Source organism: Neophocaena asiaeorientalis, unplaced genomic scaffold (genome assembly GCF_003031525.2).
Source record: "Neophocaena asiaeorientalis asiaeorientalis breed wild unplaced genomic scaffold, Neophocaena_asiaeorientalis_V1.1 scaffold147, whole genome shotgun sequence".
Lineage (NCBI taxonomy): Eukaryota > Metazoa > Chordata > Mammalia > Artiodactyla > Phocoenidae > Neophocaena > Neophocaena asiaeorientalis.
The window spans coordinates 6,460,509-6,532,597 of NW_020173758.1; the positions used below are offsets into that span (position 1 = coordinate 6,460,509).

At 36.6% G+C, this 72,089-nt stretch overlaps 1 protein-coding gene across 1 annotated transcript; it reads left to right on the forward strand.

Annotated features, from left to right (window-relative positions):
* Positions 1-21,571: 21,571 nt before the first annotated feature.
* Positions 21,572-39,277, forward strand: VCAM1 (vascular cell adhesion molecule 1). Its single transcript, XM_024751304.1, has 9 exons — positions 21,572-21,763; positions 22,304-22,579; positions 24,835-25,155; positions 26,396-26,662; positions 28,642-28,917; positions 31,125-31,445; positions 32,320-32,586; positions 34,329-34,595; positions 38,364-39,277. Exons 1-9 carry the CDS (start codon positions 21,700-21,702, stop codon positions 38,522-38,524), a joined length of 2,220 nt encoding a protein of 739 aa, XP_024607072.1. The 5' UTR covers positions 21,572-21,699; the 3' UTR covers positions 38,525-39,277.
* Positions 39,278-72,089: the final 32,812 nt, after the last annotated feature.

Below are 72,089 nucleotides of genomic sequence, written 5' to 3' on the forward strand. Positions count from 1 at the left end.
AAATCTCTTGAGGGCAGGCCAGATATTATGCTCTTTCATTGCCTTAGAAGATCTGGGAGACTGAGTAATCAAAATGAGGAAAGAACAAGAAGAGTCTTCAACACTTTAAATATCACAAAGAAGTTACCAGGTAGAAGGGGACAAGTGCAGTGAGTGCTTCTCCTGAAAAAATGACAGTATCTTGACAATGGCTATGAAAACTTGATGACCCTTAACATCTCATGGAAAAAGGAGTCAGTAAAACAACGTGAAGATGTAAAAGCGGGAATATAAGAAACACAGAAGAAAGATGACAAGGTGACAAGTTAAACATAATCCACAGAATAAGAAACCTCCTCCACATTACACCTACAAACGCCTGCCCTTTTGTTAATACATAAAAGAGAGCCTCTCACTGTAACTCCTCCACTTCCTCGGTGGGGGTAAACAAGATGACTAGGCAGTGTGAGGGTGACTGATGAGAGAGATTTTGCTGGGCAACAAACTGGATGTGCATCCATTAAGCTGCGTTTTACCTTAATCAGTCTTTTATTTGTTACCCCCAAGTCCTAGTTATTCAAGCCTTTCAACTGTACCTCACTTTTCCTGTATCACTCCACACACAAAATCGCAAAGGCATTAGTAGATTAAAGTAGACATATTCACTGAATAAGCCATGTGTGTGTTGGGGAAGAATGGTAGGGGGACCACCTTGACCTGAAAACTTCTAATTTAAGCCAACTTTCAAAGAGAGAAGAGAATAATCAGCTATTTGTGATATTTTTTCATTATATATGAGATCTTATTCAAATTTTCAATCTACAGTCACAGGTCTCTGATGACATTTAATGTCTGTGACCTGGCACCAGTGGAGGACCCACCATGCTCTCAAAGAGTCTACCCATTTACCTTGGTGTTAAATTCCACCATAAAAGGGAGGGCCTTTTATTTTAATCTTTTCTTTCTATCCAGTAATAAAAAAAAATAGTATTAGAGTGAATAAGACAATGGGATACAAAAAACAATATATAAATAAGTTATTCATATCAATTTTTCTAATGGAAGAATTGCTATGGTTAATGAATGAGGATCAAAGGAAGGAAAATTCTTCAATGAAGAGTTGAAAGAAAGAGATGAAGAGTTTGGCGGGGAGGCAACAATTATCTTTTTGACAAATACCATTTATATAATATTTTTTTCACTGTCTGGACATCAGAGGATTGAGCTAATGATTCCCTCAGTTGATGGCACATTATCATCACTGGTCAAAGCAAGACTCCTCTGTTATTTTTTATTTTCTTCCATTTTATCCCTATTGCTCATTCCCATTCCACCTCCCCACAGGTAACCATTATAATGTATTCATTCTGTACCTTTTGGTTTGTACGTGTTCTTTCAAAATGCATGTTTTTGTCTACATTTAATTTATGTTTTATAATTCTATTTACTTTAAAATTTTCCTCAGGACCGTATATTTAAGATTCATCCACGTACTCTGTGTACATTTAGTCCCTTGCTTCTAACTACCATACAATGTGTACATTTTCCCTATGATACATTTACCTAATGACAAATAACTTCCTCTACGCATTCTCTCAGTGATGTGCACCCAGATTACCTCTAGTTACCTCACTCCAAAGGATGCTGAAGTCAATGTCCATGTATGTGACCCTTAATGATCTGTGTAAGAATCTCTTTGGACCCTATAATTCTACTCCAAAGGTAGAATTGCTGATGATAAGGCTAGAATATATTTAAAACACTCTAGTTTGGGTGTTGGTGGCCACTTTTTCTTATATGTAAAGCTGATACTGTCATTACCATCTCCATTTAACAGGTGATGGAAAGATCAGACTTTGAGCTGCCTACCGTTACTCAGTGAGTAAAGAGTGAAACTTTCTCTTCTGACTGCAAGGTTCTTCTCCATTTTTAGCATCATGTCACATTGTCTCCACAGGCTTGTCCTATCCTGAAACTGGAAAGTGTAGATTTGTTGTATTATACTTACTGTGGGCGATCTAACCATTCCCTCCTTTGTGATTTGATTATAGTGTAATCAAATGCAAGGTTAGTGAAGGGGGATATACAAGTTCCCTTGGCTGCAGGCAATTCTAGCTGATTTCATTTAACTGTTTCCTGGTGTACTAGAAGTAGTACCTCTGTATTAAAATCAGGCAAAATCAAGTGCATACAACTTGCTAACGAAGGTCTTAATGTGAATTTCTAGGAAGATGATTGATTCCTGAAGATCTGTCAAAAAAAGGGTAACAACGCTTTTAATTGGTACCCCTTGTATGTGAAACGTATGGAAAGCCTGATGCCATGGGCTTGTGAGGAGGGAGACCAGGTTTAAATCTGCTGGGAAAAGAAAATAGAGTAAAACCGACTTATGATAGAGTCCTTGAAAATATTTTATAAATACTTAATGATAACAATCTGAGTATTAGAACAATTATATTTTGTAACTGACTTAGTCATTTTGTAGGCATTGTTTTAATGTTATTCCACACAAAGCTACTACATTCTTCTGATACTGTCACATGGCAGCCCCAGTGACCACACTGCAATACCTCTCTTATCAATGCAAGGTTCTCAGTCCCCAAGAAAGCCTGATACAGCCATTCCAGACATTCTTACATGGACATTTCTCTCTTTTACAGGGGCTTTGAACTTCATGCTAAATCAAAGAATCCTCTTGGGAGGAAGAATGCATCCTGGAATTCACCATGGAGACTTACTTCAGGAGCAATGATTGAATCTCAACTTGGGGAGAGAGAGCAGGAGGAGTCTCTTAGAGATTCCTGGGACGCAGGGGTGTGTGTGTTTGGGGAGTGGAGGATGTTTTAAAAACTGTAATTCTTTACCTAAGAGATTTTGATCCCCTACTCAATGGTTTTTATCCATCCATCCACCATCTAACCCTATGATTTTTAGGAAAATTTCCTCTGTGACTTTTTGGACAATAGCAATGTCACCCGTCACTTGAGCAGATGTCTTTTACAGAATCTGTAAAAGCATTAGGAAACTGGGTTTAGGGATAGGTCAGATTAGAATTTCAGAAAAAATGTCTCTTAAGTTCCCTCAATTTCTATGGCATTTTTATCTTTCAAAAAGTAGCACAGTGTATTAGTTCACTGGAAAAGCAGTGAGCTAATTTTAGGCCAAAGGCCTGGGTTGTCTTTATGCTTTCTGCTGTAAACAACCTCATGTACTTGGGCACATGATGGCTCTTCTGGGCTTTAGTTGGACTAGACAAATGCCAAGATCTTGTCCAGTTCAAAAGTTGTTAAGCTATTAAACCTAGAGGAAAAAGCAAACTACAATAGGAAATTAGAATATTATGTCTCTGATTGCCCTCATTTTTTAATTTTTTGGATTAAGTACATAAAATAATGTTAATTTCATCTTGACACTTCTGTCCGTGACTTAATGTTCTCCAGAACAAAACTATTGATACATATGGAGGCTCTGCGCTAAGAAGTAGGTTAGGCCATAGGAATGTGTTTCTGGTCGCTTTTGTTCAATAGCCTAGGAAGAAAAGGGTATTTCCTTGGGGAGGACTCTTTGGAGAACAGTGGTTTTTATACTTTAGCAGCACCACAATCACACAGATTGCTGGGCCCCACCCCCAGAGTTGCTGATTCAGTAGATCTGGGGTAAGGTCTGAAAATTTTATTTCTAGTAAGTTTTCAGGTGATGCTGTTGCTGCTGGCCTGGGGACCACACTTGGGACCACACTATTAGAGAACATCGTTTGCCCAGTGTTGAGGCAGTGTTCTGAATCTCTCCATTTCAATCTCATCCCCAGGTTACACTATGTGATGGGCAGACTTCAAGATGATACTGTGACCTTCTGTTTCAGATTCCAGAAGATTGTTTTCCAGTAATGATCACCACACACACACACACACACACACACACACACACACACACATACACCCCAGCAACACAGAAAATGGAGAATAGGGCAAATTCACATACGGTCACTCAATTTCCCCATTCTTCCTCTGTTCATGATCCAAAACTGTAGACAGTCTGGTTTACATAATTGGCCAAAAATTATTTTAAAAGATTGGTGTATTTTGGATGCTGTCTCATCAGTTTACCAAAGAATCCAATAGAAGCAGATCACAAATCACAGTTCACATATGCTCTCCCTTTCTCTCTGGAGTAGCTGATATTTATTGAGTATTTTCTGTTTACTATGAAATGTGTTGTTAACTCTATTTTCATGATCTTATGTAACCCTTGAGACAATCCTGTTAGATGGGTGTTATTTTTAATCCTATTTTATAGATGGGGAAACCTTTGCCTAGAGAGGCAAAGTAACTTCCTTTGGGTTGCTCAGAAAGAAAAAGGGGTGGAACCAGGATTTGCAGTACCATCCTGCCTCCAAATATATAATCCTGGAAAACCACGAAACACTCTCTTTACTGTTTACATTCTGTAAAGTGGGCCTTCCTCCCAAGGATAATGTCAAAATGAATAAGATAACAGACTTGTTAAGGGCCACAGAGGAAGAATATATTATGCCTACAAGATATTATTTTTGAAATATTTTAGATGTTACTCTTTTTTCTGCAATAAATCAAACGCTACATTCTGTAAATTTATTATCATCTCTTTTACTTTCTTGGTATGTCTGATCTTTAAAGAATTATTTTTATGTCCTTTTCCTCAAAATAGTCATGTATTCCTTTTCCTTGCTGATATTCAATGGAACTATTCAAAATTATTTTATTTGTAATGTATAACCAACCCTAAAGGCAGATGTTCTGGTGTCACCAGAGATTAGTGGAAAGAACTCACTAAGGATTTGGTTCCAGACCCAGCCAAGCTTCTGCTCCCTGTGATTCCGGTGGTCGCTGTTTGCTGCATTTACATTGGATGGGGTTGGGCTTCATCAGAGGGACTCAAATTTTTCTCCACCACTGTATAGAATGGATGATTTTCTTTTTCACAAACCCAGATTTAGGTGAAACCCATGAATATTTTGCAAGGATGCAAGACAAATAAGATTGTAGCGTTGGGAATTCCCTGGTGGTGCAATGGTTAAGAATCCGCCTGTCAATGCAGGGGACACGGGTTCGATCCCTGGTCCGGGAAGATCCCACATGCCGTGGAGCAACTAGGCCCATGTGCACAACTACTGAGCCCACGTGCTGCAACTACTGAAGCCCGAGTGCCTAGAGCCTGTGCTCTGCAACAAGAGAAACCACCTCAATGAGAAGCCCACACACCGCAACAAAGAGTAGCCCCGGCTCGCTGCAACTAGAGAAAGCCCACATACAACAACTGAGACGGAGACCCAACTCAGCCAAAATAAATAAATAACTTAAAAAAAAAAAGATTGCAATCTTTTTTTCCTAACTGCAACAACTATAATAATTAACAGAATGTCTGTTATCTTACTAACCATGTAGCAGATAAGATAGACTGTGGGTTATGAGCAATTCACAGGAAACTTGCTGTTTAACTCCACCTCTTTACTCCGAATCAGGAAAGCATTTCAGAATGCAAGTGAGTAAGCCTGATGACCGTCATAGGAATTATCTGCAATCTAATCTATTTTTTAAAAATAAATAATTTCCAAAGAGCAGCTCTTACACCTGATCACTGTTCTGTGGTTGAGAACCACAGGACTAGATGATTTTCAGATCTCTTCCAACACAAACATCTCATTTATGGTCTTGAAACTTTTGTCCAGTAGACCTTCACAGTGGTCCTTCTGGATTGACTGCTTTGAAGATAAGTTACACAGCACAATTATTTCTAAGTTTTGTTCAGTTTGCTAATCTAAAAAGAAAGGGTGTTATAGCAATTCTCTGAAAAAATTTAAGAACATCCCTGAGAAGAGAATAAAATTGCCAAATCCATTGCTGCTCCTGCAGAATCCTGAGAGGCATGGAAAATGTCAGGTTGCCCGGTGCCATCTGGCTTAAGAAGATTATTGTCATCTGAGGCAAACATGGTCTCCGTCCTGATTTAGAGGAAGTAACAGAGCCCATAGATTCTTAGGTGCCTGAATCCTTCAAGTGGGAAATCTTTTAGGTCAAAGCTGTCTATTTTCATTTTTGCATTCAGCATTTCTCCCTATATATTTATTTCCCTCTGGGCTTCTTAAAAGCTTACCTAGAACATTTATAGAAAATGTTTTTAATCTCCATAAGAACATTGAAATTTTTGCTATAATTTCATTTTTAAAGATTTTAATCGCTTAGTATTTACCCTATTTATCCTGGCACAAAGTCTTCAAAAGCAGGATATGCTCCTTAAGTCCTATTTTAAAGTGGCAAATCACAGGCAAGCTTTTCTAATTTTTTATATGGCAGTCTTGGAATTTCCACAGCTTATGTTCTGAGCCAACAAAAACATACAGAGGGAATTTTTGAATTCAGTTGATTTACTTCACAACATTACTTCTTACAAATATATTTGCTTATCAGGGCAGTGAATTTTAAGTGTGATCTGGAAATGGAAAGTTTGTTCTATGACATCAGAAGCAAAATGGATAAAAATAGTTTGCTTCTGACAACACCACATCCCAGGAAAAGGTGATGCCTAAGTTATCCGTAAGGTTTTCCTGGACAGCCACTGGTACAGGAAGATCAAAAAAGATCTGCAGTTGAACTGAATTGAGGTTGTTTCAAAAGTAGGCACTGTGCTAGAGCAGAAAGGGCACTAGACATGGAATCAGAAAACTTCACTTCTAGTCCTAGTTTTCCTACTACTTAGTTGTGTGTTTTTGAGGAGGTCAGTTAACCTCTCTGACCCTCAGTTTCTTCCTCATTTAATGGAGATAAAAAATACTCAACCTGAGTACTTAGAATTGTTAAGTGGCTCACTTGAGATAAAACATATTAAAGAATTAACAAAATTATAAAGCACTTTACGAATGTGAGATATCTTTATAAAATCTTTCTATGATTCAATTAACCTTTGAACATATGATGTTTAAATTGGATGAGACGACAAGATTAATTGGGGTACTTCAACTCATCAGGATATGGTGTTTCTTTCATTAGTACTTGTTTATACCCTCAGAAGTCTATTATTTATTTGAAGCAGGGTTAGCAAATGTTAATGATTCTGCTATAGGATTTTGTTTGTTTCTATTTATTTATTTATTAATTTTTATTGTGGTATACTTGATTTACAATATTAAGTTAGTTTTAGGTGTACAACATAGTGATTCAAAATTTTTATAGATTATACTGCTTTTACAGTTACTATAAAATATTGGCTATATTCCCTGAGCTGTACAATATATCCTTGTAGCTTATATATTTTATTTATTACATTTTTATTTTATATTGAAGTATAGTTGACTAACAATATTGTGTTAGTTTTAGGTGTACAGCAAAGTGCTTTGGTTATACATATACATGTACCTATTTTTTTTCCAAATTCTTTTCCCATTTTAGTTATTACAGAGTACTGAGCACATTTCCCTGTGCTATACAGTAGGTCCTTGCTGGTTACCTATTTTAAATATAGCAGTGTGTTCATGTCACTCCCAAACTCCTAATCTATCCCTTTCCCCCACCCTCCCCACTGGTAACCATAAGTTCATTCTTTAAGTCTGTGAGCCTGTTTCCGTTTTGTAAATAAGTTCATTTGTATCATTTCTTTTTAGATTCTGCATATAAGTGATATCATATGATATTTGTCTTTCTCTGTCTGACTTAATTCATGGAGTATGATAATCTCCAGGTTCATCCATGTTGCTATAAATGGCATTATTTCATTCTTTTCAATGGCTGAGTAGCATTCCATTGTATATATGTATATTACTCATTCATCTGTTGATGGACATGTAGGTTGCTTCCATGTCCTGGCTATTGTAAACATTGCTGCAATGAACATTGGGGTGCATGTATACTTTCAAACCATGTTTTTCTCCAGAAATATGCTCAAGAGTGGGATTGCTGGATTATATGGTAGTTCTATTTTTAGTTTTTTAAGGAACCTCCATACTGCTTTCCATAGTGGCTGTACCAATGTTTTGATTCTGCTATAGGATTTAAAGGAAGACGATTGAGTTATTCCTGTAAAGACCTCCCTCTTCCATTCTGCTCTTCTTCCAAAGTTCGGTGAGCTCTTAGAAAGACTAACCCTCCCCTGCTTATCTTAGTCTTACCAGTACAAATTGCCTATGAAGCCAAATCCAGAAGATGGTGATAATTAGGTCTGATCTCTGACCTTCCTCTAAGAGATCATCAGGATGAATCCCATCTCTCTTTAGGTCCTTCTTCACAAGTCTAAGCTTCTGAATTCATTATCAATAACTTTCTGTACATTCCTTATTCTGTGCCAATTCTAGGTCTTCCAAGACTTTCATTGTGCTCTCCAGAATTTAAGATTAGTTATCTGCAAAATCTCTGACAATCTCTACCTTCATTAAGCCTTTCCTTCATCTTTTTATTCCAAGAGAAGACTGGCTTGGTTTGATAACACTCTTTCCACTGAAGTCCTAGCAGATGGTGACCTCCACACGCCATTGAGCCTGAGTTTAGATTAAGGATTTTTCTTCTTCTCATTGCCAATTCCCAAACATTACTCTTCTCCACTACTTCCCAAAGCCCATCTTCTTTAACTTCCTGATAACTTCTGGTGACCCTTCTTCATTCATTAATTATTTGGACACATGGTTCAATCTCTTCCTCTCCACCACTCCTATCTTTATTTTTAAAAAGTTGAATACCCTCCTAGAACTGGCCTCTGACTTTTGACTTCTTTGCTTATAATAATCATTGTTTCTACAGAACCTAGTCATTCCATCTCATAGTCATTCTCTAAAACTTGTCATCACCCAAAATATTCCTAATCATAATTTTGATATCAAGATTCCCATTTTCTGACCACTACCTCCTCATTTTTTTTTCAATTCACTTACTGTTCTACAGTCCAAATTTAACAGTTCTTTGATTCTTATTGTTACCATATACCATGTCTCAGATTCACCTTCACCTCTTATGCCCCTATTTTCCTCTACTGTCCTTACCTGGCAAACTCCCAACTTTGGTTAATCCAATATTACACCATACGGAATCTGCACTGCTGAAGCTGAACATGGCTGCATGGAAAAATCAGTGATTCTTTTAGGTATGTGATTTCTTAAGATATTCATTTCACACCATATTCTATATCGAAGGCCACTAACAACTTTTTTTTAATAGACAAAAGGGGAAATGGGAGGAGAGATTTCTGAAAGAAACTGACCATTCTCTTATTCAAACACATTGTACTTCCATCTGGGGTTTGCTTTGTTTCCCTGTCTTTTCTAACTTACCTTCCCTCTGCTAGTTTATTTCTCTTCATATTTCTTTGCTTAGTTCTACTAGAATGTAAACTCCGTAAAAGCAAGCAGGGATATTATTTGCTTTGTCACCACTGTAGTCCTGAGCACCTAGAACAGTGCTTAGCACATAAGAGGCACTCATAAATATTCATTTTGTCACCAGCCTTAGCTGTGGAGGGGAAATAGACATGTTCATGTCCAGGGGCCCAAATAGAAACATTGGGACATACAAAGTAGATACAAGAGCCCAGAGCTTCACCCAACAGCAGGGAGTCTGTTTAAGGCATAAAAAAGCAATAGCATGTTTTTTAAAAAAAGACATGCAATTGGATTTCCATGAGGTTTCTGCAAAGAAATATCTGCCTTGCAAGAGGACTTGTGCTGGTTTGCTCAGAGCCATAACACCTGGACAAGCAGATATTTGGTCAATTTTTCTATAGTTCTTTTGCTACTCATTTTTAACCCAGAAATCATAATGATGAAAGGGAAGAACTTTGCAATCCATCTATCCTGCCGCCTTCTGTTTTGCAGACGAAAAAACTTGGACCCTGGAAGTAAAGACTCAAGCCCTAGATTACACTTCTATTTATAGAGCAAAACCCAGGTGTCCTTACTCCTGACTACGTCTTCCTAAACTCTTCAGTGCAATGCTGAGCTACAATTCTTAAAATGGGTCTGGGTTACAAAAAAAACTTATGTGCTGTTTATGAATACTGGAACTTTAATTTAACACATAAATTTAAACAATTATCATGTTTAAAGGTAGATTTCCAAAGGTATTGTGCTTTGGGGGGAAAATGTCTATGATCTAGTCAAATGGCAGAAAAAATATTTTTTATTGTTTTCTATACAAAACTCTGGTCATTGTAAATCATAAGATCATTCCCAAATTAAATAAGCAATTTATTAATAGAGCTAACACATTTTGGTTTAGTGATTTTCTCCCATGGCATTTGCTTTTTTTTCTTTCTCATGTATTTATTTGTCCTTATCTACCACAAGCTCATGAAATGTCCTCTCTAAGTAGCCCCTCACAATGTAAACAGATGTTTCATAATCATTTTGGAACAGAAGAGGACCTGAATATTTTCATCTCCTCAGTTCCTTAGTGTTGCTCATGTTGCAAATGAAAAATAGAGTGGGAATCATTTGGGGTTAGGAAGTTTGTGGGACTGTCTTATGGGGCTGGTTTCCAAGGAAATCCCATTTAAGGCTGACTGGAGGCAACTGGAAGAATGGATAGGAAGTGTGTTTTGATGCTCAGGGGCTCTGCTAATTTTTCTTCTAAGCTCCAACAAGAGGCAAAGAGAATTCCTCTTTTGACATTAGAATCTTAGGTCCCTAAGAGTGAATCTGAGGGGGTAAAGTGTGGGTGAAATGGGTGAAGGGGAATCAAAAGGTACAAACTTCCAATTATGAGTCAAGGGTGAAAACTCTAATTTTAAACGCTAATTTAAAAAGATACATGCACCCCAACATTCACAGAAGCACTACTTACAATAGCTAAGACATGGAAGCAAACTAAACGTCCATTGACAAATGAATGGATAAAGAAGATGTGGTACATATATACAATGGAATTCTACTCAGCCATAAAAAACCCCCAAAATAATGCCATTTGCAGAAACATGGATAGACCTAGAGATTATCATACTAAGTGAAGTAAGTCAGACAAAAAAGGACAAATATCATATATCACTTAACATGCGGAATCTAAAAAAATGATACAAATGAACTTATTTACAAAACAGAAATAAACTCACAGACATAGAAAACAAACTCATGGTTACCAAGCAGGAAGCTGGGGGAGGGATAAATTAGGAATTAACTTATACACACTACTACACATAAAATAGATAAACAACAAGGACCTAATATATAGCACAGGGAGCTATATTCAGTATCTTGTAATAACCTACAATGAAAAAGAATCCAAAGATAATTGTATATCTATATCTATATCTATATATATTAGGAAACTGTGACTGCCATTGCTAATTGCCTAATTATCATCCATTCTCTTTTCTTATACAAAGAATCCTGGTTCATTTGGGGCAACAATGTATTCAGTTAAAATATTCAATCTCCCTTGGGAGTGACACATATACACTATTGATATTATGTATTAAATAGATAACTAATGAGAACCTACTGAATAGCACAGGGAACTCTACTTAATGCACTGTGGTGACCTAAATGAGAAGGAAATCCAAAAAAGAGGGCATATATGTATATGTATAGCCGATTCATTTGCTGTACATTAGAAACTAACACAACATTGTAAAGCAACTGTACTCTAATAAAAAATAATTAAAAAAAATAAAGAGTTTCGTTTTACACTTGCAAATAAGCTAATTTACTTACTTTTGGGGTTAAGTTTTATATTTTTGAATCATTATTTCTTGTTTCTGGCTTTGAATTTTTTTCATTTATTTAAGATATATGTATTAAATCTCAAAGAAGCAGCAAAAAGAAAAAGAAGTAAAAAAGAAAAAGATGAAAAAAATATTCACTCTTCCACCTTTTCAATGAAATATAAGTGGAAGTCATTCCTTGGGACTTCTTGGAAAACTCTTTAAAACAGGATAATCTCCAATGGCTTTGCTTGTTTGCCCTTTGTTTTCTCTGGTTTTCTTGCCTGAAATACAGATGTAATGTTTGGAGAAGAAGCAGCAGTTCTATGATCATGAGGGTTAGTGACACACTATAGATGAAAAACTCAGAAACTAGACTCGATCTTGTTTCTCAATGTTTTTATCAAGTAGCTGAAACAGCCTTGAACTGCATACCCTTAGATCTCACATTTGTTAAGTCACTGTGAAAGATTTCTATTACACAGGGCCTAATGCAGTTACAGACAAGATGTTTTTAACCTAACCAGAGTAATTCTCAAAGTGGGGAGGAATTGACATTGTAGAATCTACCAAAGGGGTCTTTCACATTCCCTTCTCCATTCTGATATGCCCTCCAAAAAATGAATTGCTCCTCCTCTTACCTTGGTGAGAATGGCTGCCATTAAAAGCCACTGTTACTACTAGGAATGTCACTTGCCTCAGATGTGTTAGAAAAAGATAGGAACTTTACCTCCAGGGAAGCCCATAACAGATTGATTACTTGGAAGTCCTAAAGAGTTGGAGTTACTACAAATGTGGTTGGTATTAAACCAGCTGAAAGAAGTATGCCTGAAACTTCTGAGAGTCCATCCAGAGGAGCATCAGAAGATGCTTAGAATTTTGAAATGGACAATGAAGGGACTGGTGAAGTTAGGCTAGAAAGGATGGATAACACTGTCGACAATAAAAGAATCTTAACTTTGAAGGGCACCTTAATGGTCATCCAGTTGGATATCTCATATAAAACAAAACTTGACGTCTACCACATTTTTAGGAGGTGTCACCCAACCTTGCTTGACAACCTGCAGTGAGTAGGAGTTGGTGAATTCCTAAGGCAACCCATTCCATTGTTTAAAACATTTAATAACTAGAATGTCCTTCTTCACAGTGAACTTAATAGTGTTGTATCTTAATATTAATACATGCCATTTACACAGCACTTTGCTATTTTTTATTTTAATAATACATTTTTTAATCCATATCCTGAATATGATCATTTCAACATGTAATCAATATTTTAAAAACTATTTATAAGGTAAATAATATTTGCATTTCTCTTTTTTTCTTTTTTTGTTGTTAGTGTCTGGTGTACAGAAAGATGATTCAGTTATGTATATATATATATATATATATATATATATATATATATACATATATATACACACATTGAATCATTTTTCTATTTCTTTTTCAGATTGTTTTCTATTATATTTTATTATATGATATTGAATATAGTATTAAGGAACCTCCATACAATTCTCCATAGTGGCTGTATCAATTTACATTCCCACCAACAGTGCAAGAGTGTTCCCTTTTCTCCACACCATCTCCAGCATTTGTTGTTTATAGATTTTCTGATGATGCCCATTCTAACTAGTGTGAGGTGATACCTCATTGTAGTTTTGATTTGCATTTCTCTAACAATTAGTGATGCTAAGCAGCTTTTCATGTGCCTCTTGGACATCTGTATGTATGTCTTCTTTGGAGAGATGTCTATTTAGGTCTTCTGCCCATTTTTTGATTGGGTGGTTTGTTTTTTTAATATTGAGCTGCATGACCTGTTTATATATTCTGGAGATTAATCCTTTGTCTGCTGATTCATTTGCAAATATTTTATCCCATTCTAAGGGTTGTCTTTTCATTTTGTTTATAGTTTCCTTTGCTGTACAAAAGCTTTTAAGTTTCATTAGGTCCCATTTGTTTATCTTTGTTTTTATTTCCATTACTCTAGGAGGTGGGTCAAAAAAGATCTTGCTGTGGTTTATGTCAAGGAGTGTTCTTCCTATGTTTTCCTTGAAGAGTTTTTTATTGTCAGATATTACATTTAGGTCTTTAATGTATTTTGAATTTATTTTTGTGTATGATGTTAGGGAGTGTTCCAATTTCATTCTTTTACGTGTAGCTGTCCAGTTTTCCCAGCACCACTTATTGAAGAGGCTGTCTTTTCTCCATTGTATATCCTTGCCTCCTTTGTCATGATTAGTTGACCATAGGTGCGTGGGTTTATCTCTGGGGTTTCTATCCTGTTCCATTGATCTATATGTCTGTTTTTGTGCCAGTACCATATTGTCTTGATGACTGTAGCTTTGTAGTAAAATCTGAAGTCAGGGACTCTGATTCCTCCAGCTCCATTTTTTCCCTCAAGACTGCTTCGGCTATTTGAGATCTTTTGTGTCTCCATACAAATTTTAGGATTTTTTTTTGTTCTAGTTCTGTAAAAAATGCCATTGGTAATTTGATAGGGATTGCATTGGATCTGTAGATTGCTTTGGGTAGTATAGTCATTTTCACAATATTGTTTCTTCCAAGCCAAGAATATGGTATATCTCTCCATCTGTTTGTGTCATCTTTGGTTTCTTTCATCAGTGTCTTACAGTTTTCTGAGTACAGGTCTTTTACCTCCTTAGGTAGGTTTATTCCTAGGTATTTTATTCTTTTTGTTTCAATGATGAATGGGATTGTTTCTTTAATTTCTCTTTCCGATCTTTTGTCATTAGTGTATGGGAATGCAAGAGATTTCTGTGCATTAATTTTGTATCCTGCAACTTTACCAAATTCACTGGTTAGCTCTGGTCGTTTTTCGGTGGCATCTTTAGGATTTCCTATGTATAAGTATCATGTCATCTGCAAACAGTGCCAGTTTTACCTCTTCTTTTCCAATTTGTATTCCTGTTATTTTCTTTTCTTCTCTGATTGCCATGGCTAGTACTTCCAAAACTATACTGAATAATAGTGGCGAGAATGGACATCCTTGTCTTGTTCCTGATCTTAGAGGAAATGCTTTCTGGTTTTCACCATTGAGAATGATGTTTGCTGTGGGTTTGTCATATATGGCCTTAATTTTGTTAAGGTAGTTTCCCTCTATGCCCACTTTCTGAGAGTTTTTATCCTAAATCGGTGTTGAATTTTGTCAAAACATTTTACTGCGTCTATGAGATGATCATATGGTTTTTATTCCTTAATTTGTTATATGGTGTATCACATTGATTGATGTGCATATATTGAGGAATCCTTGCATCCCTGGGATAAATCCCACTTGATCATGGTGTATGATCCTTTTAATGCGTTGTTGGATTCTGTTTGCTAGTATTTTGTTGAGGATTTTTGCACCTATATTCATCAGTGATATTGGTCTGTAATTTTCTTTTTTTGTAGTATCTCTGTCTGGTTTTGGTATCAGGGTGATGGTGGCCTCATAGAATGAGTTTGGGAGTGTTCCTTCCTCTGCAATTTTTGGAGGAGTTTGAGAAGGATAGGTGTTAGCTCTTCTCTAAATTCATCTGTGAAGCCATCTGGTCCTGGATTTTTGTTTGTTGGAAGATTTTAATCACAGTTTCACTTTCATTACTTGTGATTGGTCTGTTCGTATTTTCTATTTCTTCATTGTTCAGTCTTGGAAGGTTACACCTTTCTAAGAATTTGTCCAAATCTTCCAGATTGTTCATTTTATTGGCATAGAGTTCCTTGTAGTAGTCTCTTAGGATGCTTTGTATTTCTGTGGTGCCTGTTGTAATTTCTCCTTTTTCATTTCTAATGTCATTGATTTGAGTCCTCTCCCTCTTTTTCTTAATGAGTCTGGCTAAAGCTGTATGAATTTTGTTTATCTTCTCATAGAACCAGCTTTTAGTTTTATTGATATTTGCTATTGTTTTCTTTGTTTCTATTTCATTTATTTCTGCTCTGATCTTTATACTTTCTTTCCTTCTACTAACTTTGGGTTTTGTTTGTTCTTCTTTCTCTAGTTCCTTTAAGTGTCAAGTAGATTATCTACTTGATAGTTTTCTTGTTTCTTGAGGTAGGATTGTATTGCTATAAACTTCCCTCTCAGAATGGCTTTTGCTGCATCTATGGTTTTGGATCGTCGTGTTTTTGTTGTAATTTTCCTGTAGTTATTTTTTGGTTTCCTCTTTGATTTCTTCAGTGATCTTTTGGTTATTTAGTAACATATTGTTTAGCCTCCATGTGTTTGGTTTTTTTACATTTTTTCTCCCTGTAATTGATTTCTAATCTCATAGCATTTTGGTCAGAAAAGATGCTTGATATGATTTCAACTTTCTTAAATTTAGCGAGGCTTGATTTGTGACCCAAGATGTGATCTATCCTGGAGAATATTCCATGTTCACTTGAGAAGAAAGTGTAATCTGCTGTTTTTGCATAGAATGTCCTATAAATATCAATTAAATCTATCTGGTCTATTGTGTCATTTAAAGCTTGTGTTTCCTTATTAATTTTCTGTCTGGATGACGTGTCTATTGGTGTAAGTGAGGTGTTAAAGTCCCCCACTATTATTGTGTTACTGTTGATCTCCTCTTTTATAGCTGTTAACAATTGCCTTATGTATTGAGGTGCTCCTATGTTGGGTGCATATATATTTATAATTGTTAGATTTTCTTGGATTGATTCCTTGACCATTATGTAGTGTCCTTCCTTGTCTCTTATAATATTCTTTATTTTAATGTCTATTTTATCTGATATGAGTATTGCTACTCCAGCTTTCTTTTGATTTCATTTGCATGGAATATCTTTTTGCATCCCCTCCCTTTCGGTCTGTGTGTGTCCCTGGGTCTGAAGTGGGTCTCTTGTACACAACATATATATGAGTCTTGTTTTTGTATCCATTAAGCGAGCCTGTGTCTTTTAGTTGGAGCATTTAATCCATTCACATTTAAGATAATTATCGATTTGTATGTTCCTATTACCATTTTCTTAAATCATTTTGGGTTTGTTTTTGTAGGTCCTTTTCTTCTCTTGTGTTTCCCACTTAGAGAAGTTCCTTTAGCATTTGTTCCAGAGCTGGTTTGGTGGTACTGAATTCTTTTAGCTTTTGCTTGTCTGTAAAGCTTTTGATTTCTCTGTCGAATCTGAATGATATCCTTGCTGGGTAGAGTAATCTTGGTCGTAGTTTCTTCCCTTTCATCACTTTAAATATATTGTGCCATCCCTTCTGGCTTGTAGAGTTTCTGCTGCAAAATCAGCTCTTAACCTTGTGGGAGTTCCCTTGTATGTTATTTGTCATTTTTCCCTTGCTGCTTTCAATAATTTTTCTTTTCTTTAATTTTTGTCAGTTTGATTACTATGTGTCTTGGCATGTTTCTCCTTGGGTTTATCCTGCCTGGGACTCTCTGTGCTTCCTGGACTTGGGTGGCTTTCCTTTCCCATGTTAGGGAAGTTTTTGACTTTAATCTCTTCAAATATTTTCTCAGGTCCTTTCTCTCTCTCTTCTTCTGGGACCCCTCTAATGCAAATGTTGTTGTGTTTAATATTGCCCCAGAGGTCTCTTAAGCTGTCTTCATTTCTTTTCATTCTTTTTTCTTTATTTTGTTCCAAGGCTGTGAATTCCACTATCCTGTCTTCCAGGTCACTTATCTTTTCTTCTGCCTCAGTTATTCTGTTATTGATTCCTTCTAGTGTTTTTTCATTTCAGTTATTGTGTTGTTCGTCTCTGTTTGTTTGTAATTTAATTCTTCTAGGTGTTTGTTCCTTAACTCCTCCAGGTCTTTGTTAAGCTTTTCTTGCATCTTCTCGATCTTTGCCTCCATTCTTTTTCTGAGGTCCTAGATTGTCTTCACTATCATTATTGTAAACTCCTTTTCTGGAAGGTTGCCTATCTCTACTTCATTTAGTTTTTTTTCTGGGATTTTATCTTCTTCCTTCATCTGGTACTTACTCCTCTGCCTTTTCATTTTGTCTATTTTTCTGTGAATGTGGTTTTCATTCCCCAGGTTGCAGAATTGTAGTTCTTCTTGCTTCTGCTGTCTGCCCTTTGGTGGATGAGGCTATCTAAGAAGCCTGTGCAAGCTTCCTCATGAGAGGGACTGGTGGTGGGTAGAGCTGGGTGTTGCTCTGGTGGGCAGAGCTCAGTAAATCTTTAATCTGCTTGTCTGCTGATGGGTGGGGCTGTGTTCCCTCCCTGTTGGTTGTTTGGCCTGATGCAACTCAGCACTGGAACCTACCTGGCTCTTTGGTGGGGCTAGTGGCAGACTCTGGGAGGGCTCACACCAAGGAGTACTTCCCAGAACTTCCGCTGCCAGTGTCCTTGTCCTCACAGTGAGCCACAGCCACCCCCCACCTCTGCAGGAGACCCTCCAACACTAGCAAGAAGGTCTGGTTCAGTCTCCTATGGGGTCACTGCTCCTTCTCCTGGGTCCTGATGCACACACACTACTTTGTGTGTGTCCTCCAAGAGTGGAGACTCTGTTTCCCCCAGTCCTGTTGAAGTCTTGCAATTAACTCCCTCTAGCCTTCAAAGTCTGATTCTCTAGGAATTCCTCCTCCCGTTGTTGCCAGACCCCCAGGTTGGGAAGCCTGATGTGGGGCTCAGACCTTCACTCCAGTGGGTGGACTCTGTGGTATAAGTGTTCTCCAGTTTGTGAGTCACCCACTCAGCAGTTATGAGATTTGATTTTATTGTGATTGAGCCCCTTCTACCATCTCATTGCAGCTTCTCCTTTGTCTTTGGATGTGGGATATGTTTTTTGGTGAATTTCAGTGTCTTCCTGTCAATGATTGTTCAGCAGTTAGTTGTGGTTCCAGTTCTCTCGCACGTCCTTCTACTCCACCATCTTGAACCAATGAGCACTTTGCTATTTTTATTTAAAGAGATTTCAGATGATCACTTTTGATTCGATAGTCATAAAAATCATGTGAATCACTTAAAATGAAACTATTATCCCTATTTGAGTGTGTGTAAACAAGTGTAAAGAGGCTACCTATACTTGCTCAAAGTTGTGGAATTCCTAGGTGGAGTAGTGAATTTGAATTCAGGACTAATGGGATCTGAGTCAAGCTCTCTTTCAAATTGTTATTTATTCATTCAGTATTGATTTACTGAACCCCTACTACCTACTGGTCACTGTGTTAAGTGCTGAGGCTTTAGTGGTGAACAGGACACACATACCCTTGGCCTTCCTACAGCTAATAATCTAGTAACTACCTACCAGTAAGCCCTACCTTTAGCCTCTGATATAGCACAGAGCAGCAGGTATATTCCTTCCTTCACACATCAGTCATTTATTTATCAAATGACTTCATAGGTGTCTCTTATCCAAACTAAACATCCTATTCTTTCAACAGCTCCTACCAGGCCAGGGATTTTAAAACCATCTACCAGCCTTATCACTTTCTTCTGCACACCCTCTATTTTGTCAGTCTCTCTCATAAGGACTAGAGCCTTGAATCAGACACCTCTGCTCCCAATATGGTCTTGGAGACTATGGCCTCAGGTGATAAGAAGGTTGAATGCTATGAGTGCACCTTGAGCCTATCAATATCTATTTTGGTTTCTCATGACAATGTTGCCTTGTGTTCACTTTGTGATTCACTAAAACCATTAGAGGGTCTTCCTATGGATTACCATCAAGTCAAAACTCTTCCATATTTTACTCAAGACTTTGATGTTTTACATTTCAATGCTGGACTTTAATGTATTCCCATTAAATTTCACTTCATTATCTGGATCATTATTACATCTTTTGAGATCATCCTTATCTTGATTCTGTCATCTCTAAGGTTAACTGTCTTTCTCAGTTTTGCATTATGAATAAGTTAGATAATCATGTCTCCTGTGTTACTGATAAAAATGTTGAACTGAACAATTTCAAAGAAAAAACACAGATAACACTCTATCCAGATAGGTTAGTCCCAATCTGTTAACCTTATACTTGAAATTCTATTCACTCATTCATTCCACAAATTTTAAGAATATCTTATTCTGGGCTAGATGCTATGATGGAAAATGAAAACACCTGAGTATGTAAGTTAGGAATGATTGACATGTTAACAGGTAAATGCAGCATGACAAGTACTTCACTGCTAGTAGGCTCTAGTGAAGAGGTCACAGAAGAGAATACAGTCAACTCAACCTGGGAGGAGCTGGTAGGACCTCAAATGTCATCCAGCTCAAGTATGTCATGAGGGACTTCTGCCGAAACCACTATGAACTAATTCAATAGATTAGATATTTCTCCAATGTTCCAAGCTTGGAATCATATCCAAGCTTGATACTGAAGTTATTTGCTGTGACTTGTTCTCAGTGATCCCAAATTGGATCCTATGGTTCACTTGTGTTTTTACACCCCAGAGAGTACAATAAAACTCCATAATTCCCTTTTGATTTCTTCTGAGTTAAGCAGTTAACATACATGGTTCTGATAATCTTCTTCCATGACATGAACATTGTAAAAGACCTCTAGATTACATGTTCATCAGCTAATTTTGCCTGAAGCTCCTTTTCTGATCCTTAGCTATTTGGCAGATGAAGCCACACTTATATACCATCACAGCCAGTAGCTTCTTCCACTTTTTTCCTCTCCTTAGCCTTGAGTGGGAGCCTCATCAGCATCCAAGAGGAGGTCCAGAACCTCTCCAGCCATGTAGGAACAGTTATCAGTTCCAAACCTCAGTTATGGCCTTCCTCAGTCACATAGCACAGGGCTGTTTATTGTACACATCTCTGGGAGTCCGTGAGCTTTGGTATTTTTTTTGTTTTGTTTTGTAGAATCCAACATGCTTCTCATGCAGTATTTACATATTATTGCTAGCATTTTGGAAGTTTCTTTTCCAAATTTTAATTTATAATATTTATGATTGCACTTTTTTGGTACCCACTAAGTACAAAACCAAGCATTAGATATTGGGAAGGCAGAGGTAGATACAATGCTGAACAAGAGCTGGTCTGGGACCATGGTACAAACTGATGATCCAGTGTGGGAGGAAGACCTGCACAAGTCTAATACAAGGAAGTGGCTATTCCGGTTTCTTTTTGATGGGCAAACATTTTGCAAAGACTTAAGTATGTGTGTGTAAGGCAAAAACAGTCATTTAAAAATACCTTTTAAAAAGTCTTTTCACTGGCGGGGGAAAAAAGAGCATAAAATTGTTGTTGTCACCTACCATAAAATAGAAACAAATTATTTTTCATGTTTTAACTGTGTTTGTGGTTAAGTCTCACAGTCTAAGAGATTTACCACTTCAGATGACTTCCATACATTTGCATTTAAGTCTGCAAAAGACTTCCAATTATCCAGCAACCGAACCAAAGAATTGGTAGCTTTTCTAAAACAGAAGAGGAAAATCCTTTCTCTTGTTCTGGTAGTGTTCCTTTATTCTCTACTCAAGAAAATCATTTCAGAAGCTGGATGTTTGTTGTCAAAAAAACTATGTTGTGAATAAAAAGTATAAAACTAAGAAGCTATGCTGTCTCTCTTTTAAAAAATAACTCATCAAAAGAAAGGATCTTTTCCTTTTTTTTGCAAGAGAAAATTTAGTCTCTGTTTTAGAATTGCAAATATATCTTCCTAATGGAGAAAAATCAGTTCACATGACATAGTGCTTGTTTAGCCACTTCAAAAACTAGAGTGTAATTTACTGTTTTCCCCTCTCTCTTTTCCCCATTGGATTCAGAAAGCCTCATTCTGCCACAAGCATTATTTTATATATTTCATGCAAAGATATCCTTTTAGAATGAAAAATCAGGAAAAGTTTTAATTTTATAGGCTTGGAAGTGTTTTCTTTTTCTAGGGCAGAGATAGTAGTTTCAGTACTGAGAGCAACGGAAGGGGTTAACACTGGACTTGGCTGGGTGTCAGTTAAACTTTTTTTCTGGCTCTGCTCCGGGTTTCCCCTTGAAGGGATTTCCCTCCGCCTCTGTGTCTCTGCAGCAAGACCCTTTATAAAGAGCAGACTTTCTATTTCATTCTTCACTGAACCTCACTGGCTTTAGGAGCTCAAGACTTCCCAGGCACTTTCAGTGGGGACAGAAAGAAGGGTTTTGGAACCATTATTTTCTCATAACAACAGCAACTTAAAATGCCTAGGAAGATGGTTGTGATCTTTGGAGCCTCAAATATACTTTGGATGGTGTTTGCAGTTTGTAAGTTCTTCTTGATTTGTTCCAAATGCTAGCATTCCATTTTAGCCCTGATTTTGGCTTCAGTCAGTTTTGTTATGGTCGTAAAGAAAGGCACTAGGATTTTTAAAGAGTGGGAAAATTTAATTTAACCTAACTTTTAATGTGCTATTGAGTATTGCTAGACACCATTATATTGTTATAGTTACAGCTGTAAAGTTGATGTTTTTTGGATACTTTTTTTCCAATGTCAAATGAGTAATTGGATTCTATCTCTAGGAAGGTCTGTCTCTTTAGTTTCCTGCACTTGATAATGAGAACAAACTTAGCTAGTGACAAAACAACTCTGATAAATGGGCATCAAGGTCAGAATGAGGGTTCTCCTAAGCAAAGACGATTTCAACACCTTCTTTTGAAAGTGACTTCAATGCTACCTTGCGTTAGTTGGAAGCAGTTTAGGAAAGAGATCAGCCAGATTGTATTTTGGGTGTTATACTAAAACAGAGAAGAAGGACTAGAATACTCAACAAAACAGTGTTTGTTTTTTTCTTTCTGCCTTCACAGCTCAAGCTTTTAAAATCGACATCTTCCCTGAATCCAAAATTATTGCTCAGATTGGTGACTCCATCTCACTGACTTGTAGCACAACAGGCTGTGAGTCCCCATCGTTCTCCTGGAGAACTCAGATAGACAGTCCACTGAACGGGAAGGTGAGAAATGAGGGGACCAAATCCACGCTGACCATGGATCCTGTTAGTCTGGGGAATGAACACTATTACCTGTGCACAGTGATTTGTGAGTCTCAGAAACTGGAAAGAGGAATCCCAGTGGAGATCTACTGTGAGTACTTTAGAGAATATTTGATTTTCTCTCCATTTTGCTTTTAAATAAGTTTCTAAAAGGATAGTTTTGAAAGAAAAGAAAGAAAAAAGTATATTCATGTCCAGATTCTTGGCTAGAGGACCTAGTGTACCAAGAAAGCTAGAGACAGCTGAACCTAGCACTAGACCAGAGATCCAAATCCTAGCTTCTATTTCCAACTCTGCCACAAACATGGTGACCATGGGTAAGACTCAACTTCTCTGGGCTTCAGTTTTCTTAATCATAAAGTGAAGGTCTCTAAGGTTCTGTTTATTTTATTTTAAAAAATTTCTATTCAATTATATCCTTATATGTTCACTTGTCCATGTGTCTAAATGATTTATGAATTCCATACTTCAGGGATTTTCCATTTATTTATTCTTATGCAATTTGGTGTTTAAAATTAGTTTAAAGATTAAACAGGAGATCTATAATTTAGTAATGGGCTCCTGTACAGTTTTCCCCTTTAGCTAGAAGAAAAATATCTGCAAACATTTCACTCATTTGACTTTGGTGGAGATAAATTTAGGAGGTTTTGTTTTTGTTTTTGTTTGGTGCCATTAAGTCTTGATGCTCAATCACTCAACCTCAAAGATATTTGTATAATGAACTAGATTTGCCTTGTGAATGTGAATGAATACCCCTCGTTTACCAGCCTACCAAAATGTATCCAAATCCATTCTCAATCCAGCAAAGAAAGTTAGCAAAAGGAGTGAAAAAATAACCTAAAATAAATCACTTGCATTCTGGTTACTGCTTTTTCCAAAATACTGGAATCCTTGATAGTCATCTCTTCAGAAAGAGATCATTTGATTATCTTTTCTACTTATGTTGCTTCTCTTCTGCTGTAGTGGAGACAACTTTGTCCAGTAACCTTAACTGATTCTTCAAGAAGCCTGTATGTTGCTAGTGCTTCCCAAGAAACTGTGCCTGGCCGGCTGCTTTCAATTATGCTGGTTGTACATGCAGAGTTTATGTCTGTGCAGCCTCCTGAGCTCCTTGAAAGGCCCCCTTATGTAAATACAGGAGAAAGTAGTGAGTTCCTGTATTACCTGACAGCAAACTGTGGATTATAAACACATTTCTTTCAGAATATGAGGGACAGGACTATTGGTGGAAAAATGAAAAATACTATTTCTTCACATAGCAAAACATTTCCAGTTCCTTTGCCTTTCATCGCAAGTACCAAATAGTTGAAAATTTAAAAAGAGAAATGAAGGCCCTTCTGGCTTTAATTATCTTGGCTGAAGTTTTTTAGTTTTTTTTCAAGAATATCTGTCTTTCATTATGTTCAACAGTCCTGTCTCCATTCCACATTTGATTGTAATATTCTTTAGAGTTGGAAACTTTTTATTCTCATTTCACAGTCTTGAATCGAGCCAATGTGTTACCATCCTGGTGGTTTGCAGTGAAAAGTAGCCCTGCAAGGAAAGCAATGGCTGACTGAACTAATGTGTCCCTTGACACTAAAAAGTTCAAGTGGAGTATTAGTTAGACTTTGAGTTAGGCATTTTGGGAGGCAAATATGCCTTCCAGAATTTAAAGACTGCACAGGTGTACCTTTCTGGTGGATGAATGCCTGTCAGAGGCACCATTTTTCAGAAACCAATTATTTAGAATTGTTCTTCTCATTTCTTAGCATATCTTGCCCAATAACTATTCTTAGCAATGACATTCTAAGCCTCAGGTTCCTTATCCATAAAATGAAATATATCTGCCCTCACTAAAATAAGAGAATGTGATATAACATAAAAAAATCTTCAATAGCAGTACAGACTAATAAAAATCCTGAGCTTAAATCCCAGCTTTACCATTACTAGCTGTGTGACCTTAGGAAAGTTATGCACATGTGCTAAGTTTATGTTTTCATATCTATGAATTGTGGTATCTATTTCTTAGGGTTGTTGTGAGGATGAAATAAAGTCATTGGTGTTAAATGAATAGCACAGTGATGGGCACACATAAGTATTCAATAAACATGAATTTCTTCGCCTTCCTTTCACTCTGATAACATGCAACACTTAGTACATGCAGCGTCAGAACTGAACTCTCTAACAGGAGATTCCAGTTCTTGAACCTACCCCAAACCACGAAAGGCTATTTAAACAATTCTGCTGTATTAAGACTGTATTCGCAAACATATTAGATTTAGTTTACATTGATTTAAATCAGTAAGGGACCTCATACAACATGAACAAAAAGTCCATTTGCATGTATTTGTTTGAACTTTGCAGCTTTCCCTAAGGACCCAGAGATCCATTTGAGTGGCCCCCTGGAGGTTGGGAAGCCAGTCACAGTCACGTGTTTGGTCCCTGATGTTTACCCATATGAAAGGCTGGAGATAGAATTACTGAAGGGCAACCGTTCCGTGAAGACACAGGACTTTCTGGAGGTTTCAGAAATGAAGTCCCAGGAAACGAAGAGTGTGGAAGTAACCTTCACTCCTATTGATGAGGATATTGGGAAAGCTCTTGTTTGCCAAGCTACATTACACATTAATGAAATTGATTCTCAACCCCAAGTAAGGAAGACTACAAAAAAACTGCAAGTCTACAGTAAGTACTTGTGTAAAGTCTATGGGAATTTAATCTTGGATCTATACAGCAGTAAACTTAGCAGCTAAAGTCAAGAAGAAACGTGTTTGTAGTTTTTACACCATTTTGATTCATTGAGAGCATAATTTTTGACAATAGCATAATTTAATAAGTACACCAAATTTGTGTTGAGAAGATTTGAGCTTAAGTTCTGGCTCCACTAACTGTGTGAATTTGGGTCACTTAATTTCACAGTCTAACAAAGAGGACTACTAATACCTCCTGAATGGGTAGTAGGAAATAGGCTCAAGTGATAAAATGTTTTTAATCATGTTTTGTAAACTCATATACCATGCCTTGAAATCTCAAGGTATAGAGATTTTATGAGGTGGGCACTTATTCTGTGTGTGAGTGCATATATGTATGCTCACCTGGACACATATGTGTGGGGTGAGAGAGAGGAGATGAGGTTTGATTGTCTCCATGCTCCCTGAGATGGCTGGGGGAGCTGAAGCAGTCTTGAAATCCCAGAATTGGTAGGAGTGGACTCACAGTGCTTTGTTCTAGGCTAAAATGCTCTGGTCTGCTTTGACACCATACTTAAAAGTAAGTATTGCCTTCTATAACAAGTTTCGTTGAAAGAGAATGAGATGGAAACGTTTTATCAATGTTTTGAGAAGAATAGTCAAAATAGATATTTTTCCTAGAGAATGTAAAACTTGGAAACAAGAGCTATAACTAAGTATTTGAAAGACAGTCACGTAGAAGTGGGATTTGATATATTCTTTAGCAGCAGAGGACTGAACTATGACCGGTGTATAAAAGTTAGTTACAAAGAGGAAGAGTTCAGCTCAATAAAGGGAAAGTGTTCTAATAACTAGAGCTGTCCAAAAATCAAATGGACTGTGTTTACTATAAGGCATGGATTTCCTTGCACCATAAGTGTTGAAGCCGACTTGAATGAACCTTTGGCAAGGAAGCTGAGCCGGAACTTCTACCTTACCTAGGAGATTGAACCACATTATTCTAAGTATCTATGGCCATCTGAAAACACCAAACATCAAAAAAAGTAACTCCATCAAATTAGTCAGAAACTGGATTGACTAAGTTTTATGACTCAGCAATTCTTTACACTAGTTTGGCAGAGAAAGTTTGTCAAATTTGTGAAAACACGTAAATAAAGTCTATGAGAGAAATACCGTAGCCCTATTGGATCAAGATGATGCTTAGCAATGACTACTGTTGTGCCCTGCCTTCTCAGTCTCACCCAAGGACACAGTTATATCTGTGAACCCCTCCACAAGCCTGCAAGAAGGTGACTCCGTGACGATGACATGTACCAGTGAAGGTCTACCAGCTCCACAGATTTTCTGGAGCAAGAAATTAGACAATGGGAATCTACAGCTCCTTTCTGAGAATGCAACTCTCACTTTAATTGCTATGAGGATGGAAGATTCTGGAATTTATATGTGTGAAGGAGTTAATCTGGTTGGGAAAGACAGAAAAGAGGTGAAATTAATTGTTCAAGGTAAGCAGAATGCGAAAAAGGACTGATAAGCTGCCGTCATTTGGATTTAAGCAATAGTGAAATAGCTTCAATGCCAAAATTACTTCGTTAACTTTTATTGATGATCCATCTGATCGTCATGTGCTTTAATACAATTATATATTCATCTTACTCATACTTCTTGGAAATATTTCCTGCCAGAACTTCCATGGCTCTGCTTTTCTGGTTACTTTCCATTTCTCATCATTCTTTCACTGCCTCATTCCTTGGCTTTCTCTCATCCTTCTGCCCCTTGAATATTAATATTCTCAGGTTCCCACATCTGGTCCTCCTCCCTTCTAACTCTGGACTCCAAGATTTGAACTATGTATTATGTGCTGTTTACTCTGAAATTCATGTTCCTATTCCATGTCACCAAAACCTGTCAGTTCTACCTCAAAATGATCCCTAGAATCTGACCTCTTTTCTTCAACCCTCTTGCCATTGCCTTAGTTTATCATCTCTCACTTGGACTCTTGAAAGATGTTCTTATCAATAAATAACATCCACCAGCTATATTCCAGGCACTTTACATATGTTTCCTCTAATCTTCAAGAAATAACTAACGAGTATGTATTTTATATCTATTTTACAGATGAGAGAATAGTGTCTCCCAGAGATTAATAATGACGCTTATTGCTTGTACACCTAATATTTGCCAGGAATTCTCTTTCCACTTTATAAATGTTACGTCTTTTTTCTTTACCACAACCTTATGAGGTGAATAAAAACACAGGCACAGAATAGTTGACAATTTGCCTAGAGTCACATAGCTCATTAATGGCATTTAACAGAGGCCCATTTAAACCCCAAACCCCACAGTTTTTCAACTATAGATAATTGTCTTTAAATGGTCACCCTGCTATCATTCTGTCCCCCAACATAATCCTATGCACTGCTACCAGAGTTATCTACCTTACACAAGAAAGGTGCACATTTTATATGACTTCAACCAAACCCTAACTGCATGTAAATTAAAATTCACATTTCTTAAAATAGTCACATAAAACTCTTCACAATCTAGTCAGAAACAACGAGCAGGGATGGCACTGGCAGCCAAAGAGCTTTTCTGGATATCTGAGACTTAGGAGTTTGCCCTGGCATCTCAGTTTTCATCCCCTGAGTCAATAGTAAAGTATTTTTATATTGTATCAAACAAATTTAAGAGGTGGCCTGCATACCACTTTAATGCTTAGATTTTGACTTTGCTTTCAGTGTGATTCTGTGTGACTTTCGATGGTGCAGCTTTATTCTGTTGATACAGAAGCTCTAAGTGCTGGTCTGTCACGGGTATTGCTTCTAATCAGAACACATATTTGTATAACTTTTTTTCAGTACTTTTCTTAGATTTTGTTTTATCTCCACATGAGGATGATTTGATTTAGTTGTTCAAGCAATTGAAAAGCTGGGATCTTGAATCAGACTCACCTGGCTTCAAGTCCTAATTTTGCCACTTGTAACCTGGGTGAGGTTATTTATCATCTTTCCTCAAGAAGAAAGAGGAGGAGGAAGAAGGGGAGGAGAGGGAGACAGAATTAATAATATCAGCTCATGAAGTTGTGAGGGTTAAATGAGATAATATATGTAAAGTGATTTCCACAATGCTTGACACACTGGAACCTCTTATATTTTTGAGCTGTTTTTCCACTGTTACAGGGATTTGATAAACTACATTTGAGTGGAGAATGAATTTTTTTTTGCTGAAAAGATGCCAATCTCTGTCTTGACAAATTTTTATCCTTATTCATTCTATTAAATGAATGAATCAACAGCGTCTTGTGCGTTTGTTCTTAAAAGATGTGGTTTCATTTCTGAAGGTCCCAAGGTGGAAAGGAGTAATCTATTCCTGGCATAGATGTTAGCTGAAAAGAGGCCAGGAAAAAAAAAAGACCATATATTGAGCTGTGATGAAAGAAGAAAAGAATCTTATCTTCTTTTTGTCTTATTCTTTTATCCCCCAGAGAAAATGTTTACTGTAGAGATCTCCCCTGGATCCCAGATTGCTGCTCAGATTGGCGACTCAGTTGTGTTGACCTGTGATGTCATGGGTTGTGAGTCCCCATCTTTCTCTTGGAGAACCCAGATAGACAGTCCTCTGAACGGGAAGGTGAGGAGCGAGGGGTCCAAGTCCACATTGACCCTGAGTCCTGTGAGATTTGAGAACGAACATTTTTATCTGTGCACCGTGACATGTGGGCATAAGAAACTGGAAAAAGGAATCCATGTGGAGCTCTACTGTAAGTGGTTTTCAGAATTGTTTACTGTTTTGTCGTCGTTCCTAGTTCCACTGGAAGAAACAGAATGTGAATCTGTGACACAAGACAAGATCCTTGTGTTTAGAAGGAGAATTTAACATTGTGAATGGTTCCTAAATCTCTGAACCAGAATTTTTGATGTAACTTAATTGGCCTAAGTCTTAAGTAGATATTACATATGAACCCAGCACCCACAATGCTTAGGCTGTGTCTTGTCGATACTCTCTCATCATGAACTTGAACGCACTGCATGCTCCCTGCTTCCCATCTCCCTCTGGGTGTATGTGGGGTGTACAGAGGTGGTCGTGTGCAAGGAGTGTAGTCAGTGTCCACTCAGATAACAGGGTGGGATGACTGCTGCTCAATTATTTGAATTGGGGGTGAGGCCCAAGCATGCTGTTTTTTGTGTTTTTTTTAACATCTTTATTGGAGTATAATTGTTTTACAATGGTGTGTTAGTTTCTGCTTTATAACAAAGTGAATTGGTTATACATATACATATGTTCCCATATCTCTTCCCTCTTGCGTCTCCCTCCCTCCCACCCTCCCTATCCCACCCCTCCAGGCGGTCACAAAGCACCAAGCTGATCTCCCTGTGCTATGTGGCTGCTTCCCACTAGCGATCTATTTCACATTTGGTAGTGTATATATGTCCATGCCACTCTCTCACTTCGTCCCAGCTTACCCTTCCCCCTCCCGGTACCCTCAAGTCCATGGTCTAGTAGGTCTGTTTTGACGGCACATTTGAAAGCCGATTGGCAGGATGGGAGAAATGAGGCAATGGGGAGCAAAAGAAAGCCAGGGCGTTAGATTTGTCACTGAGGATGGTCAGTGGCAGACAAGAAGTAGAAACAAGGGACTGCACTAGATTTGAATATTGATTTACACCACATAAATACACCACACTTTTTCTTGCTGTTCTTGTCACGTTAACAAAAATCCTTTACAGCCTCAAATCTCTATGAATTGACATTGCTGGAGTTCCTCAGTTTATAATGAACGAGGGAGAAAATATACAAAGTGATCATAAAGTTACACTTTGAGTAGGTTATTCTGCCTTGTTTTTATTCAGCGGAATTCAAGAGAACAATTGTAGAGATTTTCCTCCAGAAATCCTGCCCAAACTTGTGTTACCCCTCAGAAGTTTGTTCAGCATGAGTTAGAGTATGTCCGTAAAGGGATTTGAATCTCTCAGAAGAAGGGTAAATTTATTGCATTATCGTATTACCAAGAGTCCAGGACCTGCTGATGTAGGCACATTCCCAACAGCAATGAGAACCAGCAGTGAAGCCTTACCATCATATAGAAACTTTAGAGAATGTATCACTTTAACGACCCTTTGCTTAAGGAGAAAAAAATTTTAGCATGGCTCTTGCTCTTGATAACCACTCTGATCTCACATTTATTGATTTGCATAAGATGTGTTATAAATGTTATTCAGAATCTAAATCTCATCGTTTCTTCTTAACTACAAGTATTATCCAAGGAACATTTAAGACTTTCTGCCTAAACTTGGCCATTGCAAATGAAAATGTCTAAACTGAGAAGTGCCCTTGGGTCTTATCTGAGATGAGAGGCTGCATGGCTCTGTGAAACCAAGCCTGGGCTCTGAGCTCAAGGAAATAGAAATTCTGATCTCAGCTCAGTGACTTACTAGATATGATGCCAAATAGCAGACTCTTAGCCTCTATCAATTTTATGCTTCCCTAGCTGTAAAATACATTCTCTATAAGTTTTTCTAGCTGTAAAATAAGTTAATACCCATTAGATTATGCTGTTTTGAAGACTGAGATAATGAATGTTAAGGGACTAGCACATAGTAAATATCCAATACATCCTGGAAAATAATTAAAATGTTTAAAATATATAGTTACTAAATAGGATGGTGGAAGCTGACATGTCCATTGAAAAGACCAGACCACAGCTGTCAGCAAGATTGCATCACTAGAGAAGAATAAAAAGTATATTTATTACCTGATGATTTGATGTGCTAGTTATTTTTCGTTTCCAGCGTTATTTATATTTAATGTCATAAATATTTATACTTAATGTTGTTATTTATATATTAGTGATCATCCTATCCCAGGTGAATTAAAATCTGCATTTTGAGACCTTTGCATTTAATAGAGATTAGTTCTGTTTTTCCTTGACTGTCACATATAAGCATCATTTTTGCTTGACATTTGCAGCCTTCCTTAGAGATCCAGAAATTGAGATGAGTGGTCTGTTAGTGAGTGGAAACCCAGTCACTGTAAGCTGTAAGGTTCCTGATGTGTACCCTTTTGACCGGCTGGAAATTGAATTACTTAAAGGGGAGAGTATTATGAAGAATAAAATCTTTTGGGAAGATGTAAGTAAGAAATCCCTAGAGACCAAGAGTTTGGAACTGACCTTCATCCCCACCACTGAAGACACGGGAAAAGTTCTTGTTTGTCTGGCTAAGTTACCTATTGATGAAATGGAATTTGAACCCAAACAAAGGCAGAGTACACAGATACTATATGTTAATGGTAAGTACATGCATGATGTATCCACAATTTAATATGAATTTTTTTAATCATGGTTGCCAGGAAAGAGTTAACATGAGGTTGATTGTTAAAACCGTTGTGAAAAAATTAATTGAAAAGGAACAACAAAATAATGATTATTATAACAAACCACCCCCAGTGCTTAAAATAACTGTTTATTGGCTTACGATTCTAAGCTGGAAATTTGGGAAGAGGTCAGATGGGCAGTTTGTTCAATGTGGTATTAGATGAGCTCATTCATGCATTGTCAGTCAGTTGGCAGGTCAGTGGGGGATGGTCCCAGGTGGCCTCACTCACATGTCTGGGCCTTCTCTGGTGTTTCTTGGCCTTTCTTCTCCATGTGGTGTCTCTCAAGGAAAGTAGCCTAGGTATAGTCACCAGAGTGCAGTATTTCAAGAGGGTGATCATGAAAGGGGCCTCTTGGGGCCTGGGCTTGGAAGTCCTACCGAGTTACTTCTTCCAGGATATATTGGTCAAAGTTAGTCACAAGGACAGCCTAGATTCAAGAGGTAGAAAAATAGTCCACCTTTTCATAGGTGATTCACATAGTTCATGGTCATGTTTAATGTACCATAAATGTCAATATGTACTATCATTGATCATCCATTCTTTGATAGTAAGAGAGTTTCTACAGAATTTATTTCCATTGGAAAATATCCAGGATGTGTCCATATTCTACTCTCTATCGTTCTGTACCTGCTAAAGTAAATGCAGACAGAAACCTCTTTTGGAAAGTTATCAAGATTTATAAACTGTTCTAATCCGCGAATCCATAGCCCAGTTTTGCAACATTATCAAACTTCTTTGGAACTCGGTGTATAAAGAGTCAAGCTAACAAGTGTCCCCACCTTTTCAGTTGCTCCCAGGGATACAACCATCTTGATCAGCCCCTCCTCCATCCTGGAGGAAGGTAGATCTGTGAATATGACATGCTCTAGCGATGGCCTTCCAGCTCCGAAAATCCTGTGGAGCAGGCTGCTAAGTAATGGGGATCTACAGCCTCTTTCTGAGAATACCACTCTTACCTTAACGTCTACAAAAATGGAAGATTCTGGTATTTATGTCTGTGAAGGCATTAACCAGGTTGGAATAAGCAGAAAAGAAGTCAAATTAATTATCCAAGGTGAGCTAAGTGATTAAATGAATTATGATTGCTAGTCTTATTTTGGTTGTGTTACTGGTTTTGAACAAAGTCCTTTTTGAAACAAACAAAATTTTTACTAAAACAGAATGCCTTGAGCATTTTGAAGAGCTCATGATGTTTCCTCTGCATGGAAAGCTCCTGGAATAGTACTTCCCCATGAACCATTCCAAGTCACTTATCCTAAAATTCTTTCAACTGCAGGTGGAATCCAGGAACTGTGCCGAGTTCCAGTTACATTCACAAGGCATTGATTATGGCATTGAAATAAGGATAGGAAGATGTATATATGTATTTTGAAATTACTTAGGACTAAAGCTACCTTATCTAGCTGGATTAAACTCTGAGTGGTAATCTCACAAGATGCCTGCTAGTATGTGCTTAGGAGCCTAAGAAGGCACTTAAACATTTTATAAATTCTGAGATTGAGTAGCAGTGACCATGCCCTCTGGTTTATCAGTTTAATGGCATAGAATCACTAGGGTGGATGAAATTAGCAGATCCAGACCCATTCTTGCCAGGATGGAGAGGCAAGACTGAGAACAAAACAATTCCTAGTTGACAAGATGAAGCTGTAGGCAGTTTTGGGCAAAATCATGAAGTGATTTGGATTTCCCTCTTACCTTCCCTTTTGGGGTTCAAGGTTCTCTTCTTCACTAGAGCTGTTAGTTCCTCTCTTACCCCTTGGTATTGTTTCCACTAAGATATTAGTGACTTTCTTGTTACATCATTACAATAATAATTTGTATTTTAAAGGAAGAACCTTGGTAGGGCAATGCACTACCTTAAAGAAAGCCCTTAGGATGTAGCTCTGGTTGGGGAGAGTATCAAATCAAGTCACAAAACAGATGAACTTAATGGGAATCTCACTTATAAAATGGTGATGTGGTACCTCCCTCCACGGGTTGTGTATTAACAGAGATGTTGTATGTCAAGTACTTAGCCCAGGATAATTAGTGTTGTTAAGGATTGTAAGCACAGCTTAATTTCTTTTTTTTTGTTTTTTTTAAAGAAGATGTTGGGGGTAGGATTTTATTAATTAATTAATTTATTTTTGGCTGTGTTAGGTCTGCGTTTCTGTGCGAGGGCCTTCTCCAGTTGTGACGAGCGGGGGCCACTCTTCATTGCGGTGCACGGGCCTCTCACTGTCGCGGCCTCTCTTGTTGTGGAGCACAGCCTCCAGATGCGCAGGCTCAGTAGTTGTGGCTCACGGGCCTAGTTGCTCCACGGCATGTGGGATCCTCCCAGACCAGGGCTCGAACCCGTGTCCCCTGCATTAGCAGGCAGATTCTCAACCACTGCGCCACCAGGGAAGCCCCAGAGCTTAATTTCTTGATCTGGGATTGTCCAGCTCAGAACTCAGAAGCCTGTAAAGGCCTGTATACTTAAAGAAATATTTGCACAGCAGTGTGACCAAAAAAAAAAAGTTCTTTTTCACATTTGAAACCTACAGCTGTTTTTAAAACACTTATTCGTTGGCTAGGCTGGGTAAAGAATTATATTAAGGGACATGAAAGAAGCATAAGAGTTGTCTTCTTTTATTAAAAATGTGATCATTTACAACAATCCAGTAAATGCTTGACTTCTTTAATTACCCCTCTAAATATTTAATGCAAACAGTAAGCACAAATACCATCTTGACAGCTATTGTTACTGTCATTAAAGCAATATGGGACTGGTTTATATTTCATTCAGTCAGAGGTATCTTTAAATTCTTTCCACAGTTGCTCCGAAAGATATACGACTTACAGCTTTTCCTTCTGAGAGTGTCAAGGAAGGAGACACTGTCATTATCTCCTGTACATGTGGAAATGTACCCCAAACTTTGATAATCCTGAAGAAAAAAGCAGGGTCAGGCTACATAGTGCTGAAGTCTACAGATGGTGCATATACCATCCACAGGGCCCAGTTGGAGGATGCGGGAGTATACGAATGTGAATCTAAAAATGAAGTTGGCTTGCAGTTAAGAAGCATAACACTTGATGTTAAAGGTTTGTTTTTGTTTTTTATTATTTTTTATAATCAGTCAGAGGCTTGGTGAATTGTAACGAATTTCAGGGATTAGGTGAATGAGTGGGCAAAATGGAACTGAATTCCATGATGATTATGGTTATTTCTTAGTCTTTCCAAAAATAATCACGCACAGCTGCTCTATCCTATGGAGTTCAGCCAGGAAGTTGACATTAATCAATCACTGGTCACTGTAGAATTCCCGTTTGCTTTTTTAAATGTTGACAATTCATCATTTGTCTCTGAGGTCCTGCATTTCCAAAGTGTTTAAATGTATTTTCAAAACCCTTCCCTGGGGGTTATAAGGAAACTAGAGAAGTAGAATTGGCACATGGAAAAAGAAAGGTTCTATCCAGACCCTTTTCCTTCCTACCAGAAGAGAGTGTCACTCTCTGAACATGGAGTAACTACATATTTTCTGGATTGAGTCTCTTCAGGAAAATAATTCAGTATGGTGATCTTAATGCTGAACAACATAAAGGAAACTCTAGACTACAGAACTGTCTCCTTAGAAAATCCAAGCTCCTTGTCCATTTTACCCTATTCTGATGGAGAGAGGGAGGGAGGGGGCAGTGGTCTCAGCATAGAAACTTCAAAAGCCTCTTAATCTCCTAACCCCTCATGTGAACACACAGTAGGATCTGTTGATTTTATCAGTGGAAGCAGAACAAGTCAGTCTTTACTACTCTGTCTCCCACTCCTTGAGTGCTAATGAGCTCCCATTGTGTGTTGGAAGCCAAAATTGAAGTGAACATTCTTGCAAACAAATGCCAATTCTTAAGAGCCTCTGGCACTGGGCTCTCAGAGTTAGCAACTACTCATCAGTGTAAAGAAAATTTAAACGTGGGTCAGAAAATGGGTAAAAATTTTACTCATCTGGCCAAATCTCTCAAGATTACAAGACCTTACCGTATGTTTTCTTGTCTTCATGGTACCTCCTCAGAACACAACAATATCAATACATACACCTAGAAATGTTAAAGAAGGGGAAAATATCACGATTACATGTAAAACTTTTAGTCATCCACCTGCAGTGATTATCCTGAAAAGAGTTGATCTGGCCAATGAAGTTACTATGTGTTCAAAGAATGGAACATTTACCTAGTATCATGTTACTCAAAGTGACACAGGGATGTATGTAATCAGTGCTTCCAATGAGGTTGGGGATGTTTCTGGACGGATTGAGATCTTGGTTATGAGTAGGTTGAAATTCATTTATTCCTATTTAATCCTCAATGCCTCCAGAACACCTTTAATTAAGCCTAGTCCCAGGAACTTGGACTCCTAACATTTTTATATTTCTTTTTGTAGTTAACGATTCTCTTTTAAAGACACACCAAAGCTTCTTCTGCACTTTTTATCTCTCATACATTGCTGTCTTTTCTAATTGCTTTATTAAGTTAGTAACTTACATATTTGCCATTTTTCACTCATTATTTAAATGAACAAATTGAAGCACATTAGGCATTCAGCTAGAACCCCCAAACTAAATATGGTTTAAAGTAACTACAAATGAATGGAAACAAAAATTTGACATTTTTCCTGGGAATTTTCAACTAGTCATCTTTTGTAATAAGCTGAGTTTTAAAATTAATTTTTTTTTTTTTACAAATATATTTGCTTGAATGTATTCCAGTGATAGAAATGGTTGGGAGTCTTTAGGATTTTCAGTGTTGATACAGCTAATAGAAAATTGTATTTGAAGGTTGCCCTGGTAACAAACTCAGCAGCGAATTTGTATTTTACTGCAGATATCTGAGGGGAAAACAAAAGGCAAAAGATAATATGTATTAAATTGAAAAGAAAACAATAGGAGCAGAGATACCATTGCTCAGCAGGTTATCAATATTGATGCTTAACCATAATTATGATAATGGAAATTCTATTGAAATGTTACCCTTGTACTCTGACTAGTTCTACTCTAGCAAGGGAAAGTAGAAAAATAGGCAATTATCCTTATGTTTATGGTGAAGTGTTTTTGACCTCAATAATTCAAAAAAATGGACTCCCCGTCATCTAACTCCAGTGATTCTTTTCTTCTTGGTTGATCTCCAAGGATTAGAAACTCCTAGAAGTAAAGCAATGATTATCAAGGTCAAATCACTCATTTCTTCCAGGACTGAGACAATATATACTTCACTTGAAGAAACAATATTTGTGAGGTCATACAATGCTGTGCAAACGTAAATATAAATAGAGATGAAACTTCAGTAAATACCATGCTATCTTCTATAGATGTTCTTATAAGGTTAAGATATTATATAGTATTGTAGGGGTTAGATGATTTTTGTAAGTAGAAAGTACTAATTTTAAAGTTTTTGTTTACTATTACCTTATATACCCAATTTGCAACAAAATGTCAGGATGTAGAAAGAAAAAAATATATTACTATTCAAAAGATATTTATTGGGTGCAAGCTACTCCAAGCAGGCAGCCAGGTACTGGCTATTCAGTGGTGGATCAAAAAAAACTAGATACATGTGCTTATGTAATTCACAGTCTGAAGGAGGAAGACAAAATTAATAGATAAGCAAACAAATGTTTAACTATAAGCTGTGATTAGAGCTATGGAGGGAAAGTGTAGTGGGTTATATAACTATATTAGGAAAAAAAGTATATTAGGGTTTCTTATTTAGGCTGGAGGAGATGCAGGTCAGAGAATGTCTCTCTGAGTAAGTCACATTTAAGCTAAAACATAACAGATGATTTTTGTAAGTAGAAAGAGTACTAATTTTAAAGTTTTTGTTTACTATTACCTTATATACCCAATTTGCAACAAAATGTCAAAATGACAGGATGTAGAAAGAAAAAAATATATTACTATTCAAAAGATATTTATTGGGTGCAAGCTACTCCAAGCAGGCAGCCAGGTACTGGCTATTCAGTGGTGGATCAAAAAAAACTAGATACATGTGCTTATGTAATTCACAGTCTGAAGGAGGAAGACAAAATTAATAGATAAGCAAACAAATGTTTAACTATAAGCTGTGATTAGAGCTATGGAGGGAAAGTGTAGTGGGTTATATAACTATATTAGGAAAAAAAGTATATTAGGGTTTCTTATTTAGGCTGGAGGAGATGCAGGTCAGAGAATGTCTCTCTGAGTAAGTCACATTTAAGCTAAAACATAATGCTATCCAAACAACTTCATATTATCAAGAAGTGATATAAATGCTGAAGAGGAATAATGTATATTAAGGTGCCCTATTTCAGAGATACAAAATATAAAGTTTTCTATATATCTCTAAAAAGCCATCGACAAGAATTCTTTCCCTTACTATCTTATATGTGGTGTTTGACTATAATGGTTACACTCTAGGTGTTACAAGGCTTTTCTTGGAGAACTGTTTATTTATTTTAATTCATAATGATCAGAGTCCTAGTTCTTTAGTATATGTTTCTATTTCCCAAAGCAAACCCTCTTCTCCAATTCTTGCACTTCTAAATGAGTTCTAAAAAGTTGTGTCCTTCCTTCCATTCTGCTATTGAACCTGAATCTATTTGAATCCAAGTTTGTGGAAATCAACAACTGTCATCTTTAGACTCATCATGACCATAGCAACTGCTAACTGATTATTTGAATAATTCAAAGAAATATGTATTTTGGGCCCTGTTGGTTCTTATCACTACCTTGATTCACTTCTCTTTAGAGAACAAGTTGTACTGTTAAAATAAAACATGTAACTATTATTATTAAACAATTTCTTTTTATACTACACATTAATTGCATTCATTTTGTTATTTTCCAGGAAGAGAAAGTAACAAGCACTATTTTTCTCCTGAACTTCTCGTGCTCTATTGTGCATCCTCCTTAATAATACCTGCCATTGGAATGATTATTTACTTTGCTAGAAAAGCCAACATGAAAGGGTCATACAGTCTTGTAGAAGCACAGAAATCAAAAGTGTAGCTAATGTTTGACATGTTCAATCAGAGACACTATTTATCAGTTCAAATCCTCAGTACTGCTCATCATTCCACGAGGAAAACAACAAGCTAGGAGTACAGACTTCCTTGAATGTAGTGAACTCTTGGAAAGAAATGGCTGCCTATGCCCCTTGTTGTGAGCAAGAAGCCAAAGGAAAATTTCTGCCTAAAAAATAGGCACTACCTTTGAGATGTGACGACTGGAGTAGTTTCTTGATGTGTATATGCAATAACATGATTTGTATATATGTAGAATAAAACTATGCCATAGCAAGATTGCTTGGAATATCAGCACACTATAGTCACATTTCTATAATTATTAAAATGTTGCTTGGATTGACTGTTATAACTTAAAGCATCTTAATATTGATTGGCAGCTGAACTATGTCATCTTTTTAATATTTTATTTCCTTTAACAAAATTTTATTCCTATAAAGTTCATAGACAACAATTCCATGTTTTGTAAAGATGTTAGGACTTTACATTGTTATAGGCAAATGATAAACCAAGAGGGCACTGGGTTGGCTTTCAGGTACTAAACACTTCAACCTATGGTATAGTGGTTGATTGGATTTCTCTGGATGGTACTAATACGGTACAGAGACGTTTTATGATGTTGTTTGTTCATCAGACTTGTGTAACTTTCCCAATGTGGTCTAAAAATGCAACTTTTGATTTTCTTTTGTAAATGTTTAGGTTTTTTTGTATAGTAAAGTGATAATTTCTGGAATTGAAAGAGTTGTGTGTTTATTTATTATAAATTGCCTCCTTTAATCATGTTGCAGCTCTTTGTGAAATGTCAAGTTCAAAGACCAAAGAGTTCAAACCCATAGAACTAATAAGCAGATACTTGAAGTATGGTCCTCAGATTACTTTTATCAGAATCATCATGGGAACTTGACAAACATTCACATTTCTTGGGGCCATCCTAACCTATTGAACTGAAATATCTGGTTTTGTGACCTTGGAATCTGCAATTAAAAATTTTTTTATATATAGTATACACAGAAAGAGTGAATGCAGATGAACATACACGTATTAAAGGGCAGCAAGTGAACACCTGTATGTACCACTAAGGCCAAGAGATAGAGCACTACTATTCTTCAGAGCCTCTTAGATGCTACTCACTGATTGCAGCTCTCTTACTGAGGCATAAGCGATATCTTGAATTATACATTAACCATTCCCTTTCTTTAGAGATTTTATACCTATATAGGAAACCCTAAGTAGAACATTATTTTGTTTGCCAGATTTTGAATTTTACATAAAAATAATCAAACAATATATTTGTCTATGACTTTATTCACACAGAATTATGTTTTTGAATAATTCATCCATGTTGTATTTAGCTTTGTATATTCATTATAAGATTTTGCTACAGCTTATTTATACATTCTAGTGTTGATGGATATTTGGGCTGTTTCCATTTTTACAATACTGATCAAAGCGTCTATAAACACTGTTTTACATGTTCCTGACTAACATGTGTAAGAGTTAACTTAGGGTGCAATAATTCTTATAAAGTGTATACATTCTAATGAAATTGCTGGGGTGTAGGAAATGTACACGTTCAGGTTTATAAGGAAAGCCAAGCTATTTTCTGAAGTGATTGAAATAATTTATACTCCCACCAGCAGTGAATAAGAGTTCACATTACTAAATGGCTTACCAAAATTTGGCATTGTCTGACTTAAAAATTTGCCTTTCTTATGGGTATAAAATGATTTCCCATAATGGTTTAAATTTGCATTTTCCTGATTATTAGTGAGGTTGAACATCTTTTCATACATTTAACAACTCTTTGTGTTTAGGATCATTTGAGCTGGAGATACATATATATTCTGGATACCTGTCCTTTGTTGGTTTCCCCTACATATTCTTCTGGGAATTTTATAGTTTTAGGTCTTATGTTAAGTCTTAATCTACTTTGAGTTGATTTTTGGGTATGGTGTAAGATAATCCTATCTGTTCTTTACTGCATATTTCCTTTTCTTTTCTGCCTTCTTTTGGATTGATTGTTATTTTTTAGTAATTATACTTTACCCTTTTTATTGGCTTATTAGTTATTACTCTCTGTTTTTGTTTTTAGTAGTTGCTTTAGGATTTATAGTACATCTTTAAATATTATACCACTTCACATATGAGAACTTTATAATATATATTTTCTTATCTCCCCCTTCCAGCTTTCGTGCTAAGATATTTTTATTTTACAGGTGTAATAAACCCCACAATACATTGTTGCTGTTTTTTACTTTAAAAAGTCAATTATCTTTTAAAGATATTTGAAAATTAAGAAAATTTTTATGTTTAACTGCATATTTACCATTTCTAGTACTCATCATTCTTTTCTGTAGATTCAGATTTTCCTCTGCCACCATTTTCCTTCTGTTTAGAAACTTCCTTTAACATTTCTCATAGTACATACATGTTTGCTGGTAATGAATTCTTTTCTGAGAACGTCTCTGGGTTTTTTTTTTTTTTTTTGAGTTTTCATTTTGAAAGATAGTTTTAATAAAATGAATATATAATTTAATTAACAAATGTATACATTCAAATGGTTATGCTATTTTATAAACATACAATAATTATGTTCCATTAAATTACAATGTAATTTACAGAGACAGGTATCATCCTGTTGCCTCACATAAGTTTTCAGGTCAGTAGTTTCCTCCAATATGGAAGTTAATCAGATAAATGGTCAGAGAACTTTATTGGTATAGAATTCTAGGTTGACAAGGTTATGTTTTTATTTTTGCTTTTGTTCTTTAGAAATGTTTCACCTTCTTCTAAATCTGCTTATCTTTGTTCTTTAAATGTAACATCTTTTTTGTCTCCTGTTGTTTTTAGGATATTTTTAACACTGGCTTTAAGAAATTTGATTATGATGTGCCTTCATATAGTTTTCTTTATGATTTGTGTGTGTGTGTGGTGTGTGTGTGTGTGTGTGTTTTGGTTTGTTAAGATTCTTAGATCTGTGACTTTATAGTTTTCATTAAGTTTGGAAAAATTTCAGCCATTATTTCTTCAAAAAATTTTTTTCTGTACCACCCATCTCTTCCCTTTTGTAAATTCCAATACAGATACAAAAGGGTGCTTGACATTGTCCCATAGCTCACTGATGCTCTGCTTCTTTGGTCTAGTCTTTTTTCTATTTGTGTTTCATTTTGAATAGTTTCAATTGCTATGTTTTCAAGTTTACTAATCTTTTCTTCTACATTGTTTAATCTGCTATTACTCAATGTGTGTTTTTTAAAATAATCCCAGTAGTAGTTTTCATGGCTAGTGGTTCTACTTGGGCCTTTACTTACCATGCTCAAGTTTCCTTCACCTTCTTGAATGTGTTGGATATCATTATAATAACTTCTAATGTTCTTGTTGCTAATTCTATCATATGTGTCATTTCTGGGTCTGTTTCTATTGATTGGCCCATCTCTTTAATATGAGTCATACATTCCTGCTTTTTTGTGACCTTTAATTTTTTATTAGATGCAAGACATTGTGAATTTTACCTTGCTTGGTGCTGGATATATTCATATTCTTATAAATATTCCTGAGCTTTTCTTCTAGGTCATAGCTAAGTTACTTGGAGAAATGTTGACCCTTTTGAGGTTTCTATTTTCTTTATTTTTATTTATTTATTTTTTTTGCGGTACGCGGGCCTCTCACTGTTGTGGCCTCTTCCGTTGTGGAGCACAGGCTCCAGACATGCAGGCCCAGCAGCCACGGCTCACGGGCCCAGCCGCTCCGTGGCACGTGGGATCCTCCCAGACCGGGGCGCAAACCCTTATCCCCTGCACCGGCAGGCGGACTCTCAACCACTGTGCCACCAGGGAAGCCCGTTTTTTATTTTTTAAGTATTGTTTTGTGAGACTGGAGCCACCTTTAATCCAGAGCTAATTTTCTTTTATTACTGAATCAATACTCTTTTGAGTATTCTACCTGATATCCCATGATTTATGAGTTTTTCCCACTCTTGTTGAAGGGAGCACAAACTATGCTTTGTCCTGTGGAAACCCAAGAATTGTTCCCCTTGCTCTTATTGGGTGGTTCTTTCCCCATATGTGGATAGTTTTCTTACAAAGGAAACTGTCATAGCCCAGCTTGAGGAAGACTTGGAGATTTTCTGAAGGTTTCCAGAGCTCTCTCTGTGTAGCTCTCTCCTCTCTGGAACTCTGTCCTGCACACTTTACCAACCCTAGCCTCTCTCAACTTCTAAACAATTCTCAGTTTCAGGAAGTCCCAAGGCTCTGCCTGAGTTCCCTCTCTCTTCAAGTTATAGCCTGGAAACTCTCTCCAGGCAGTAAATCTGGGCAATCAGAAGACTTACCTCATTTGTTTCCACTCTGGCCGATATCACTGTCCTTTGCAACCTCCTATCCAATGACTGAAAAACATTGTTTCATATATATTCTCTGGCTTTGTCATTACTTCAGTTGTAATAGCAAATCCAACCCCTTATCTTGACTAGAAATAGAAGTCTGAACTCACTTTTAATCAAAGACTACTGCTAGAAACACTCTCTAGAAATTTTTTCTCTATTTGTTGTAGGAATGTTTATTTTATATTTTACACTTCTCTGCTCCACATTATAAGGATCCATATAAGAGATTAATTTTAGAATACAAAGCAGGAAACAACATTTACCTGAAGAAATTAGTTTTCTTCTAAATCATGATTAAGGAGATTAATATAAAAGACCTGTCTTCTTTATTCTTTGATCAACCAGGAGATTCTTAGTCAAATTTACATATTAACTATAGCATATGTGTGGTATTTTATGGACTGTTTTGTTTGTTTGAATGCTATTTTCCCCTTGGTTACATCTGTACCAGTTTGCATTTTCTTCTGCCTCTTGTGCTTTTTCCTTACATTTATATTTTAGTAAACACTTTCTGTAAGTTACCTCATATTTAATGGAAAGGCCAGAATACAAAGAAGTAAACCAAAAATTAAAATAGTTTGTGTATACATGGTACCTTGAAAGCATAAGCATGAACAAAGTAGTCTAGATGAATTCTTTATATTCACTCTCTCTATTGGAGAACAAAACCCATGGAGTTGGTGAACAGGATAAATGTGGTTGGAAAAGAAGACAAGAAATCTTTGGAGATTAAGTGCTGTCCACTGAGGAGGGTTCTAGATCAAATGTCACTGTGTAGACCAGCGATATTTGGGGTACTAGGAAGAAATGGATGCCTCAGGTTGTGGTTTGGAGAGTGATAAGTATACTGAAAAAGAGAAATAGGAGATGAAGGAAAGCCTTGGGTTTTTCACAATGTTGCTAAGAAAGAACTCTGATCTTTCGTGTTTTAAGACACATATTGTGCTACTTGTGTGTCTGATGATCTAATCAGAGACTGTGGGTATGTAAATGTGTCTATCTTAACATATAAGCTTCAAAGAGAGCCAGTAACATTCTATCACTTTGAGTCTATTTAAATAGGTCTGTTGATGGGAGGGATATAATGTTTCACTAAAATGATTTTTCTGAGTAAAGATAATGTAGATAATCTTATAGTGAGTATGAAGACGTGCCCTAAATCATGAAGGTGGTATGCAAAGAACTGAAGTTTGGAAAAGCTGAACTCGGGGGATTTTCTCTTTAGTGTTGTGTATGGACCACTAGTATATATGACACACTTCTCTGTTGGATTGTTTAATTTTTGGTCAATACATAATATTCATTTATTTTTATTTACTGTTATTATTAGTTACTGTTATGGTGATAACTTTCAACCTCTCTATGTTGAGTGGGTTCTGAGACAAGAGCGTTATAACTTGCTTAGAATAAGAGCTAAGAGCAATAGAACAATATCAAGGCATTATTCGTATTAGGTTGAAATATATGAGGTTGTCAGTCAAAACCTGTCCAATATCAGCAATTCACATGGTTTAACTTGTGTATCAGTGTTAGGTTTATATGTTGTGTAACACACCACCCCAAAATTCTGTGGCTTAAAATGACAACCATTTTATTTTATTTTATTTTTATTATTTTTTACATCTTTATTGGAGTTTAATTGCTTTACAATGGTGTATTAGTTTCTGCTTATGACAACCATTTTATTATGTTTAAGGATTCTTGGGCTGACTAGTGTCGGCTGCATGGGTTTGTGCTCTTCTTCTTCATGAGTTTGTGTCAGTTGTCTGGGGGCTTGAGTAGGCTGGAATATTCAATGTGATTCACCCACATGGCCAATAATTACTGCTGGCTGTCAGCTGGGAGCTCACCTTTGGCTGTCAAAGACAACCTTGGCTCTTTGCTTTGTAGTATGGGTTCCTCACATGTCTTGGGTTTGGACGTCTCAGACTATTATTTCTACTGCATTCTCAAAGCCAATTCACAAGGCCAGTCCAGATTCTGAGGGTTGCGGGTAAGAGGTAGCTCCACATCTTGATGTGTTTGGGAATTTACAGAGTGAAGAGGAAATATTGGGGACCATATTTGGAGATCAGTTACCATCATAAAACATTTCTCTGATGAATGTAAGAAAGACCATTCAGGTGAGTTTTACTCAAATAAGGACACAAAGTGATAAGTGAGCGTTATAATAGTGGATGCTATTAATTCCTTAGTGTGTGCCAATAAAAATTACAATGTTCAAGACAATACTGTGACATGGAAATATTCAAAAATTTTGATGCGTAATCTAAAAGGAGTAATAAGATGTGTGCCCAAATAGCCATAATTCAAGTAAAGATTGATGCATAGGTAAAGATAAAACTGAGAGGAGAAAAACACTGACTCTGGCCAGGAGAGATAGAAGGACTCAGGCACGGCTCCATGAAGGAGGTGCTATTCAAGCTGCATCTTGAAACAAGGGATAAGATGTAGACAAGTCACTATAAGGAAGGGCAGAGACATTCAATGTGAAGTGGAAAGAGTGAGCATGGGTATAGAGGGAGCAAAGACTTTTGACTTCTATGTAAAGAAGAGGCAACCAGCCCATTTGGCAGAAACATGGGAAAGTGTAAACAAGTACAGTAAGAACTGAAGTTGGAAAAGTGAGTTGTAGCAAATTGTGGGAGGCCTTAAATGCTGACTTGGAAGTTTGGGCTTTGTTTAGGAGTAAGAGCCATTGAAAGGAACCAACAGGAACAGGGCAATGCTCTAGGAGGTTGACACCTCATGTTCATCTGATATTTTCTATCTATACCTTTGTCCCCTGACTATTCCCAGAGGCTCCTCTCCCAGCTTTCTGAATTTAGTGATAACTTCTTTTCCATTATTTAGTTCCAGGGCTGCCACAGTAGTGAGATATGGGAGAACCATTTTTCTTACATTATATGTGGATAAAACAGAATATTATTTAGCTACTAAAATAACATTTTCAAAAAATATTTATTGGCATGGGGAAATGCCTATGTTCCAGTAAAGGAATAACAAAATAATAGATTAATAAAAACAGAATAAAAATTGTATGTAAAATGTGAAAACATCATAAAAATCTGAATACTCTGTGTCTATATGCATATACACATAGAGAGAGGAAAGGAGATCACAGTGTTACATTGACAATGGTATTATGGGTATTTTTATTTTATTTATACCAAATAAAATATTTGGTATGAATACTTTTCCAAATTAGAATGACTAAATATTTTTAGTCATTCTAATGACTAAATTAGAATGACTAATTCTAATTAGTTTTCCAAATTAGAAAGTATTAGTTATAGTCAAAAAAGTTATCTTCTAGTGTGTTAACCACTGCAAGTAAGTCTTCAAATGGCAACCAAGTAAAAATAGCATCCTACCTGAACTTGAGACTTGGAATTCTCAAAGACCTATAAATATTTAGGGCTCTGCGATCCAGACATAGAGTGAGACAGCTGCTTTGGCTCTCTGAGTATTTGAGTGTTTGCTCTGAAGAGAAAAAAAAGGAGAGGAAAGTACTTGAACAACCTTTCACCACTAAACCACCTCTGGAATTTCTAAATAAGGTCTTGGAGGGAGGGAAGGTGACATAAAGAGCCTGCACACCATCACTCCACACTCTCACAGGACTTGGGGAATGACGCAGCCAGAATTACTTGGCGACACTGAAGTGAAATATTGAGGTTTAAACCTCAATATTTCACCAGCTATCCAGCCGACCTCAGGTTCCTTATACAAATTTTGTTACTTTATGCCTCAAGAATCATTTGTTCACTCTTTTCCAGTCTTGCATAATTTACTACTGTGGGAATCTGATAATACTTAAGCAGATAAAGAAAGACCTGAGGAAATCCTGGGAAAAGAGTAAAACTGCCACTTTATTATTTTAAATTACTGTGTTTGAGCAACTGAATTTACTAATTCATTTTATTTCTTCAGAAATTTTCAACCAGGTAGCTCTGCAATTTTGTTTACATCTTTGATATAATAAAAGAATATACTACTTTACACCTCTTCCAGTTTCACCCTTGCTAAGAAAAGTCTGCTTTTTGGCCCTTCTTTCTGCCATGCAAAGGGGACATGGGCTCCTCTAGGATTTATCTGAGTAGCACTAGTCTTAATTTTTCAAACTGTCTGAACAAAGTAAAGAAACTTTAGGAGTCTTTTAAAAAGAGTTTTTATAGCTTTATCAGGAAGAGAAAAGAGAAACATGACTAATAGTAACAGAGAAATTCTAGGGGACTAGATCTTTCTTTTTTCTATTTCCTTTTGAAGAAGTATATACTCAGGATCTTAGGCTAATGATAGCATAAACCAACTTGTTTCTTTTTCATCAACAAATGAAGTCAGCATTAATGACATGCATAGGAGAATAAGGACCTTGAAAGTTTTCTTTCAGTAGTGGTCCCATTGATTCCAGGGTTAGAGTGCCTCTGTTTTTCAGGCTGATCAAAGCTGGGGAACAAATCCTTGTGTGATGTGTCTGGCACATTTTTAATGAGACCTTGTAAAAAGAACTGATAAGTAATTTTATCAAGAATTTACTGCATGCCTATCTTGGATTAAGTGCTTTGCATGAATTATTTAATACTTACATTAATCCAGCTACGTACTGTTATCTGACCAATAGAAAAATTAAACTAGAATAATTAAGTAATTTTCCTAAGTTCAATAATCGATGGAGCTATGGTTGACCACGGTTTGTCTGATTCCAGAATTGGCACTGTTATTCTCTATACTGTTACTTTTAGTTCATACACATGAAATAGACTTCTACAGGCTTAGTCATCTTTGAAGAACAGATGGCAAGTAATCTTAAAAAAGAAATCTATCTTAGGTCTTCAGTTTGTTATGGGAAAGAAGAAGGGCTGATAATATTGTTCAGATAAGTTTTTGTGGTATGCTTTCTGAAGAGCATAAGAACCCCAGATTCCTTATGTTAAATATCCAACATTGTTCACTGGACACTTATCTCCTTTCTGTTGAATTTTAAATAAACATATAGGTTACTACGTTTAAGCGGCCATCTGCCATCATGAGCAAACTCTTGAGGAAATCGCTTTGGACTTAAGGTATAGCACATGTTTGATCATTATGTGTATTTATACTTTTTGAATTTGGAAACCTTGAAAGAAATAGGTTAAAAGTCAGCAAGAAGGAAAATGGGGGAAAAAAGGAATAATTTTGAAAGGCAGAATGAGTGCTTTATAGTGTTCTGTACTAGTGCATGTAAGAAAGAATTAAAGCTGTAAGATACAGAGAGTAAAGAAAATCTAATTAATGTGTGTTTAGCTGAAACTGATCATTTTGGAAAAGAGAAGTTTAGCGCAAATTTTTGTGTGATAGGCCCAATAATGACCCCCCCATCCCCAAAAAAAGTGTTCATGCCCTAATCCTTGGAACCTATGAATATGGTACTTTATATGGCAAAAAGGCATTTTGCAGATAGGATTAAGATCTTGAGGTGAGGAGATTACCCTGGATTTCTGAAGTGAGTCCAATGTAATCAGAAAGGTCCTTATAAGAGGGAGAGAGAAGGGACAGGGTCATTTAAAAATTTTTAAATTAATTCCATTTTAGTTTCTTTCCTAAATTCTTAAAATGGGTATTAAATTCTTTTCTCCCCTTTGATTTTTTAATATTTCTTTTCTTTAATAATGAAGTCATTTAAGAATATATATATGTTTTCCTCTGACTACAGTGTTTTCTAGGTTCTATAGGTTTTGGTAGAATGTCTCTTTTTTACTCCTCTCTAGATAGGTTAGTTATCTTTTCACTTTTGATTTCTGTTTGATCCAAAAACTATCTAGAAGAATCAGTCTTAATTTCCAAGAAATTCCAAATTTTTGTTCCTGCCAGCATTATTAGTAAACATTGTCTTAGAAGTTCTAGATAATGCAAAACAACAAGAACATAAAATAACTAGTCTCAAAAAGATGAGATCAAGTTATCTGCTTTTGCTGATGGTATAAACGCCCAATAAATCTGAGTAACAACCAAAACAATAACAAGCAGTAATGGTAAAATAGGTGGATACTAGATGAATATTCAAATATCAATAACTTTATTTTAATAATAAGTGCCTAGAAATAGAAATGAGAAAAGATTTTCTCAATATTGACAAACACTACAAAATAATTAGGGATAAATTTGTCAATATAGTTTATAAAGAAAACTATAAAATCTTATTGAAAGACATAAAGTATACAACAAGCTCAAAGACAATTTATTTAGAAGTAGCTATGCTCACCACTATACCACCAACACTGCCTGACAAACAATTTGTTTGGAAAGAGTTTTTGCAATGCTAAGTTTGAGCAGAGAATGAATAACAATAATACACAAAAAGTTTTTAAACTGATAAAAAGAGACAAGCAACCAAACATGAAAATGGGCAGAGTCTGAAAATCAACATGAAGAACAAATTCACAGAAGTGAAAATCAAAAAGATCAAAAAACGTATGAAAATATTTACAAACTTAATAGTAAAGATATTGCAAATGTTTAATAATGAACTATCAAAGATTGAAATCCAACACAAAATACTTACTGCTAAAAGAGATGTGAGAAAAGCAATGCTCCTATACATGGCTGGGAGAAATGCAGATAAAGTCTTTGGAAAAAGGAATCTAGCAACATCTATTTTTTTAGTACAAATAACTTCGCTCTTGGGACTCTCTAGATACAAAAGCATCCATTCACAAGAAGGCATATATGCTGGAATATTTTTTGCAGGAGTATTCATGTGGAGAAAAGCTAAGAAAAATTAATGTGTCCTCATTCATCCATTCAGAAAGTATGTCTTTACTGGACTGTTAGGTGCTTTGCTCTTCACTAGACACTATGAAGTATAATGAAGGGCTCCCACCTTCAGAAAACTCTCGTTGTAGCCGAGGAGCCAAGACATACAGACACAGTTACATAACAGAACAGGATATTTCAGACCCTAAGCAAAGGCTAGGAGAGCCAGCAGGGTAGGGGTTTGTGGGCGGGGGGGTGGCGCGGGTGGAGGAGAGAGAAAGGAGGGTGTGTTCTGGGGATGGGGAATGAGTCCATTAGAGAGGAGAATCACATCCCAATTACAAAGAAAAAGAAATCCGCTAATTCTTGACTAATCCTGATGAATGGAGGTAGATTGCATAGAAACAGCATAGAAAGGGGAGCTTGACATGGACCCTGTTAAGATTCTAAAGCTTTTAAAAATAAAAATGGAGCAGTAATAATCAGAACTGAAAGGGGAAAGAAAGTTAAGACAAACTAGTTTTTATTTTTCATGAAGCCTCTAAATAAGAGGAATGCAATAGACATGATGAAATCAAAGTTTTGGCAAGGGTTTGATAAGTTTTTTTAATTGTTTGGAGAGGATGTGGAACAGTTAGAATAACTGGTTAAATGACTACCCAATGCGTACTAGGTGTACTATGGATCAGTACCTAGAGGAAGTCTCATATGTGGAGGAATCTCATCTGTGATAAGCACACGGATGTGTTTCAATTAGTTGTGTGTGAAGAGGAATTTGTTACTAACGCTAAGAAGTAAATCAACATGGATTCAAGGTTTTCTATCTGATAATATCTCCCTCACTGGCATTCAGATGGTTTCAGTGAATGGGAGATGAGTGGGAGTTACAATTAGCAGAAGAGAATTGTGCAGAACTCTCCAACACTCATAACATATCTGGATATACCCACGGCAATATGTGGTATATCTGTACATTGCTGCAGAGAAGTTAGTAAAAGCTGCTGCCCTTTGTGGGAAGAAGCATGGCACTCTGACCCCAGCACTGTGATTCGGATCTGAGATGAGACTGAAGCTGAAGCAGGAAGTAACTAATACACTGATTCCAGAACAAGGATTTAAAAAGATCCCAATCATCATCATGGGGAAAGTTATGTAAAAGTTAATAGTAAATAACATAAAGCCCTATTCTAGCCCAAACTGGTCAGAACATAATTGGGACATTAAAAAAAAAATTCTTTCCACCATTTATTGTAAAAGGGGCAGTAATAAAAATAAAGCTAATTTTGAGGAAATTAGTCAAGCTGGAGACAATGACTAAAGAAACTGGGATATTTAGATTAGAAACAGGAGAATTAGGGATATGAATTCTGCCATCAAATATTTGAAGCACTATTCAAAGGAATGAGCAAAATAAGAGAAAGAACATAGGGTTTTTAACTCAGTTAGTGGTTGTACTGTTATAGACTTTAGGATTCCTTTTAAACCTGACATTCTAGGAAATCTACAGCATGATTTTATAATAAACCAGGAAGGCTAGGTTCAGAATGTCCAGGGTCCACCCCTGTGATATCAAAGCCAAAGAATAGAATAGAGCCCAAGTTGCTGGGGTCAGTGCCAACAAGTCTTCCTGTGGTGGTAATTCTAAGAAGGGCATCTAGAGGACAAGAAAAAGGGTTAGTTAACAAACAGGAAAGTTGGACAAATGTCATGGTGATAAGAATACAGAACTCAAAGGAAATGATGGCAGAGGCAACTAGAGAAGCCAAAAACTCAGGATGACATAATCAGAGGGACTGAAATGGATGAAGAAAGTAAAGTAATAGAGCTGGTGGTTAAGGTGAGATGACAGAATGACAAAGCAAGAGTCAGGTTAGGACAAAGATCACTTTAGGTCAAATCTTGTGACTACCATGCTAAGGATAATCTGTGAATGGCGCAGAGTAAACACTCAGTAAATATGAGGTATTTTTATTTGCAATTTTGCCCTGATCAGCTGAATTGGAATCAAGTATTTAAATTGACCAGGACATGCTAAATCAGGACCAGATCGTGGTGGGCCTTGAACATCAACCCTAAGTGTATGGATGTTATCCTGCTGGCAAAAGGAAACACAAAGTTATTTGAACAGAGATGTGCTTTAGGAACCTTACTCACTCAGCCCTGTGAAGAGTAGATGCGTATTATGAGAGAGGAGGGAGAGCCATTAGGTAAGAATTCTTGCAAAAATATAAAGGAAGTAGTGATGGCCTAAACTAGGTGGTGGTGGGTCGGGAGTGGGGGATATAAGACAACCTAGAGAAGGAATCTGAAGTCCCATTGCCTAATTAAATTACAGAGCTGGCTGTGTATAGAGTCAACATGATCAACAAAATATACCATAATGTAGCTACCCTAATCCAGGATATGACAGAGCAGGTTGAGAATAATCAAACCCATTAAACACTATTCACTCCAGCTGATCTCAAACCAAGGAAGCCTCTTTAATTACTATGAACTTTCAAACACTTGAGATGCCAAAGTGATTTCAGGGGAGTCCAGAGAATGATGCTTTATAACAGTGATTGGAGGAGTAAATGAGAGGTAAGGAAGTGGAGATGGCTAGTATGCTTTAACGTTTTAGAAAGTTTGTTTATGAAAATGTCTTTTAAAGAGCTCAGAACCAGGGCTTCCCTGGTGGCACAGTGGTTGAGAGTCCGCCTGCCGATGCAGTGGATGTGCGTTCGTGCCCTGGTCTGGGAAGATGCCGCAGAGTGGCTAGGCCCGTGAGCCATGGCCACTGAGCCTGCACGTCCGGAGCCTGCACGTCCGGAGCCTGTGCTCCGCAACGGGAGCGGCCACAACAGTGAGAGGCCCGCGTACCACAAAAAAAAAAAAAAAAAAAAAAGAGCTCAGAACCAACACCACCAAGTGTGTTTTCATTTCTATTGGGTTAAAAAACTAAGAGTGAAATTGCTGGGTCATAGGATTGGTGTACATTTAACTTTATGAGAAACTGTCAAACTTTTTAAAGTGGTCATACCATTTCATACAGCCACCACCAAAGTAGGAGAGCTCCTCTTGCTCCACATCCTTGTCAACACTTAGTATTGTTGGTCTTTTAAATTTTAACCATTCTGGTAGATAGGGAGTGGCATATCATTGTGGTTTTTTTTTTTATTTTTCATGGTGGTTTTTATTTGTAGTTCCTTGAAGACTAGTGGTGTCAAAAGAGGCTTTTATATGTCTTGGGACCATGTTCATATATAATCTCTTTTATGAACTGTTTTTTTTTTTTCATTTTAACATCTTTATTGGAGTATAATTGCTTTACAATAGTATGTTAGTTTCAGCTTCACAACAAAATGAATCGGTTATATATATACATATGTCCCCATAGCTCTTCCTGCTTGCCTCTCCCTCCCTCCCACCCTCCCTATCCCACCCCTCCAGGCAGTCACAAAGCACCGAGCTGATCTCCCTGTGCTATGCGGCTGCTTCCCACTAGCTATCTACCTTACGTTTGGTAGTGTATATATGTCCATGCCTCTCTCTCGCTTTGTCACAGTTTACCCTTCCCCCTCCCCATAGCCTCAAGGCCATTCTCTAGTAAGTCTGTGTCTTTATTCCTGTTTCACCCCTAGGTGTTTCATGACATCTTTTTTTTCTTAAATTCCATATATATGTGTTAGCATACGGTATTTGTCTCTCTCTTTCTGACTTACTTCACTCTGTATGACAGACTCTAGGTCTATCCACCTCATTACAAATAGCTCAAATCTTCTGTCCATTTTAAAATCCAGGTTGTTTGGTGATGATGATGGTGGTGATGGTGATGATGGTGTAGTATGGGAGTTCTTTATATGACCTAGATACAAGTCCTTTGTCAGATATACATATTGCAAATATTTTCTCCTAGTCTGTGGCTTACATTTTTCTTTTATTATCAGTGTTTCATTGAAAACAGAAGTTCTTAATATTGACAAAATACACTATATACATTTTACATTATGGTTAGTGCTTTTGGAGTTCTAGGAAATCTCTAGGTACCAGAAAATCATGATGTTTTCCTAATTTTTTTCCTAGAAGCTTTATAGTTTTAGTTTTTTAGTTTAGTCTCATCATCCATTTCAAATTAATATTTATGTATCACATGATGTAGCAGTTGAGATTTATTTTTTTTTCTACACAAATATTCTATGTTACAGCACATTTGTTGAAAGAATTTCCTTTTTCCATTGAATTATCTTGATGCTTTGTAAAAAATCATTTAACTTTAAAAGATGTTTATGTTTAGTCTCTTTATACAGTTTTATTGGTCTATTTCTCTCTACTTCTGTCAATACCTTACTACTTTGATTATTGTAGCTTTTTAATAGGTTGATAAGTTTTGGAGTCAGTTTGTGTAACAGCTGCAATTTTATTTATCTTTTTAAAGATTATATTCTAGGTCCTCTAAATTCTCACATAAATTTTAGATTTAGCGTATGTCTTTACAAAAACCAAAAAGACTGCTTAGAATTTAAACGGGATTGCCTTGGATCTATATATCAACTTGGGGAGGACTAACATCTTAACAATATTGAGTCTTCCAATTCATGTATCCATAGACAGAAAAATGTTTAGCAAATCAAATCTAGCAACATGTAGAAACAAATCTATTTATCTATTTCTCCATTTAGTTCTGTCAATTTTTGCTTCCTGTTGTTAGGAACATAAGCATTTAGTATCATTAGACCTTTTTGATGAATTGAACATTTTATCATCAAATAACTTCCTCCCTGATGATTTTTCCTGTCTTGAAGACTCCTTTCTTTGATGTTAATAGCAGACTGGTATGACTATATCATACTTAATGTTTTTATTGCATATTTTTCTACCCTTTTATTTTCAAACTGTGTCTTATAATGCATCCTTTCTAAACTGTATAACTGGGTCATGCTTCTTTATGTAGTCTTCAATCTCTGCTTTTTAATTATATTAGTTCATTACAGTTGATGTAATTATTGATATGGTTGGGTTTAAATCTATCATCTCTTTGTTTTCTATTTGTCTGCTTTGTTTTGTGAGTTTTTTTTCCCTATCTTCCCTTCAGTTGAGTATTGTTTAGAATTTCATTCTATCTCTTCTATTTATGTTTTTAACTACCTCTATATTATTATATTTAGTGCTTTCTCTAGGGATTATAATATGCGTACTTGTTACAATCTATCTATAATTAATATTATACTATTAGATATACAATGTAAGACCCTTACAACAGCACAGTTTCACTTATAACCCTTGCTCTGCTTGTGCTATTATTATCATACATTTTATACTGTATGTTTAAAACCCAAAATATGTTTTAAACCCAAAATACATTGTTATTGTTTTTGCTTTTAGTCAATTTACTTTTAAAGAAATTAAGAAGAGAAAGACCTTTATATTTACCCACATATTTACAATATCCTGTTCTTTCCCTTCCTTCCTTTCAATCAAGATTTCCATTTTTATATTGTTTCCTTTCAGGATGAAAAGCTTTGACATTTCTTGCAAGGCAGAGGTGCTGACAACATTTTTAATCTGTTTTTGATTATTTAAAATGTCTTTATTTGCTTTCTTTTTTATACAATTTAAAATTTTTTATTGTGATAAAATATATATAACATAAAACTTGACATTTTAACCATCTTAAGTGTACAGTTCAATGGTATTAATTGCATTCCTAATGTGCAAGTATCACCGCTATCTATTTCCAAAACTTTTTCATCACCCCAAAAAACTCTGTAGCCAACGATTAAATAACTTCTACTCTTCTAGCCCCAGGTAACCTTTAATCTACTTTCTATCCCTACGAATTTGCCTATTATAGATAGTTTTCAAGGTTCATCTGTGTTGAGGCATATATCAGAATTTCATTCCTTTTTACAGCTGAACAACATCCCACTGTATGTATATAATTACACTTTGTTTATCCATTCATCTGTTGATAGACTCTTGGGTTGTTTCCACCTTTTGGTTATTATGAGTAATGCTACAATTAGTTTTGGTGTACAATTATCTGTCTGAGTCCCTGTTTTCAATTCTTTGAGGTAAGAATGGAATTGCTGGATAATAGCCTATGTTTAGCTTTCTGAGGAAAGGTTAAGCTATTTTTCACAGCAGCTGCACCATTTTGCATTCCCACTAGCAATGTACGAGGGGTCCAGTGTCTCTACATTCTCATCATGTGTTATTTCCCTTTAAAAAAAAACATTATAACCATCCTAGTAGGTGCGATGTGCTATCTCACCATGGTTTTCATTTGCATTTCCCTAATGACTAATGATGTTGAACATCTTTTCATGTGTTTATTAGCCACTTGTATATCTTTTTTGGCTATGTCTTTTCAGGTTCTTTGCTCATTTAAAAATTACATTGTCTTTTGGTTGCATTGTAGGAGGTTTTGTATATTCTGGATATTAAACCACATCATATATGCAATGTGAAAATATTTTCTCCCACTCTATAGGTTATCTTTTCACTTTCTTGACCATGCCCTTTGATATACAAAAGTTTTTTTTTACTTTAAGTGTAATTTATCTATTTTCTTGTTGTTGTTGTAACTAACAAAACAAATTCATGAAGGTTTGCTTCTATATTTTCTTCTAAGAGTTTTATAGTTTGACTTCTTATACTTAGTCATTGACCATTTTGAGTGAATTTATGTGTGTGGTGTGAGGCAGGGGTTCAACTACATTCTTTTACATATGGTTATTCAGTTGTCCCAGAACCATTTGTTTTTTTTGTTTGTTTGTTTTTTAACATCTTTACTGGAGCATAATTGCTTTACAATGGTGTGTTACTTTCTGCTTTATAACAAAGTGAAACAGCTATGCATATACATAAGTCCTCATATCTCCACCCTCTTGCGTCTCCTTCCCATTCTCCCTATCCCACCCCTCTAGGTGGTCACAAACCACCGAGCTGATCTCCCTGTGCTATGTGGCTGCTTCCTAGTAGCTATCTATTTTATATTTGGTAGTGTATATATGTCAAAGTTACTTTCTCACTTCGTCCCAACTTCCCCTTCCCTTTCCCATGTCCTCAAGTCCATTCTCTACACCTGCATCTTTATTCCTGTCCTGCCCCTAGGTTCATCAGAGCCATTTTTTTTTTAGATTCGACATATACATGTTAGCATATGGTATTTGTTTTTCTCTTTCTGAACTTACTTCACTCTGTATGTCAGTCTCTAGGTCCAACCACCTCAATACAAATAACTCAGTTTCATTCCTTTTTATGGCTGAGTAATATTCCATTGTATATATGTGCCACATCTTCTTTATCCATTCATCTGTCGATGGACACGTAGGTTGCTTCCATGTCCTGGCTATTGTAAATAGAGCTGCAATGAACATTGTGGTACATGACTCTTTTTGAATTATGGTTTTCTCAGGGTATAGGCCCAGTAGTGGGATTGCTGGGTCATATGGTAGTTCTATTTTTAGTTTTTTAAGGAACCTCCACACTGTTCTCCATAGTGACTGTATCAATTTACATTCCCACCAACAGTGCAAGAGGGTTCCTATCCCTCCACACCCTCTCCAGCATTTATTGATTGTAGATTTTTTTGATCATGGCCCTTCTGACTGTTGTGAGGTGTTACCTCATTGTAGTTTTGATTTGCATTTCTCTAATGATTAGTAATGTTGAGCATTCTTTCATGTATTTCTTGGCAATGTGTATATCTTCTTTGCAGAAATGTCTATTTAGGTCTTCTGCCCATTTTTGGATTGGGTTGTTTGTTTTTTTGATATTGAGCTGCATGAGCTGCTTATAAATTTGGCAGATTAATCCTCTGTCAGTTGCTTCATTTGCAGATATGTTTTCCCATTCTGAGGGCTGTCTTTTCATCTTGTTTATGGTTTCTTTTGTTGTGCAAAAGCTTTGAAGTTTCATTAGGTCCCATTTGTTTATTTTTGTTTTTATTTTCATTTCTCTAGGAGGTGGGTCACAAAGGATCTTGCTGTGATTTATGTCATAGATTGTTCTGCCTATGTTTTCCTCCAAGAGTTTTATAATGTCTGGCTTTACATGTAGGTCTTTAATCCATTTTGAGTTTATTTTTTTGTATGGTGTTAGGGAGTGTTCTAATTACATTCTTTTACATGTAGCTCTCTAATTTTCCCAGCAGGACTTATTGAAGAAGGTGTCTTTTCTCCATTGTATATCCTTGCCTCCTTTGTCATAGATTAGTTGACCATAGATGCATGGGTTTATCCCTGGGCTTTCTATCCTATTCCATTCATCTATATGTCTGATTTTGTGCCAGTACCATGTTGTTTTGATTACTGTAGCTTTGAAGTATACTCTGAAGTCAGGGAGTCTGCTTCCTCCAGCTCCATTTTTTTCCCTCAAGACTGCTTTGGCTATTTGGGGTCTTTTGTGTCCCCATACAAATTTTAAGATTTTTTGTTCTAGTTCTGTTAAAAATGCCATTGGTAATTTGATAGGAATTGCACTGAATCTGTAGATTGCTTTGGGTAGTATAGTCATTTTCACATTGCTGATTCCTTCAATCCAAGAGCATGGTATATCTCTCCATCTGTTTATATCATCTTTCATTTCTTTCTTCAGTGTCTTATAGTTTTCTGCATACAGGTATTTTTTCTCCCTACGTAGTTTTATTCCTAGGTATTTTATTCTTTTTCTTGCAGTGGTAAATGGGAGTGTTTCCTTAATTTCTCTTTCAGATTTTTCATTATTAGTGTATGGGAATGTAAGAGATTTCTGTGCATTAATTTTGTATCCTGCAACATTACCAAATTCATTGATTAGCTCTAGTAGTTTTCTGGTACCATCTTTAGGATTCTCTATGTATAGTATCATGTCATCTGCAAGCAGTGACAGCTTTACTTCTTTTCTGATTTGGATTCCTTTTATTTCTTTTTCTTCTCTGATTGCTGTGGCTAAAACTTCCAAAACTATGTGGAACAATAGTGGTGAGGGGGGGCAAGTTTTTCTTGTTCCTGATCTTAGTGGAAATGGTTTCAGTTTTTCACCACTGAGAACGATGTTGGCTGTAGGTTTGTCATGTATGGCCTTTATTATGTCGAGGCAAGTTCCCTCTATGCCTACTTTCTGGAGGGTTTCTATCATAAATGGGTGTTGAATTTTGTCAAAAGCTTTTTCTGCATCTATTGAGATGATCATATGTTTTTTGTCCTTCAATTTTTTAATATGGTGTATCACATTGACTGATTTTCGTATATTGAAGAATCCTTGCATTCCTGGGATATACCCCACTTGATCATGGTGTATGATCCTTTTAATGTGCTGTTGGATTCTGTTTGCTAGTATTTTGTTGAGGATTTTTGCATCTATGTTCATCAGTGATATTGGCCTGTAGTTTTCTTTCTTTGTGACATCTTTGCCTGGTTTGGTATCAGGGTGATGGTTGCTTCATAGAATGAGTTGGGGAGTGTTCCTCCCAGGTATATTTGGGAAGAGTTTGAGAAGGATGGGTGTTAGCTCTTCTCTAAATGTTTGGTAGAATTTGCCTGTGAAGCCATCTGGTCCTGGGCTTTTGTTTGTTGGAAGATTTTTAATCACAGTCTCAATTTCAGTGCTTGTGTTTGGTTTGTTTGTATTTTCTATTTCTTCCTGGTTCAGTTCAGAAGTTTGTGCTTTTCTAAGAATTTGTCCATATCTTCCAGGATGTTCATTTTATTGGCATATAGCTGCTTGTAGTAATTTCTCATGATCCTTTGTATTTCTGCAGTGTCAGTTGTTCCTTCTCCTTTTTCCCTTGCTGCTTTTAATATTTTTTCTTTGTATTTAATTTTTGATAGTTTGATTAATATGTGTCTTGGTGTTTTTCTCCTTGGGTTTATCCTGTATGGGACTCTCTGTGGTTTCTGGACTTGATTAACTATTTCCTTTCCATATTAGGGAAATTTTCAACTGTAATCTCTTCAAATATTTTCTCAGTCCTTTCTCTTTCTCTTCTTCTTCTGGGACCCCTATAATTCAAATATTGGTGTTTTTAATGTTGTCCCAGAGGTCTCTGAGACTGTCCTCAATTCTTTTCATTCTTTTTTCTTTATTCTGCTCTGCAGTAGTTATTTCCACTATTTTATTTTCCAGGTCACTCATCCATTCTTCTACCTTAGTTATTCTGTTATTGCTTCCTTCTAGAGACTTTTAAATTTCATTTATTGTGTTCTTCATCATTGTTTGTTTGCTCTTTAGTGCTTCTAGTTTCTTCTTAAATGTTTCTTGTATTTTCTCCATTCTATTTCCAAGATTTTGGATCATGTTTACTATCATTACTCTGAATTCTTTTTCAGGTAGACTGCCTACTTCCTCCTCACTTGTTTGATCTGGTGGGTTTTAACCTTGCTCCATCAACTGCTGTGTATTTCTCTGTCCTCTCATTTTGCTTAACTTACTGTGTCTGGGGTCTCCTTTTCGCAGGTGCAGGTTCGTAGTTCGTAGTTCATAATTTTTGATGTCTGCCCCCAGTGGCTAAGGTTGGTTCAGTGGGTGGTTTAGGCTTCCTGGTGGAGGGGACTGGTGTCTGTGTTCTGGTGAATGAGGCTGGATCTTGTCTTTCTGGTGGGCAGGACCGCATCCGTTGGTGTGTTTTGGTGTGCTTGTGACCTTATTATGATTTTAGGCAGCCTCTCTTCTAATGGGTGGGGTTGTGTTCCTATCTTGCCAGTTGTTTGGCATAGGGTGTCCAGCACTGTAGCTTGCTGGTCATTGAGTGGAGCTGGGTCTTAGCGTTGAGGTGGATATCCCTGGCAGAGCTTTGGCTGTTTGATATTACATGGAGCAGGGAGGTCTCTGGTGGACCAGTGTCCTAAACTTGGCTCTCCCACCTCAAAGGCACAGGCCTGACACCTGGCCAGAGCAGCAAAACTCTGTCATCCACACAGCTCAGAAGAAAAGGGGAAAAAAATAAATAAATAAATAAATTAAATAAAGTTATTAAAATAAAAAATAATTATTAATAATAAAAAAAATAGAAAAGTAATAAAAAAAGAAAAACAAAACAATCCAACAAAAAAATGGACAGACAGAACCCTAGGACAAATGGTAAAAGCAAAGCTATACAGACAAAATCACACAAAGAAGCATACACATACACACTCACAAAAAGAGAAAAAGAAAAAAATATTGCTGCTCCCAAAGTCCACCACCTCAATTTGGGCTAATTCGTTGTCTATTCAGGTATTTCACAGATGCAGCGTACATCAAGTTGATTGTGGACATTTAATCTGCTGCTTCTGAGGCTGCTGGGAGAAATTTCCCTTTCTCTTCTTTGTTTGCACAGCTCCTGGGTTTCAGCTTTGGACTTGGCCCCTCCTCTGCGTGTATGTCGCCTGAGGGCGTCTGTTCTTTGCTCAGACAGGACAGGGTTAAAGTAGCAGCTGATTGTGGGGCTCTGGCTCGCTCAGGCCGAGGGGAGGGAGAGGTACAGAATGTGGGGTGAGCCTGCAGTGGCAGAGGCCGGCATGACGTTGCACCAGCCTGAGGCACACCATGTGTTCTCTCGGGGAAGTTGTCCCTGGTTTTCGGGAACCTGGCAGTGGCGGGCTGCACAGGCTCCCAGGAGTGGAGGTGTGGATAGTGACCTGTGCTTGAACACAGGGTTCTTGGTGGCTGCAGCAGCAGTCTTAGCCTTTCATGCCCTTCTCTGGTGTTCATGCTGATAGCCGCAGTTTGCGCCCGTCCGTGGAGCTTGTTTAGGTGGTGCTCTGAATACCCGCTCCTTGCACACCCTGAAACAATGGTCTCTTGCCTCTTCGGCAGGTCCAGACTTTTCCCAGACTCCCTCCCAGCCAGCCGTGGTGCACTAACCCCCTGCAGGCTGTGTTCACGCTGCCAACCCCAGTCCTCTCCCTGCACTCCGACCAAAGCCCGAGCCTCAGCTCCCAGCCCCCGCCCGCCCCGGCAGGTGAGCAGACAAGCCTCTCGGGCTGGTGAGTGCTGGTCGGCACCCATCCTCTGTGCGGGAATCTCTCCACTTTGCCCTCTGCACCCCTGTTGCCGCGCTCTCCTCTGTGGCTCTGAAGCTTCCCCCCTCCGCCACCCACAGTCTCTGCCTGCAAAGGGGCTTCCTGGTGTGTGGAAACCTTTCCTCCTTCACAGCTCCCTCCCAGTGGTGCAGGTCCCGTCCCTATTCTTTTGTCTCTGTTTATTCTTTTTTCTTTTGCCCTACCCAGGTATGTGCAGAGTTTCTTGCCTTTTGGGGAGTCTGAGGTCTTCTGCCAGGGTTCAGTAGGAGTTGTTCCACATGTAGATGTATTTCTGAGGTATTTGTGGGGAGCAAGGTGATCTTCTGCCATCTTGAAGGTCTCCCTCCCAACACCATTTGTTGAAGAGACTTGTTTCTCTATTGAACAGACCTAGCACCCTTGTCAAAACCCAATTGACCATAGATGTATTGGTGTATTTATGTACTCTCAATTCTATTCTATTTGTCTATAAATGTATCCTTATGCCAGTATCATTCTGTTACAATTACTGTAGCTTTGTAGTAAGTTTTGAAATTGGAAAATGTGAAGCATCTGACTTTATTCTTTTTTTCAAGATTATTTTGGCTATTCAGGGCCCCTTGCACTTCTATATGAATTTGGCAATCAGCTTTTCCATTTCTGTAAAAAAAAAAAACCTGTTGAAATTTTGATAGGAATTATGTTGAATCTATTGTTTTCATTTTTGTTATTTGGAATAACTTCCTGAATATAGAATTCTTAATTGAGGGTTTTTTTTTTCCTTTAGCATTTTAAAGATGTTATTCAATTGACTTCTATCCTTCAAGGTCTGAGTCAATTTTCTTATTGTTATTTATATTTAATATGCATTTTATTCTCCTGGCTACTTTTATGTTTGTTTTTGTTTTTAACTTTTAGTTTTCAGCAGTTTGGCTTTGACATACTTAGATGCAGTTTTCATTCTGCTTGAGGTTTGCAGACATTATTGGATGTGTGGGTTACTCTGAGAAAATCTGGAAAATTTTCAGCTTATATTTCTTCATGTTTTGTCTACCCCACATCCTCTCTCCAGTCCTTCTGTATCTCCTATTACACACATATTTTACTACTTGTTACTTCCAACAAGTCCTTTAGTACCTGCTCTCTTTTTGTTTCAATTTTGTTTTCTCTGTGTGCATCAGCTTACATGACTTCTATTGTCCTTTATTCATACTCACTGATCTTTCTTCTATTGTATTCAATCTATTATTAATACTTTCCAAAACTTTTGATTTTAGGTGTGTTTCTTATCTTTAGGATTTCCATTATGCTCTTTATGCAGTTTCTAAATCCCTCCTGAAATTCCCCATTTCTTCATCCACTATGTCCATCTTTTCCTGTAGACTCTAATACATTTATTATAGTTATTTTAAACAGCTTTTCTTCTAATTCCAACATCTGGTTCATTTCTATTGAGTCTTATCTTTCTTGAGTTTTTTGGTATGTCTATTAATTTTGCTTGTTTATTGGACACTGTGAATAATACAGTGTAAACATTCTGGATTCTATTATCTTCCTCTAAAGAGTGTTTTGTTTGTTCTAACAGGCAGTTAATTGTTTGAACTCATAGAAGATTTATTGTACACTTTTTTGGAGAGAATCTATTTCAGTTTTGCCTTTAGTTTTCAGTGAATCCCTTTGTCTGGAAGTGTAGTCTTATTCCTAAGACATGGCCCTTCTGGGGTTTCAACAGAGAGCCCAAAATGGTTACCAAGATCTTGTAATTTGGTGGAATTTGACCACCAAATGTTGCTTAGAAGGGCAACAATTAAAATATCTCTTCAGCTCTCTCAGCCTTCCTGCTATTATTAGAGTATTGCCTATGTTTGTACAGTCAGAATTTAGCCAATGTTTTGAGTTGACTTTATAAGTAGATTTTGAGGCTCCCCTCTCTATGACTCCCTTATTTCTGGCATTTCCCCTCAATTCTTTTATTTTTCTTTTCATTATCTTTTTTCAGCTTTATTGAAGTATGATTGACAAATAAAAATTTTATACATTTAAGGTGGACAATGTGATATCTTAATGTACATATGCATTGTAAAATGATTACCACAATCAAGCTAATTAACATACTCATCACCTCATATAGTTACATTTTGTGTGTGTGTGAGTGTGTGTGTGGTGAGAATACTTAAGATCTATTCTCTTAACAGATTTCAAGCATACAATATATTAACGATAGACACTATAATTTACATTAGGTCTCCAGAATTTATTCATATTATGTTTGTTTCCTTTGACCAACACCTCCCCACTTCCCCACCTCTATGCCCTGGTAACCACTTTCTACTGTGACTTCGACTATTTTAGACTCCATATATAGGTAAGATCATGAAATATTTGTCTTTCTGCATGTGACTTATTTCACCTAGCATAATGTCCTTCAGGCTCATCTGTCTTGTCACAAATGGCAAGATTTCTTTCTTTTTAAAGGCTGAATAATACTCTGCTGTATGCATATACCAAAGTTACTCTATCTATTCATCCATTGGCAGACAATTAAGTTGTTTCCCTATCTTTTATGGAAAGATAATAGATATGTTACCATATCTATTATAAATAATGTTGCAATGAACACGGGAGTGCATATATCTCTTTAGTCTTTTTATTTTTTCTGGATATAGACTCAGAATTGGGATTGCTGAGTCATATGGTAGTTCTATTTTTAATTTTTTGAGGGACCTCTATACAGTTTCTATATGACCGTAGCAATTTACTTTCCCACCAACAATGCATAAGGGTTCCCTTTTCTTCACATCCTTGTGTTTTCTTCACATCTTCACTTGTTATCATTTGACTTTTTGCTAATAGCCATCCTGACACGTGTGGAGTGATACCTCATTTGATTTATGCTTCTCTGATCACCTTTTATGTATTTGTTGGCCATTTGTATGTCTTCTATTGAAAAATATCTATTAAAGTCCTTTGTTCATTTTTAATTGGGTTATTTATTTTGCTCTTGAGTTGTATGAGTTCTTTGTATAATTTAGATATTAACTCCTTATCAGATATATATTTTGCAAATATTTTCTGCCATTTCCATCTTTTCATTTTGTTCTTTTTGTGCACAGAAACTTTTCAGTTTAATGTAGTTCTATTTATTTATTTATTTTTTTACCTGTGCTTTGGTGTAATATCCAAAAAATCATAGCCAAGACTAATGACATGGAATTTCCCCCCTGTGTTTCCTTCTAGGAATTTTATGGTTTCCAGTCTTATGTTTGTCGTTAATCCATTTTTGAGTTGATTTTTTGTATATGGTCTAAGAAAAGGATTCAGTTTCATTATTTGGCATGTGGAGCTCCAGTTTTCCCAGCACCATTTGTTGAAGAGACTATTATTTCCCCATTGTGTATTCTTGGCACCTTTGTCAAAGATTAGTTGGCCCTATAGGCATGCAACTATTTCTGGGTTTTCTATTCTGTGCTATTGGTCTATGTGTCTGTTTTCTGCCAGTGTCATACTGTTTTGATTACTTTAGCTTTGTAATATAGTTGGGAATCAGAGAGTGTGATGTCTCCAGCTTTATTCTTCTTGCTCAAGATTGCTTTAGCTATTGTGGGTCTTTTGTGGTTCTGTAGTTTCTCTTCAACTCTATTTGCTCTGGTGGTCCCAATTTCCTTCTGTAACTCTTTAGGCCAATAAAATTGCAACATTCTGCTTGAGTTCTATCACCCTACATTTTATGGACTAGGGAATGACCCCAGGAAGAAAGCCATACAGGTATATATATCACTCAATTTGGTTCTCTTCTTTTAAGGGTCAAATCCTCAACTTCTGACTGTTTTTGGTTACTCGACAATACCTTCATTAACTTGTTTCTAATAGTTTGTCCAGAGTGTATAAGTGTTATTTGCAAAAATGTTTATCTTATACAAGCTATTCTGCCATTAACAGAACCAAAACTCCATCCAAAGTGTTTTTGTTTTTTACATTAATGGAGCTCTTCTTAAATAAATGCGGGTCACTGATGAGTATATCAAACCAGGACTTTTTTGGGACATCTGCCTCTAATGGTTAAGAATTAAGGCTCTGGAGTAAAGCAGGCCTAATTTGGAATCTTGGCTCTCCCTCTTGCTAATGTTAGACAAATTACTTAGCATTTCTCAGCTTACTTTTCTTACTATAAAATGAAAATGATAACATTACCTATTCAAAGAGTGGTTCAAAAAAATCAGTAAATCATTTAGTCAGTGTATCAATGTGTTATTTATAATCCCCCTCCTTTTCATCAACAGTGCTTAAGTAGTTTCTCAAATTTTCAGACTTCTACCCTACAAAAGATGGAAAAAGACTCACCTCTTTTCTCTGAATATTAAATTTTTAAAAATTAATTAATTAATTTATTTTTGGCTGTGTTGGGTCTTCGTTTCTATGCGAGGGCTTTCTCTACTTGCAGCAAGCAGGGACCTCTCTTCATCGCGGTGCATGGGCCTTTCACTGTCGTGGCCTCTCTTGTTGCGGGGCACAGGCTCCAGACGCACAGGCTCAGTAGTTGTGGCTCACAGGCCTAGTTGCTCCGCGGCATGTGGGATCTTCCCAGACCAGGGCTTGAACCCGTGTCCCCTGCATTGTCAGGCAGATTCTCAACCACTGCGCCACCAGGGAAGCCCTGAATATTAAATTTTTAACAGATTTTTCATTATTTGAAAATTTAAAACTTTAGCATTGTTTGTTATTAGACATAGAGAATCTTTACTCTCTACTGAGATATTCCAATCATCAGCACGCTTTAGTATCTTTCAGTATTAAAAAGGAATGCATACATATATGTATATATTTTAAAATCCTCCCTGCCAGCACTTCCCCATAAAATGTCTCCATTTCTCTGCTTTCTTCACAGCAAAATTCCATGAAAGAGTAGTCTATTTCTGCTATCTCTACTTCCTCACCTCCTATTGTCTTTTAACTCACTCTATTGAGGCCTTGGTATCCATCTCCCACATAGTGCTCTCCTTGCGGTCAACAGTGACCTCCAAGCTGCCAAATACAAAGGTCAATTCTTGTACTACTTGGCTTTTGGGCACCTCCCTTCTTTTAGAAACACTCTCTCCCCTTAAGCTTCCAGATACCACACTATTAGTTTTCCTCCTGCCTCACTGGACACTCCCTCTCCATGTCTTTGATGGCTCCTCATTATCTATCCAACTTCTAATTATTGAAGTGGTCCAGTACTATTCCATCCTTAGCTTCTCTTGATACCCTTACTTCCTAAGTAATCTCAATTACTATGGCTTTAAATCTCATCTATAGTCTAATGACCCTCAAATTTATGACTATTATATCTATTGTCCAAACCTCTTTCCTGAGCTTCAGACTCTAGTAAACAACTACCTAGTTGCTATGTTCACTTGGATATTTAACAGCCACCTCAAATTTGACATATCCAAAACATAGTAATTTCCTGACTGCCTCCCAATCTTTCTCTTCCCTGATACCCTTAAACCTGCTTCTCCCTTAGCTCACAACTTAGTGAAATTCCATCATCAACCTTGGAAATCATCATTGACCTTTCTCCATATCGCATATGATAAATCTGGTCCATTAGCACATTCTGTTGGCTCTATTCTCCACATCTTCAATCTGATCATTCATTACCACCTTCATCTCTATCACTCTAGTCCAAGCCACTATCATCTCACACCTGAACTACTGCAATAATACCTTCTTAGATAGTTGCCTATTTCTGCATTTATTTCCCTGAAAAATCTATTTCCCTCACAGTAGTCAAAACTCAGAGCAAACTGGCTCACATCACACTCTCTCTTAAAACCTTCCAATTGCTTCCAGTGCATTTGGAATAAAATCCTAATTATGCTGTTAAGGCTCCAAATGATCTGGCTCCTCATTGGCTTCCTCATCTCTAACTCTCCTGATCCCTCTACTTCAGCCATTTGTACTCTCCTTAAACTGTGTCAAGCGTGTTTCCACCTTGGCTCTTCGTATATCCTCTTCCCTCTACCTGGAAACACTCTTCTTTTGGATCATGCCATAGTTTGTTTTCTCACTTCCTTCTAAACTCTGTCTAAATTGGACCTCTTCTGAGTGGCCTTTCCAGCATTCTCTATATAAGGTAGGTCTTCACACAACCATGTATTGTTACTCTAACCCTTGCTCATTCTTCTTCATAGTACTTACTGCTCCCTGAAATGATATCATGTATTGTTTACTTATGTGCTCCCTCACTAGAACATCAGCTCCTTGAGAACAGGAGTATTGCCTTATTGGTGTATCTCTGGGACCTAGAATAAGTGCTCAATAAATATGTGTTGATTCTGTGACTATATTATATATAATTTCCCCATTTTTGGTCTAATTATCTACTGACCGATTATGATGAGAAAACAATACAAAAGAGTTTTCAACTATCTCTACTTTTGCCGTATAGGGTTTTGCTGCATTTTACACTCTCAGTTGCTCAACAGTATTTGGAAACATCTTGGAGCACCAACCCATTTACCCTAAGGAATAACTGTGTGAATTCTCTTTTGCTTTCTGTAGAGAATGCTAATGTCAAGTAGAATTTCCACAAACTTCTTATTTGGCCCTTTGCCCTTCAGATGAAAGGACATAGGGATTTTTTTGCTTCCTCAGTTCATGTTGAACTTCTTGTTTTTAGAAATGCTGAATGCATCCTGAAATCTGACCACTGAGCATTACTAGGTTAAATGCCTAACTAGTGGATTTATTACAGGACTTCTGGATTTTATTAAATAGGGCTTATTCAGTCCATTCAGTGTGAGAAGTCCCCAGAGGAATCTGTAATTAATTTATCTAAATCTGAATCATTATATGGTCCCTTCTTAAAGGATATAGTTAACTTAATTTACATAGTTTCAAATTTAATTTATAATTTTAAAATTTTCTGAGGTTGTGAATTACTTTTTGCTTATGTACTTGTTAATATACACCTCAATGTTAATTATTAACATTATAAAAGTAAGCACTAGATTTTGTAATAATAGTATGCTATTGTTCTAAATATAAAGGTCTAACTCACTATAGCTTTTGGGGTAATAATATCCTTTTCTAAGTAAACTATGAAGTAGTATGGATGGATACTCTTTTTTTCAATGTGGTTAATTAGACTTACAAAGTATCACTCCAAGGCTTTTCAATGGGCCTACAGGTAAAATTTATGTTGTTTACTCAAGAGTATATAAGATTTCAGATCATAGTGCCTGTTTTGAAAACATTCTGGCTTTAGAGTCAGAAAGCCCTTAGATCAGCTCCTACTTTCACCATTTTCTCTCTGTCATTGATATTTTGCCTATGTCTAACATATTAACTTTGTTCACAGTTTTTAAATACAAGAGGTTATTTTTCTGGCGATAAAAGTATGACGTGGCCATTGTGGAAAATTTTGGAAAAAATTAACAACGGATGAAGAATGTATTAAATCTTCAAACCTTAAACAACTAGAATTAGCCACTGCTTATTCAATTGTCAATCCATACATTTTTATGTTGATGTTAAAAATTTTATATCCTGAATTTTCACTAAGCATTGTATCATATGCCTTTACCTATGTTAGTAAAGAGAAGATCTGCAAACAATTTTAAAGGTTACATAATATTCTATGGCATATATACACTGTAATATACCTGTATTGTCCCTTAATGTTTGATGTTTAGGTTGTTTATAAATTTTAGATACTCTAATTAATATCAAAATAAAATTTTATGCATAAATTTTAATCAATAGTTCTTATCATTTATATAGAAGAGATTAATACACTAGAAGTACTAAGGGAAGGTATCTTGATACATATTGCCAAATTCTTTTTCAGAGTAGCCCTACTAAGTTATAATTCTACAAAGATTAGATGAGAGGGCTCATCTCATCATACTGTTACCAGGTTTCTCATTATATTTTTGTAAATGTTCTGAACAGCAATGACGTCTCATTGTTACTTTATTTTGATTTATATATCTGTAGAGATACACATATTATTACTCTATTATTTAGTTTTCTTTATAAATGGTATTGTTCTTTTGCCCATCTAGCTATTAAAAACTTTTTAAAGATGGATTTTATAAGAGCTCTTTTTATCAAGGGTATTAACCCTTTTACAATTTTTCTACAAGTGTATTTCCTGACAATCTTTAAGATGTGTACAGTATTACTCTCTTTTATAAAATAGAACACTATATATCAGTGGGTGTGCTTGTTACTGGAAGAATAAAATCAGTCTTCACTTCTCTCAAATGGAAAATTCTTATTTAAGAATTTAATTGAGTTATTATAAACCAGATTAACTTTAAACTGGTTAGCTAAGGGTACAGCCATTAAAGGGGACATTGCTCTTCACTGAATTCCTTTCTTATCCCACACAGGTACAAAGGAGCCTAATTTGAAAGAGTTTGAGAATGAGGGGGTTTCCGACTGAAAGAAAGCAATTAACTCCATCCTGAAAAATAATGTGAAATAGGAACTCCAAAGTGAAATACACACGTCACAAATTTTGAATCAGTTATGACTATATTTCTATTTCTCCTGAATGGTTCACACAATACAGTCTCTGAGAATTAGTATTTTACTTTGAATATGTGTGTGCATGTGTGTTTGGCTGAATATTTACTATACATTCATCAGAATAAAGAGATGTCTGATTCACATAGGCCAGGAAAACCTTGAAGGGGCTAAATTTGGAGTGCCCACATATTCTCATTCCACCTGGCTTGTTGTGTGGGGCTCTGTGTGTCAACAACTATCACTGATTATCTACTAAGGCATCCTGGGAATATCTCAATTAAAAGACCATCTTTTTGCTCACAGTTTGTGTTTTCCTTAAAAAAAAAAATTCCCTGCTGAAGGTTAGAAGAAGAGAGAGCTGAAATGTGAAACTAAGGGGCACTGGGTCTTGCCCATGGATGGTGTTCCTCTTGGTTTTTGTTTTCCCTAAACCTTAAGGAAAGTCATACTTAGCATACAGCATTATGCTTTCCCCCTATGTTCACCAGTTCAGTAAAATCTCTACCCCTGTGGTGGTGCGGGGGAAGATGAGAAGCTGAGGTATAAAAGGGAAATGCAGCCTACTCCACATTAGTCCTTCTGTGGCTCATGTTTGGAGAGCAAACAGCATCTTGTTGAAGTTTGTCTATGGCCTCTGGAAATGATCTTTAGCAACAAGAATGTGATCTAAGCAGAACAGACATTAAGATACTCTGCTGACTAGATATTTCTCTAGGAAAACCTTCATTAAGGAAAATCTCCTCTTCCCCTACATATGTTGGTGAGAGGTCATCCTTTAGAGGTGGGAGAGGAGTGCAAGGCTGATGGAGACACTTGGGGTATGTTTGTGCATAGGAAAAGCCTTTATATGTGTGCAGAACTCTGAAGAAACTGTTAACAGAGTGAGAATTAAGTCAAGGAGAAGGCAAGAAAGTCACTTTCACTTTTCCATACACATCTTCTGTATTGCTTGTTTTTTTTTGTTTTTTTTTTTTTGTTTTTTTTTTTACCATTTACTACTTTGGCAATTCAGAAGTACATAGTAAATTTGAAAATATATTTCCCTCAGCTTGTGGTCTTCTTTTTAAACTTGCTTTTAATTTACAGAAGTCTTTTATGTGGTATCTTTATTTTTCTTCGTGATTTCTTGCACTGCATTGCATAAGCTTTCCTTATCCACAGATCAGATTATTAGTGTATGCTTATGTTTACATGGCCAGCTCTCTGCCTATGGAGAGTAAAAACTGCCATAAAATACCATCTGGGGTCTGTCAAGCAATGTATTTGAAAGCACTATTAGCAAAGCAAGAGAAAATGAGAAGGATTTTAAGAAATGGACATTTGTGATGATAATTGATGGGTTTTGGTTGTGCTCCAATGACCAGAGGGCCCCAGAGTCCTGTGAGAAGCCAGTGCTCCCCAGTGGGAGGTATTATTTTAAGGGCAGCTTCAGAAAGTCCTTTGTCACACAAATCAGGATCCTCCTTGGGAAAAGTTCTGTCACTTTCCCAAGTTCCACTTAGGAAATTGGAACTTAGGGCACTCAGTCTACTGGTAACTCTTCATTATCTAGAGCAGAACTCAGAAGTCAGCATTAGAACATGAGAAAAACAATTTTGTTCTAACTATACATTCTGCAGAAGGACCTCCTATTTCTCCCATCATATGTCTTGTTGCAAAATTTATGAGGCTTCCCACATCTGCGAGCAAACATTTTCCTGCTACTGTTATAATCTTTCTTATCCTGCTTCTCTTGCCTCTGTCTTCCTTTTCCATAGTTTCCTTTCCACTTTTCTTTGTATTGTTTTGTTTTGTTTAAATTTGGTGTTCTTATTTCCTCTCATCTCCAACTCTCTATTCATAAGTCATTCTTCCCTTTCTGATTTTCTCTCCATGCCTTATTTTTATTCTGATTCTTACCTGCTGAGTCTTCACACCATCATCCTCACTCTTTTTATAAATTCACTTCTCAAATATTCAAATTTTATTGTCAA

Bases quoted from the DNA above. Each gene is read 5' to 3' on its own strand.
- VCAM1 (XM_024751304.1), top strand. From the start codon at position 21,700: ATGCCTAGGAAGATGGTTGTGATCTTTGGAGCCTCAAATATACTTTGG. The intron at 22,580-24,834 runs GTGAGTACTTTA...TGAACTTTGCAG, and splicing joins AATCCCAGTGGAGATCTACT to CTTTCCCTAAGGACCCAGAG. The intron at 31,446-32,319 runs GTAAGTACATGC...CCACCTTTTCAG, and splicing joins ACAGATACTATATGTTAATG to TTGCTCCCAGGGATACAACC.